Genomic DNA, 68,869 nt, shown 5'->3' with positions numbered 1-68,869 from the left:
TATAACTTTTTCTTAGCTCTTCCACAACAACACAGAAAACACACCAGACCCAATTCGGACTGAGAAAGCCAAGAAAAAGTCACAGTGAACCATTTTTCCAGTTCAGTATATCTTAGGAAGAAGGGCTGAAAGGCCTGCAGACACAGCCATAGGGACACTGTGGAATGTTAGGGATAAAAAGAGATCTCACAGGACCCCTGTACTAGCACCGGGAGCTAGAACAGGTACCAGCTGGCAGCTTTGTCACTCCTGGTCACAGTTCCAAGGCAGAGAGATGTGGTCATGGTTGGAAGGAGCAGGATCCCCATCTGTGTGAGGAGCAAGGAGCAAGTTCTAGAACCATAACTGTGTGGCTTTGAACCCAAGAGCAAAGCAGAGTTTCAGTTTTAATCTTTAGTCCTGAACATAAATCTGCATGAAAAACCAAAGCTTTTGGTTAACCAGCACTTACTCATTCAAGTTGTAGAATTTTCTGGTGGGCTAATGGTGATTGAGTCCAGCAGCAGTCAACCACATACAAGCCACCAGACACAAACCTGGGTTAACAACTTGCAGAAGGAAAACTAAGAGGATAGTGAACAGACGTCTCCCTGGATCATATCACTTTGGAAGCAATGAAAATTTAGAGGCTTCCAGACTGAGGTATAAAAGCAGCAGAAGGAAGTTAAAAAGTCAGAAGCACAGGCCAGACATCTATTCTCTCCATGAAATGAACAAAGCCCAACATTAACATAAAGTCTAAGTCAAGAAGTAGGCTGGAAAAATGAATAAACAAACAACAAAATAAAAGAACTCTATTGTACAAAATTTCTATGATGACAGGAAAGCTGAAGATACAAACACAAAAGACAATGACTTGAAAACATTTATAAAAAAAGCCTTAAAGGAAAAAAAATTCAGATTGGACACAAGCCCCCAAAAAAAGCAGTAGAGGAAAAATTGGAAAAAGAAATTAGAGTTATGCAAGATAATTATCATGAGAATAAACATCTTGGTAAAAAGGGGAACACAACATCACTGAAGAAAATAACACCTTAAAAATTAGAATTAGTCAAATGAAATATAATGACTTAATTAGGAGGAGACATCATGAAACAAAACAATGTCAAAAAATTGGCAAGGTAGAAGGAAATATGAAATAGCTCATAAGAAAATCAACTGATTCTTATCTCCCCTCCTAGCCAACAATCTTGTTTCCTCCTATTCTGAGTGCAGAGACCATCTTGTATTTGTATTCCCAGCGTTAATCATAGTGCTTGGCATATGGTAATTACATAATAAAAACTTTTCATTCATTCACCTACAACAATCCATTTTTTCTATTAAGTTTTGCTTCTACCTCCTTCATGAGGTTTTCCTTGATCCTCCCATACAGAGTAGACTTTTTTCCTTTCCAATATCCTATACCTCTGATCTCAACTGTTATACTGTTATTTTTAAAATTCTTGTTTATAGTGTGCTTGTAACTTGTTTCGTGAGGCACAGCAATCCCAGGATGAACAACAGCAGGTGTTTGGGGGAAAAACACTGTAGGTGTGTACATGATTTTGTTCAAAGATTGTTGTCTAGAAAGTGTGTGTGTGTGTGTGTGTGTGTGTGTGTGTGTGTGTGTGTGAAAGAGAGAGAGAGAGAGAGAGAGAGAGAGAGAGAGAGAGAGAGAAAGAGAGAGAGAGAGAGGAGAGAGAGAGAGAGAGAGAGAGAAACAGAAATAGAGAGAGCAGGGAGAGAAGGAAAAAGGAAGACAGAGAGAAAGGGAAGGAGGGAAAGAGAAACAGAAAGAAAGGGAAGGAGGGAGACAGAAAGACAGAGACAGAAAAAGAGATAGAGACAGAGATAGAGAGACAGAGACAGAAAAACAGAGAGGCAGAAAGACAGATAGAGACAGAGACAGAGACAAAGACAGAGACAGAAAGAGACACACACAGAGAAACACAGATAGACACAAGAGACAAAGACACAGAGAGAGAGACAGAGACAAAGACACAGAAAGAAGATACAGCAAGAGATAGAAACAGAACACTGAATGGAGGGTAAGAGCTGATTAGTCCAGTGAAAAACTGCAACTACTGATTTATTTTCTTTTTTAGTGAATTAATATTTTTATTTACTTTAAATTTAATTACTTTTAAAATTAACATTTATTTTAAAATTTTGGGTTCCAAATTCTCTCCCTCCCTCTTTCCCCCTCTTCCTATTGAGAAAGCATGTGTGATTATGGATAACAGTCCCATATTAGTCTTGTTGTAAAAGAAAACACAGATCAAACTAATACCCAAGAAAAGTTTTTATATATATATGCCTTAATTCACATTCAGACTTCATCCATTCTTTCTCTGGAGGTGGATAGATTTTTCTTCACGAGTCCTTCAGAACTGGTTTAGAGACACTGGTTTATTTTCGACTTCAGGGAGTTTTACTCATTGATGGGTTCCTTGTGGTGGGGGGACAAAGAGACAAGACCACAAGGACCAATCTCGCCCACCTGAACATGACTCTGTTTACTGCCTCTGAACAGTACAGCATCTTTGTGGTCATGGGTTCTCTCAGTCCTGCTGGATGCAGGGGCTGGGAGACATGGGATGGAGGCTACTTCTCTGCAGATGAAAGTCCCTTTGCCTTTGAACTTCTTGTGCTTCTCCTCTGCTCAGAAATCTCTGAACCAATCCAAGTCACGTACACAGGTCACTAAGGCACCCACACCTCTGGATGCTCCCCAAACATCTGTTGCCGTGCATGCTGGGATTCCCATACCTTGCAAGGTATGTTACGTGCTTATTTGTTTTTATGACTCATCTTCCCACTAAATCAAAGGTTCCTTGAGGACATTTCTGTGCTGTATCTCCATATCTAGAACACAGGCACGCACATATTAGGCATATAAACCATGCATCATACCTCAGACAAAATGGGCTTGGTGATTGGGTTCCCAAGTTTGTGGGTCTCCCCCTTCTCCCACCGGTGTTCATCCCAGGAACATCAGAATGTGACTAGTTTTGTTTACTGCACGTAGCTTCCCTATTCAATATTTAATAATTGGCTCTCTTCCCAAAAATATGTATCATGCAATTTAAAGTTTAATCTGTATTATTAACATTTTCTCCATCACTTTCTTAAGGCTAGACAACCAATACAACAATAAATCAATGAATTCTCAAACTGATGAATTCATTAAATTCAGAATATTTCCATTTACTTGTGGAAAAGAAAAATTTTCCAGGTTTGATATGGTTCTTTGTAACCTCACAGCCCTACACACGGTCAAGTTGCTTGTAAGAGGAATTAAAACTGCTATATAGACCCAGCTTCAGTACCTCTATCTTCCTATCCAACTTCTTCTTTCTGGGGACTATTACACAATTTTCCTGCTCCACTCTCCCCATTTCTGCACTAGTGCCAGCAGAAGAACACAGGAAACTTTGTAATAAAAATATTTCTTGTATTAACCTTGCTCTAAGAAAGTAGAGTTTCCTGATATTCTGCTTGCTATCTGCCCTTAGTAACCCAGTCTTTCTGATTCTCATTGCTGTCTCCCTGCCAATTCTTTGTTCCAAGTGGTTCAAAACTCTGGAAGAGTCTTCTCTGGACTTCCTTTCCAAGAGCCCTCAAGGGCCTTTTCTAAACAGATATGAATGTCCCCTCTAGGCTCTTGATGTCTTTTTCTCTAACTAAATGGAATTTTTGGAATTGCCCAACGACTCTAGATGGCAGTTGGAATAGATGACTTCTAAGATTCCTCCTAATTCTAAGATGATGCCATTCTTTTTTCTTTTTTGGAGGTAATCAGGGTTACGTGACTTGCCCTAGGGTTACATACTAGTAAGTTTCTGAGGCTGGCTATGAATTCAGATTCTCCTGAATCCAGAGATGGTATCACCTGGCTGACCCAGATGATGTGATTTTAATATAAATCTGAATTTTTTTTATGTCTTCTTCTTTGGGGTTATCTTCTATACCTTGATTCTCACTCCCCACTCTATTCCCTTCTATTTCAATTTTTGTTTGAATTTCAGTTCAGTTTGAATTTCCCCATTAACCTATTTGACAATGGGTTGAATTAAGAGAACTGGATCCAAATTCTGACTCTAATATTTTACTAGCTATTTTATCATGGACACAATATTTAATCTGTCTGAGTTTTAATGTTTCATCTGTAAAATAAGTATAACAACATCACACTTGTGAATCTCAAAAGTATTATTGTTAAGAGAGACTCAGCAACGTGTTGGAGCCAGCTCCAGAAGGCTTCTGAATTGGTTGTTAAATGTTTAGTGTGAGCATTTACATTTTGGAAATCCACAAATACTAAAAGTCAGGCCTTGATTTATTGTTGTGTTGGTTGTCTAGCCTTAAGAAAGTGGTGGAAAAAATGTTAATAATACAGATTAAACTTGAAATTGTATGATACATAATTTTGGGAGGAGAGCTGATTATTAAAGATTTACCAGCACATCTCTTGGAGAGCATATAGTAAACTTTAAAGTGCTATGTAAATAATTATAATCAAATAGGCAAGATAAAATAAGACTAATAATATATAATAATACATGTAGATATATATTATATATAATATATAGAGATAAAAACTAATAATAATAATAAAACTACCTACAGAGCAGGTTGTACAGAAGGAAGGTGCAAATGGAGCATTAATAATTCATGGAAATTGTAAGAAAAGAAAATACAGGAAAAGTTGGATGGCATATAAGGGATAGTGACAGACCAGGAGTAAGGAAGTCCTATGTTCAAATATGACTTTAGATGTTTACTTAAGTCATTTAACCTCTATTTACCTCAGTTCTCTCATCTGTAAAATGAATATAATAGAGGCACCTATTATTATGAGTATAAAATGAAATAATATTTGTAAAGTGAAAGTGCTATATAAATGCTAGCTAATTAGTTAGTGTTGGTACATTTGAGCTGGACTGTTAAGAGATTTCAATAAACAGAGATAGTGTGAGGGGACTGAGGCAATAGAATGAATAAAAGTGGGAAAAGAAGGGTAAAGTAGGTTGTGGCCAGATTGTGGAAAGCCAGAAATTTCAAGGATCATTGAATAACCTTCTTCAAACTGCCTCAGAGATTTGGGTCATTGAAGTGCTACGGAGAATGGAATGGAGTAGCTGGAGTTTAGATGATATTTTTTGCCTTTGACATCAGCTAGAAGGTACTGTGCTCCCAAAGGAGGTGGGTGGTAAGTACAAGGATTATAGATGTATATATTTGAGTCAAAGGGGAAAATAGCTGTGCAAATATTGCAAGTTGTTTATTATCCATCCATTATTACCCAATTATCTATTGTAGTATCCAATTATCTATTATCCATCAGTTAATAGTTTATTAATGATAATCAATTTAACAAATCAATAATTTATTGAACAAGAATCTATTGTCTACTATGTACCAAGGAATATTAAAACAAAAATAAAACATTTCAACTCTTAAGAATTTTATATACTTTTGAGGGAAATATGTGGATATATAAGATCATATAAACACATATAGAATATTTACATAATAAATGAATTAAAAATGGGAACAGCTGGAAAATCAGAAAAGAAAAAAAAAAAACTTCACCAAAAATGTCTTGACAAAAACTAGGTTTCTAAGACCTGGAGATGAGAAAGGAGCAGTTTTCAGGAATGAAGGACACAAAGCACAAAATTTATACAAATGAGATATTAAACTGTGTTTATTAAATCAGGACTTCTTAAACATTTCTCTTTTTTGCCCAAGAAATTTTTATATGACCTTGAGCATAAAAGTATATAAAATAGTATACAAATCAAACATTTAGTGATTTCAGTAGTAAACTGAAATTTTGTAACCCTCACATTGAGTTACAAGATTCCAAATGGAATTACAAACCACAGTTTAAGAAGCTGGGGATTAAAGTACCAAGATCTGCAATCCTTAACAAAAAATAATACTTCTCATATGCTCCTTTGAATTCTGAAGGACTTTCCCAGTCTCTGATTCAATCTCTGTGTAAATACCTTAATATCCTTGACTCTTAGCTCAGTTTTCGGTTCACCTAAGTATATAAAAGAGGCAAGCCTTTGAAGAATCAGGAACATTCACAAAGACTCTGATCAAGTCTCTATATCCCAAACTATTGAGTAAGGATATTTCTGTACAAAGATGAGAGAAGACTGCGACTGCATCTACTAAAGCTAAGAACTATATCTTTGTTGAGTTATCATTTCTAAGCAATGACTAAGTAGAACTTTTCTGTATCAAAGCTTTTTTTCTCTTTAAAATATTCAGCTTTTTAATAAAAAATTCAATTGTATTTTATTTTCCAACTACATATATAGTAGTTTTCAATATTTATTTTTGTAAGATTTTGAGTCCCAAATTTTTTTCTCCCTTCCTTTCCCCCTTAACTCCCTCCTCCCCAAGACAGCAAGCAAACTGAGATACATTTATCTTAAACACATTTCTATTTTAGTCATGCTGTGAAAGAAAAATCAGAACAAAAGGGAAAACCACAAAAAAGAAAAAGCAAAGCAAAAAAGGGTGAAAGGAGTATGCTTCAATACGCATTCAGTTTCTATAGTTCTCTCTCTGGATATAAATGGCATTTTTCATCCCAAATATATTGGAATTGTCTTTGATAACTGTATTGCTGAGAAGAGCTAAGTCTATTATAGTTGATCATCACATACTTTTGCTATTACTGTGTACTAGATTCTCCTGATTCTGACCACTTCACTCATCATCAGTTCATGTAAGTCTTTCCAGACTTTTCTGAAATCAGCTTGCTGATCATTTCTTACAGAACAATAATATTCTATTACATTCATATACCGTAACTTATTCAGTCATTCTCCAATTGATAGACTAGATCAAAACTTAAAAACTTTAGGTTGTGGCCTCATATGATATCAGATTAGTGAATGTGGAGGTTACAAAATTATGATTTATTATCAGTAAATGTTTGATATTTGTACTTATTTTATATACCTATATATCCAAAATCATATAAAAATCAATAAAAAGGCATTGTGAGTAGAAAATTTAAGAAGCCCTGCTCTAGATAATTGCTAGATAGAGTTTGACCTCTTTCCTCAGATACTTATTAGCTCTGTGACTCTGGCAAGTCATTTTGTTTGTCTCAGTGTCTTCTGCTGTAAAATGGGGATAATAATATCTATTTCCCAAGGTTGTTGTGAGGATCACATTTAATAATATTTCTTTAGTAAGCTTTTTAATTGAATTCTGTTTCTTACATAATCATAGTTATCTCAAGCATTTCCTACTCTCAGAAAGTCACCCCAAAATGCAAACAGTATTTTTAGAGAGCAAATAAAACTGATTTATACATTGAAAATATCTGAAAACATGTGCAATCCATAATACTTGTGGCCCTCCTACCTACATGAAGAAATGAGTTGGCAGTATCCTCGCATATCTCTTCACTGGATTCTTGCTTGATCTTTGTAATTTCGTTATATTTGATTTTTTTGGTGTGTAGTTCCTTCTATGTCCATTGTTATAGTTATTGTATATATTATTTTCTTGCTTAATGCTTACTTTATTCTGCCTTAATTCATATAAATATTTCCATGCTTCTTTATATCTGTCACACATATTTCTTGCAGGACAATAATATTCCATTACATTCATATATTGCAATTTGTTTGGCTATTTCCCAGTTGATGAAATCTAATTTGTTTCAAATTCTTAGTAGTCAAAAACTATAAAATTTTGGTATACATGGGAATTTTCTTTTTATCAACGACTTTCTTGGAGTTAATAAGCCCAGTAATGGAATCTTTGGTTCAAAAGTTTTGGACATTTTGTCACTTTATTTGCATAAATCCAAATTGTTTTCCAAAATAGTTGTATCATTTCAGTGTTACCAACAATGTTGGTAACAGTGTTAGTTATGCCTGTTAATCTACAGCTCATCCATCACTGATGGCTATTTTTTGTTCATCTTTATTCTTACTAGAAAAATTATATATAAAGATTTTTTCCCATTCGACCACTTCCTGTATTATAGATGTATTAATTTTGTCTGTGCTGAAGCTTTTTAGTTTCAACTAATCAAATAATAGTTACCTATATTTCTTTTTAATATTTAAATTTAATTTAAATTGCCTCTAGCTCTTGTTTGATCTAGAATATCTCTCCTACCCACAGGTGGGAGAGATATATGATCTATTTTTTTCTAATATTTTTATAATATGATCTTTAATATTAAAATTGTATATTCATTTAGAATATATGATAGAATACGATATATTTGTCTAAGCCTAATTTCTCCCAGACTGCTTTCTAATTTTCCCAGAAGTTTTTATCAAATAAAAAATTCCTCCTCCCTACATAATCCACTTTACATCTTATCAAACACTGGGTTATTGAGTTTTATTGTTTCTTATTTTCTCTTCTAGTCTGTTCCATTGAGCTATATCACTATTCTTTAACCAATACCAGATAGTTTTTCTTGACTACTGCTTTATAATATTGTTTGAAGTCTGGTACTGCCATTCCCATTTGTTCTTATTTCTTTTCAACATTTCCTTTGTTATTTGAGATCTTTTGTGTTTCCACATAAATTTTGTTCTTATTTTATTAAGTACTATAAAATATTCCCTTACACAATTTGATTTGATATGGAATTTAAAATGTAAACCAATTTTTAAAATATTGTCATTTTCACTATAATGGCATAGCCTAGTCACTGAATAATTTTTTTTAGTTTTTTAAGTTGTTCTTTATTTCTTTAAGAAACACTTTGTAATTTAATATATACAAATCTTTTGTGTGCCCTGATAGGTCAGACCCTATCCATTTTATAGTTATTTGGATTGGGCTTTTCCTGTCTATTATTATTTCTCATGCTTTGTAATTATATATGGAAATACTATTGATTTTTAAATTTATTCTATATTCTGCGTTTTTTTCTGAAGTAATTATTTCAATGAATATCTTTGCTAATTCCCTAAGATTTTTGAAATATATCATCATTACATCCTGCCATATCAGCTAATAAGGATAATTTTATCCCTTTTTCCCCTTATGCCTTTAATTTCTTTCTCTTATATTATTGTTGTTCCTTGTCTTTTCAATATTACATCAAATAATAGTGGGGAAGGTGGGAATCCGTGTGTATCTCCATTGCATAAGATGCTTTTAGTTTTAGATTGATGATCTTATGATATTAAAAAATGTTTCCCTATACCCAAAAGGCTATTAAATTTTGCATACCCTTTGATCCAGCAGTGTCTCTACTGGGCTTGTATCCCAAGGAGATAATGAAAAAGAGAAGAGGACCTACATATGCAAAAATATTTGAAGCAGCCCTTTTTGTAGTGGCAAGAAACTGGAAACTGAGTGGATGCCCATCAGTTGGGGAATGGTTGAATAAGTTATGGTATATAAAGGTTAAGGAATATTATTGTTGTAAAAGAAATGATCAGCAGGATGTTTTCAGAGAACCCTGGAAAGGCTTACATGAACTGATGCTAAGTGAACTGAGTAGAAACAGAAAAACATTGTATATCACAACAAGATTATGTGATGACCAACTCTGATGAACATGGCTCTTCTCAACAATGAGATGACTCACAGCAATTCCAATAGACTTGTGATGGAAAGAGCCATCTGCATCTAGAGAGAGAACTATGGAGACTGAATGTGGATCACAGCATAATATTTTCACTTTTTTGTTGTTGTTTGCTTGCTTTTTGTTTTCTTTCTCATTTTTCCCCCTTTTGATCTGATTTTTCTTGTGCAGCATATGTGGAAATATGTATGGAAATACTGCACATGTTTAAGATATATTGGATTATTTGTCACCTAAGGGAGGGAGTGCGGGAAGGGAGAGTGAAGAAATTTGGAATATAAAATTTTGCAAGGGTGAATGTTGAAAACTATCTTTGCATGTATTTTGAAAATAAAAAGCTATTATTAAAAAAGAAAAAGAAAAAAGTTCCCTTATGCCTGTATTTTGTAAGGTTTCATTTATACACACAGACACATACACACACACACACACACACACACACACACAAATACACAAAACATAAGAGTGTAGTATTTCATCAAAGTCTTTTAATACATCTATTCATATGATCACATATTTTTGGAGCTTTTTGTTTTTAATATGACTATGTTGATTGTTTTTCTAATGTTAAACCATTCCTGGTATGTCTTATTTGGTCATAATAAGTGATTTCTTGGACTGTATTCTGACAAGCTTTTGTTTAAATTTTTGGGTTAATATTTATTAATGATTTTGGCCTATAGTTTTCCTTCTGTGTTATATCTTTCCTCATTTAGGCAATAAGTCTATTTTTATCTCATAAAAAGATTCTGATAGAGTGCTTTCTTTCTCTTTTTTTGAGAATAATTGATGAAGCATTTTTACTAATTGATTTTCAAAAGTTTGGTAGAATTTTTTTTATAAAGTCTTAAGTGCCAGGAGTTTTTTTCCTCCTTTCGTAGTTTCTTTACAAAAAAAGGCCAAATCTCCCATTGTTATCCAGGGTTATCTCCAGTTATGCTGATATATGTCTGGCCCCTGGATCCAGATCACTGTGGAGGGGAAAGTAAGGTAGATGACCTCACACAGCTCTACCTCCCTTAGATCCAATTCACTTACCTCCCTGATATCATGGTCTTTGAGAAAAAGGACAAACAATAGTTCCTTTATAGCTAGATCTAATTTTTTCCCCTAAGATTGAATTACTAAACTCTCTATCTAGTCTTTTGATAATTTGAGTATTTAATATTTTTGAAGAGTTTTTCTATGTTTTTATATTTTAAGTTTTATGTGCATAATTATGTTCCGACCATTTATTTCTTCTGATCCTGTTGTAATTTTACCTTATGACTTGATTTTCTGTTCTTTTCTTCTTAAGCAAATTAGCTAGGGTTTATCAGTTTCACTAGTCTTTTCAAAGAACAAATGTTTCATTTTAATTATCATTTCTATGGATTTTTTGCTTCTAATTTCCCTTTCTAATTTTTAGTATTTCCTCTTATGCTACCTTAGATTGTTTAATTTGTTAGCTTTCTAATTTTTTTAATGCACATTCAGTCATTAATCTTCTCTTTGTCTCTTTTTGTTAATGTATGTTAATGAGTTTCCCCTTAAGTACTGATTTAACTACATCCCAGAGATTCTGTTATGTTGTTTCAACTTTATCTTTATCTCTATTATTTTATTTTATATTACCTATTTTTCTATAATCTGTTCTTTGACCCACTCATCATTTAGGATTTCACTGTTAAATCTTCATTTATATTTGCACATTTTATTTTGTGGTCCTTGAATCAATTGCTATTTTTATTGTGTTATGCTCTATGAACTGTTTTTGCCTTTTTACATTTGTTTGCAACATATTTGTGCCCTCTAACATTATCAGTTTTTGTAAACGTTCCACATGGAGCTAATAAATATAAATATACACCTAAACACATATGAATGTTCTTTTGTAGTTCCATTTAGGAAATGTTATAAATCTTTTAACTGGTTTCTCCAGCAATTTATTCAGTTTCATATTTTTATATTTGTAAAATGCTCAGTACAGTGCCTGGCACATTCTAAGTGATTAATAAGATGTCTATTCCCTTGTTCCATACTATGAGTGTCTAATTTCATTTCAATCTCAACCCTGAACTATCTAATCAGATTGAGTTAGTACTGCCCTATAGTGTTTTGGTATACAAGGAAAGGGAGGATTGATATAGAATACTGGCTTACACTGTAAGTTAAAGTGGAGAAAAGGTAATTCATATATAGATGTATAGATAAAGATAAAGATAGTCTATTGACTATCCTTTGTTTGTGATAGTTAATTAGCATAGCCCAACTAAAAATAGTTCTTAGATTTCAAGTCAACTACAAATCAACAACTACAAAACAACAAATGGAGTCAACTAGCATTTATTAAGTACATGCTATGTGCTAGGCACTAGGGGTACTAAAAAGGTCAACATCTGAGGTAGAAGAAGAAACAGTAACTCAATGATGACAGGAGACTTCAATATCCCTCTCTCAGTTTTGGAAAAGTCTTAACAGAAAGATAAATAAAAGGGAAAAAAGGTAGGACTTGAACTAAGTTTTGAAAGAAGTCAGAGAAGTTATATGGTAGAGGCAAGTGGGCAAAGCATACTAAAAACGGGGGAAAACCAATGGAGTTAGGAGATGGATGGAGTATTTTGTATGAGCAATAGCAAGAAGGCTAGCTAAGCTGGATTTATGGAGAGGAATTTGTGGAGCATTGTAAAATTTAAGATTAGAAAGTTAGGAAGAAATCACTTTGTGAATGGCTTTAAAGCCAAACATATTATATTTGATGCTGAAAGTAATAGGGAATCAATAATGTTTATGGAGGGGAAAAGCCAAACATATCATAGTTGATCCTGGAGGTGATAGGGAGTCAATAGAGTTTATGGAATAGTGTAAAAGCACCGTGGCAGATGAATTGAAGATAGACTGGAATGGGGAGAGAATTGAGGCAGGGAGACTAGCCAGTAGAATGCTGAAATAGTCCAGGCGTGAAGTGATGAGGTCCTATACCAGATATTCAGCTCCTTTCCTCCCATTCCCAACAAGAGCTCTTCCTTTTTCCCTTCTGAAATAGCATTAATTTCCCTAAAAGGAATCAAAATTGTGGATTGATTCTGGCTTCTCTGATTCAGATTCTTGGCCATCTAAGGGCCTTGTTGAAGTGATGCTTTGTGGATTCCTGAAGACCATGTAAGTTACTATATTCTTTGCCATATCCTGCCCTGATGACTAGATGCAATGTGTTCAATGAATAGTAAAGGGGACAGTGTTAGTGGATTGGGGAGTACGTGGAGGGGAGCAAGGTGTAAGAAGACTAGGAGCCTCTGTGTTTTATTGACTAGTGAAGTGACATGAATCAGACTTTCTCTTTAGAATGATCACTTTATCAACTGAATGGAGGAAATATTGGAACAGGAAGATACATGAGGTAATAAGACCAATTGAATTATTACATTATTTCATGTGAGAAGTATAAAAGGTCTGCAATAAGTGGTTGTATAAGTGAGGAGATGGAGACGTATACAATAAGTATAAAAAGAGAAATGACAACATTTCAGAGTGGATTAAATATGTAGGTTAAATGTGAGTGAAAAGTGAAGGATGATATAGAGGTGCCAGGCTTGTGTGACTAGAAATATGGTAGGATCATTGGTAGTAATAGTAGTATTAAAAAGAGGAAAGGTTTTACAATTTTTTAATATTTTATTTTCCTCAATTGCATGTAAAAATAATTTTAATTTTCATTTATTTTACAATTTTGAATTTGAAATTTCTTCTCACCTTGCTTCCCCTTCCCATAATTCAGAAGGCAAGCAATTTGAGAAAAGTGTGCAATAATGAAAAATGTAATAGTCATGTTGTGAAAGAAAACAGAAACCAAAAAACCCCAAGAAAAATAAAGAAAATTAAAAACCCCCCAGTATGTTTCAATCTGCATTTATATTCCCTCAGTTCTTTCTTGGGAGGTGGATAGAATTTTTCATCATAAATTCTTCAGAATAGTTTTGAATCATTGTATTGCTGGTAATAGCTAAGTCATTCACAGTTAATCATTGTATAATACTGCTATTACCATATACAATGTTCTCCTAGTACTGCTCATTTCACGTTGCATCAGTTCATGGAAATCTTTCCAGGTTTTTCTGAAATCATCCTGATCATCATTTCTTATGGCATAATAATATTCCCTCATAATCATATACCAAAATTTATTGTCATTTCCCAAATGATAGGCCAAGAGGAGAAGTTTTTAATAATGATGATGACATTCCAAGGTTTGTAAAACTTTATAAATATCTTATTTTATCTCTACAACAATCCTGTGAGTTAGGTTATAATCCCCATTTCACAGGTAAGGAAACTGAGGCTGACAGCACCCAAGTTAAGTATTAAATGTATTAAATGACTACATCTGACCCCAGATCTTCTTTACTCCAGCCTTATACTTTTTTCATTTTGCTATTTAGCTAGGAAAAAGATAGTGAGAATTTGAAATGCCTATAGAAGTTTCATTTTGAGATGTCCAAAGGATTATATGAGTTATGTATTTAGTGAGTTTGATTTGGATGACGATATAACAAAGGAGATAGAGAAAGAGTGATCAAACAGATAGGATAAAAACCAGGAGAGAGAAATGTATTGAAAACTTAGATTAGAGAATTCAAGAGGAGAGGGTGATCAACCATATCAAATATTTCTAGGAGGTCAAGAAGGATGAGAATTAAGAAAGAGCCATTAGGCACTATTGTTTGGATTGTGAACTGGTCCAGCCATTCTAAAAATTTGGAACTATGCCCCCAAAGTGAGAAAACTGTGCCTTTTGAATCAACAATATCCTTAATAAGTCACAAAGAAAGGGATTCATCTGTACAAAAATAATTGCAGCAGGTCTTTTTTTTTTTTTTTTTTTGGTAGCAATGAACTAGAAACCAGGAGGACATCCATTAATTGGGTTGAACAAATTATAGCATATTAATGTAATGGAATGCTATTATACTATAAAAAGTGATGTAAGGAATACTTTCAGAGAAATCTGAGATGACTTGTACGAATCAATTCAGAGTGAAGTGAGTAAAACCAAGAGAACAATTTATATAGTAACAACATTTGTGAAGAAAAACTATTTTGAAAGACTTAAGTACTAGGAATTTAAGTATTCCAGGGGACTCAAGTTGAAACATATTATTTCCTGACTGAAAGGTGATGGACTCAGAGAACAAATTTAGAAATATATTTTTTGAAGAGCCAATTTGTTTTCCTTGATTATGCATATTTGTTACAAAATCTTTATTTTTCAATGGAAAAGGAATGGTGGAAAGAGGAAAAGTGGACTTTTGTTCATTGTAAAAAAGTTAATTAAAAAAAAGAAAAACCAAAAATGGTCATTTGTCAATTAAAGAATCACTAGTAACTTTGAAAAGGGCAGTTTCGGTTGAATGATGAAGTCAGAAACAAGACTTCAGAGGGTTTAGAAGTGAGTGAGAGGAAAGGAAGTAGGGGCACCCAATGTAAATGACTTTTTCTAGGAATTAGCCACATAAGGGCAGAAAGATATAGGATGATAGTTATCAGAAATGGTTAGATCAAGTGAAGGTTTTTTTTTGTTGTTGTTGCTTTGTTTTTAATAATGAAAGATATGTGTGTGTGTGTGTAGGGGGGTGTTTTTACATAAGAAAAAAGAAAACCATGAATAGAGTGAGAATAAAGAGAAAAGGGAGAATGGTGATAATAGTGGGGACAAAGTGCTGGAGAAGATTGGAGAGATTGAGGATGCCTATAGAGTGGTTTGCTTTGGCAAGGAGACAGGGTATGTACCTCTTCATATAAAATAGAGGTGAAGGAGGAGATAATGAGCAGAGATATCAGTGATTTGAGGAGGAGAGAAGAAGGAACATTCATTAAATGATCTCAATTTGAGGGGAGGAGTATGACCTAAGAGGGTGGAAGGAGGAGGTGTTGTGGGAGGCTTAATGAGGGATGAAGAGGTTTGGAACAGTTGCTCTGGTAAGTGGGATAATGAATTGACTGGGGGAAGATATTGCCTTGGCAGAATGAAGGAGAGCTGATGAATTTGGGAAAAGCAATGGAAAAAATCTGTGCCATTGGTAATAGGAATTAACCAGTCCCAGCAGAGAAATAAGCTCTCTTATCTAGAGGTTATGCTAGAAAATATAAGTACCACTGAGATAATGGCTCCAAAGGAAGATAATGGGAATGGGAGTAAAGATGAGAATGGGGAATATATTTTAATAGTAAGAGAGATTGGGGCATACCCTATTACCAGCTTCCTAGGTAGGAGAATGAGGGGGCTTTTACCATTAAGGGACTGGCAAGTTTGCAGAAGTTTAAATTTCTCTATTAAGACATGAGAATAATTGTTATTGAAGCATCATTGATTTAATGTAGATAATTTGGAGAGCCTCTCAATAACAAAATCCCATGACTTGACTTACTTTCACAAAGTCAATTAAATCAATTTGATAAGGATCACCCTTAAAAAAATTTTTTTAAAGTCATTTTTAAGATGAGGAGCTGAGCACACTTCTTCTAAAGATGAAGTTGAATTCCTGTCATACAGTGAAAGTAGGGGATAGTCTATAAAAGAAGGATTAAAATTTGTCAAAGAAGTGGATTTGGAAGTCTATAAAAGAAAGATTAAGATTTGTCAAAAAAGTGGATTTGGAAGTTTATGAAAGAAGGGTTAAAATTTGTCAAAGAAGTGAATTTGGAAGTCTATGAAATAAGGGTTAAGATTTGTCAAAGAAGTGGATTTGGAAAAGTGAATCTATGCCATAATCTATGACCAACTTGACCTGGGGACAATTAGCTCTTACTTTCTGGGTACTCAAATGATATGAAGACTTAGCTGTTAGCTTCCCTTGACAGATCATCATATAGGAATCTACATGTCACCTAGCTAAATTTGCACAAGACAGCAATATGGCAGTAGCCATTGGTATAAATTCAGCTGTTGGTACAAACTCTGGGGTTGGGGAAAAGAGACGTCAATCTCTCCCCCCAAATGCAGCATGGTGGATAGTGATGAAAGCTCCTCTCTGTGAGAGTTTTGGGTGTGGTTCCTGAAATCAGTGGTTAAGAGATAATAGATTATGATCCTATGGGAGTACTGATAAAACTGTAGCTAGCACTCAGTACCTGGGCCTCTGTCCAAGCCTAAGTAATTCAATAAAGCTTCCATCCCACTTAAACATAAGAGTACACTGGAAACCTGGAGGCATCCAATGGGTTCATCAGGCACTTCAATTTCCATGAGGGATTTTTGGGAGGCAGACAACTGAGGTATGGGGCATCATGAGCTTTTAAGTCTTTGACCAATATTTGTATTATGGTGGAGAGGGACAAATAGAAACCTTGGAGTTGCTTGAACCATCTTAAACAGTTAATATTAAATAATATCAATTCCTGCAGAAGTAAAAGAGTTTTCTTTCCCTTGTGATAGAGATGAGGGAGGTCAGGATATTTTGCTATACCAACTTCCTTTATAATTATCTTTTGTAGTTGGTGAGAAAGGGAGATGACACCTGATGGTTTATAGTATACTTCAGAGAACTAAACAAAGTTGTCAGCTGTTTTTGATTTCAGAAAAGGTGGTATTCCAGATAGCTCAGACTTCCAGAATGTGAAATGGAATTGTTGACCTCACTAATGTCTTTTCCTCTGTTTCTATGGCTGAGACTTACCTGGAAGTGAGCCTAGTATGCCTATACCATTCTTTCCTAGTACTTTCTCAGACTGGCACTAATGTGCAGAGGATTGAAAAAAGCCTGACTTTCTGAAAGCATTGCCATTCATCACTAAAATAATGATTTTTTTTCTCTTTTTAAATTGTTTTTTTTCCAATTTTTAATCTTTTCCAACTGTATTTTATTTTTCAAAATACATGTAAAGATAGTTTTCAACATTCATTTTTGTAAGACTTTGTGTCACAAAATTTTCTCCCTTCTTCTCTTACCTCCCCTCTCCTCAAGACAGAAGCAATTTGATATAGATTAAGTAAGTATGTGGAATCCTTTTAAACATATTTCCACATTTGTCTTGGACAAAAAAAAAATCAGTTTAAAAGGGAAAAAAAAACATGAGAAAGAAAATATGAAACAAACAACAAAAAAGTGACAATACTATGCTTCAATCCACATTCATTCTCCATAGTTCTCTCTCTAAATGCAGATGGCATAAAATGATGCTATTTATTATACTGACTGGACTAAACAAGGCCATGATGGCAGAGGCCCGAGTCAATTTCTTGCTCATTTGAGGGACAAGAGATAAGAGGGCAACTAAAAGGAAATTCAAAGTCCAGTCTACTCACACTACATTTTGGGAATGTAATAGATCTTGAGAACCTAGATGATTCTGGATTGCATGCTCTACTATTGGTATTGATTTTCCCACAATTTAGAAAGAAAAACCTCTTTGGGTTTTAGAGAAGCCACATTCTCCATCTGATTATTCTAAGGGCTTCATGAACAAAGTCACTGTATGTCTGCCTCTTTTTATAGGTAGAGCCTTGGTAAATCTAAAGTAGAGCTCTTATAACTCTACGAGATTCCTGTTTTGGCAAGTCTCTGTCCATAAAGACCATAAAGAGTGGTGTGTTTGGAGAACACCTGGGTTAGTCAAACCAAATGACCATTAGGCTTCTGGATCTATAATCTCTCTAAGTGCTCGCCACTTTTGAAGAGTAACTGTTTGTTACTGGGCATTAGTAATAATGATAAAGTCATGTATACTTTGTATACAGTTGTTTATTATGATGATGCAAGATAGTTCTCCTAACAAAATGTATAGAGCACAGAAAACCTTTATCATGAAATGGAAATAATGTGTTCCAAATAGCTTTTCCCCAGATCTATTTTGTGTTAGTGCCCTTTGCAAACAGGTTCAGATGCCTAGTCCCAGCTCTGGCACTCTGATTCCTTTGTTACTGGGTGGATGTTACTTGTTTGTAACTTGTTCCCCCTCCTCAACTTCTCTCTCCCACTCCCTCAGCCAGAACCTAGCTCCTGAGGAATGTGATTTTAGTTTGCTAATGGTTCTGACCCCATTCAAAAGAGGAGTGTGCAAATGGACCACAAAACACCTGATCATTTAAACCCAAGATGAACTTGCTATCAGGGGATGGAAAGTGATAGAAGCAAATATAGTACCTCTCCCCATGAAGGTCAGGCTTCTTTTTTCTTTTTATCTTTTTAATTATAGTTTTTTATTTTCAAAAAATATATATGGATAATTTTCAACATTCACCCTTATAAAACCTTGTGATCTAATTTTTTTCCTCTCTTTTCCCCACCCTCTCTATTAGATGGCAAGTAATCCAATATATGTTAAACATGTGCAATTCTTTTATATATATTTCCACAATTATCATGCTGCACACACACACACACACACACACACACACACACACAAAATCAGATCAAAAAGGGGTAAAAATGAGAAAGAAAACAAAAAGCAAGAAAACAACAAAAAAAGAGTGAATCACACTCAGTTCCAACAATCCTCTCTCTGGGTACATATGGCTCTCTTCCATCACAAGACCATTGGTACTGGCCTGAATGTTATTTTACTGTTGAAGAGATCTACATCCATCAGAATTTATCATCCTGTGATCTTGCTATTGCCGTGCATAATGATCTCCTGATTTTTCTCATTTAAAGTGATCATTTCTTAGAGATGAATGTCAGAAATTTCTTGCAGTATTGCTTGCTGAACCCAGAACTCCCCCTGCTGTGCTAAAGAACCAAGTCAGCCTGGCTCATGAGGAACAGCTCAGCCCAATGAACAAACCTGATTCCATCACTACACCCCTTCTGAGAAACAGCCCAGCGCAGGGGACAATGAATGGTCCAAACTGATAAGACTGTTCACTGTACTATTGGCCCCCTCCCCCAGTGATTTATATTTTTTGTCTATAAAACTCTTGCTGCCCATGCCCATCCCGAGCTCAGTTCCATGGCCTCACACAATTCGGCCTTCTTAGGAGGAGTAAACCCACTTATACAATCTATTTTTTAGACTAAAGTCCCCATGCAAGTCCTCCTTCTTAGGAGGAGTAAACCCACTTCTACAATCTGTCTTTTAAAGTCCCCATGCAATTTGGCCTTCTTAGGAGGAATAAATCCACCGATACAATCTGTTTTTTAGACTTAAGTCCCCATACAAGTCCTTCTTCTTAGGAGGAGTAAACGCACTGGTACAATCTAATGGTCTTTTAGACTGAAGTCTCCATGCAAGTCCTTCTTAGGAGGAGTAAACCCACTTATACAATCTAACTATCTTTTAGACTAAAGTCCCCATGCAAGTCCTCCTTCTTAGGAGGAGTAAACCCACTTCTACAATCTGTCTTTTAAAGTCCCCATGCAATTCGGCCTTAGGAGGAATAAACCCACCGATACAATCTGATTTTTAGACTAAAGTCTCCATGCAAGTCCTTCTTAGGAAGAATAAACCCACTGATACAATCTAACTTTCTCTTAGACTTAAGTCCCCATACAAGTCCTCCTTCTTAGGAAGAGTAAACCCACTGATACAATCTAACTGTCTTTTAGACTGAAGTCTGCATGCAAGTTCTCCTCTTAGGAGGAATAAACCCACTCATACAATCCGTCTTTCTTAGACCAAACTCCGGAAAGAGATTGATATTTAACGGCGCCGTTAGTGACTCGATAGGACTGTGGCGATGGGAAAATGGACTCTTCCCCCCGAAGATCTTTGGACTTCGGCGCTACTACACTTATTTTTCCGAAGTCCCGACACTGAAGTATGAGTGAGTGAGTCCCTTCTCCCAATTCCCCGCTCCTAACTGGGACTGCAGCTTGTCGGTATTCCTCTCTAAGCCGGCTCTGGGAGCCCAGACCTCACCCGCTGATTAAGAGTCCTCTGGAGACAGCTTCGGGCCAGCCCACCAGCTTTTCTTCCATAATCGCCGGGCGCCTGTGTTAACTAACTAAAGACAGCCCGGACAGGTCTAGGACTTCAAAATGATTTATCTTTACCAATTAAGTCAAAAGGCCTATAAAACGTCTAAATTAGAGTGAGAGTGTTTCCCCCTCAGGTTTGCTGAAAGGCTTCCTCCTTGGAAGCCGCCGCAGCATCACTACCCCCCCTCAGAGCTCCCGCTCCCTCTGCCTTTCTCCCACTTGCCCTGCTTGCTCATCTGTCCCGCTGCTCCCGCAGTCTACCCTCTACCTTACTCGTGCTCAGCCTGCGTTAGCTCTAGGACGGATAAGAGTGGTTGCACTCTACCCACCGACTAGATCCCCTTTGACCCCACCCCTCTGTTCCTAAGCCCTTTATATTGCTAATTCCTTCCATCCTGCTTTTTGGGACGGGAGGGAAGGAGGGGAAAGGAGGGGTCCACAGTCCTTTCGCATTATGAGATCAAAATAATATAAAGTTTGTAAAGTGCTCAACACAGTGGCTAGTATATGCTAAGCAACAGCACACCTCTGAAAAGACAGGCTCGGGGTCAACAGATCGAAGGATGGTGTTCGTGGTGACTACTCCCATTACAATTCCAAGAAATCTGAAGTAACTTTGGACTTGGAGTCAAAAATCAAGCTGGAGTCCAGCTATGGTTCAGCAGATGGAAGTATGTGATCATTCCCATTAAAATTACAAGAAATTTAAAGCAGCTTTGGACTTGGAGTCAAAGATCAAGTTGGAGTCCAGCTTACTAGTTGGTAACACACTAGTGTGGTAAATTACACAACTAGTAATGTGATCATAAGGAAAACACTTTCCCTCGCTGAGATTCATTTTCTTCCTTTCTGGGATTAGGATTAGGTTTGTCCATTGAGCATAATTATATATATATATATACTTGCCTACTTCAAGGTATAGCTATGAGGGAAATACTTTGTAAACTTTAAAGCCCCATACAATTAATTATTACCACATAATCATTATAACTATTATTTTTATTGATAGATGAGGCAGGTAGGAGGCATAATGGATAGAGTGCTGCTTCTGGAATCAGCAGAACTTGAATTTTAATCTAGCCTCAGACACTAACTATATGGGTAAATCATTTACAACCTCTCTGTGCCTCAGTTTCCTCAACTATAAAATGGGGACGATAGTAGTACCTACCTCCAGGGCTGTTGTGAAGATCAATAGAGAATATTTGTTTAAAAGTGAACAAACAGACTCTTGGCATATAACAGGTGCTTAATAAATGCTTCCTGTTATTCCTATTATCAGATAAGAAAACATACTCAAAGTGATCTGTCCAAAGTCATATATGGGATTAATGGCAGAATCCGGGGAGCGTCCAGAATCTCTGATCTTCCCCCCTACACGTGCTCTTTCTCCCTCTTCCCACAAAGGGGCGGGGCCATGAGCATTAGCGATACTTTGGGATTTTGGAGGAATTGGGCAATTTTGTGGATTAGAAGGGCTGGTGTTTAGAAGGTTTAAATCCTATGGTGAAATGGACGAGGGGAAAGTGTAGTTGGAGACCTGGGAACCCTGCGAAGTTTCAGCTGGGGCCCTTGACTCCTTGGCTGGGTTAGGGTTAAAAGTCTTTTTTTTTTTATTTTCTTACCTCCCCCGCATCTTACCCCGCCTCCTCTTCAGGCTCTTCCTGTCCTAGCAGCAATTGCGACACCCTGCTTTCTCCCTCCCTCTTCCCTCCTAGCTTTCTCGGCTCCGGCTGCCTGCTTAGGTTCCGACCCTGGTTCCCGCCGGGCTTCTGATACCTGCCGCGGCTCCACTTCTGTCTTCAGGGTCGTGGGCACCTGGCTTAGATCTCCATCTCCAAGAGTCTGGCTCGGGTCTGGGACCTCGGAATCCCGGGCTCCGCTCAGGACTGGCTCCCTCGCTCGCTGCTCCCGCAGCTGCCGCGCTGAGCCCTAATGGGGGAGTGAGAAGCTACAGCCAGGCCGGACATGGGCCACCCCACCCTGCCTGGCCTGGTGCCACTGGTGAGAGATGGAAAGAGAACGGGGCAGTGGTCGGGCTTGGCGGTATGGCTTTTGTACAGCACACTAGGGTGCCAGGCAGAGTTCCTAGGGGGTCAGACCCTGGGTGTCTTGTACCATTCCTGCCGGACCTCCTCCTATCAATGAAAAGAACCCAAATGTAGGTCCTGCGGCAGGTCACCATATTTGTCCCCTACAGGCAGGATCAGAGAATGAAAGGTTTGGGGTTTTGGGGAGAGGGAGAACAGGCCATATGGGAAAAGACAATCAGAGTTTTCGGGGAGAGACAGGTCCTAAGACATTGAAAGGATGTATAACTATAGGTTGTCAGGACAGGGCAGGGGACAGGTTTCATAAGGGGTCGTGGGAGCTTGAAGTCAACTGAGGAAGAGTGTATAGTGGGTGGCAGGGCCAATCTGAAGGGTCATTTTCAACTTTGTTCTGCCTGACAAAAACCCTGGTGAGAGTGGATGAAGAGAAATCTCTGGAGAAAGGAAAAGACAAATGCTAGGGGTGATGGTATGGAGGAGGGGCTGAGCAAAGTGGGCAAGGAGAACAGAATCCTAGAGTAAGGCCTAAAGGGTGGTGGACTGTTTTGAGGTTCTAAGTAACAGAGAATGCTTTTTGAGGGAGGCAGGGGATGTATTGTGGGACTGAGTAAAGTATTCCTGTCTCCTGTTCCAGGCTCATCCTGTCCATTCTTTGACTTGGGAGCCACCCCTAATTTTCACAGGATTCTAAACATTTACTCTAGCCTGGGAGGCTTCTTGGGTTATACCAGTCATCTCCCTGAAATGATCTGGTAGAGTGTGCTACTTTGTATACCACTTATTCCAACCCTCAAATGGCTATAGTTCAGTTTCTCATTCTACAGTCCCATTTGAGGAAGTTGGAAAGTTGCCTTCGTCATTAGAAATGTCCCTTTTCTCTCCCCTCAACCCTGCTGGTTTTAGGCCTCCCTTTCTTCTCTCATTATATAGGTCTTTCTGAAGTCTTCATCTGGATCTTGGCCCTCTTGTAGCCTCCCTATCTTCCTGAAAATTTTGTTCTCTATGTTTTTTAGCCTCTGTCCTGACCATTTCCCCTTTTTCTCTTTCCTTAGCTTCTCAACCATTTCTTCTCCTCCATTTTTTTCTTCTGTTTGTTCAATCTCTTTCCCAATTTGTTTTCTCTCCCTCTTGTCTTTTGCCCTTTGTAATTCATCACTTCTCTTTTCCTCTTCCCATTTAACCCTATATCACATCTCTTCTCTTCTTCTCTCTATCATTTGACTTCTCCTTTCCTCTCTGTTCTTTATGAGGGCTGAATGCTTAAATCAGGAGAGACCAGCCCAATGCAGTCACTTGGTAGGTAGGACACACAAAAAGTGGTTTAGGGTCCTGGCTCTACTACTTACCTTACCTCTGTAGACTTCAGACTCTTCCACCTGTAAAATGGGAGTTGGATCAGATAATCTTTTAAGTTCCTTTCAGCTTAAATTCTGTCACCCTGAGTGCATCATAATTTAGTATACTGTGGGGGCAAAAGAGAAATTGGTAAGAAGGGATTAAGCATCCTATACTTTGAAGAGATGTTTTGAGTTAGGAGACACTAATTGGGAGAGAAGAGGAAGAGGGGAAGATAAGGAAAATGATGTAAGCCATATAGAAGGAAGGGAACAAGCTTGTTTAGTAAGGAGGGCAGTGAGTAGATCAGCTTTCCCATGGTGGAGTACAATTGAGAAATGGAAATGTTCGAGAGATCAGGGAGGAAATGAGGACCTTAAATACAAATCTAGGCAAAGGAGATCAGAATTTACATAAGGCAATAGGAAACCATTAAGTTCTTGGGAAGAAGAATGACCAAATGATTATGATTAAAGTTTTTGAGGAAGATTGTTATTTGTTCTTGAAAAGAACTAAAGATATCAGAGAGATGATGCCATGATATGCAAGTGAGTAATGAAGAACTGTGCAAAGTCACCAACCTCACTTTATCCTCCAGAGCCATCTGGGTCTAGGGGCAAGTTATAGATCAGGATGACTGGAGGTAGTCCTGGAGGTAGTGGGTGACCGATCTTTTTAAGATAAAGTCCTTAACAGGTCTCAGTTTGATTCAGTCATTGCCTATTCTGTGATATGTAGGTCCCAGCTTCTTAAACTGTGGGTCTCAGAATTGAATGTAGGGATTGTGAAATTATGATTTATTATCAGTAAATATTTGATTTGTATATCTGTTTTGTATACCTATATACCCAGTGTCATGTAAAAATTTTAAGAAAAAAGTTTAAGAAGCCCTGATTTAGGCTAGGTAAGAATTGTAGAATCCCTCTTTTATCTATTCTAAAAAAAAGAAAAAAATCCTATGGTGGCCTTCAGGGTTTGGGGCCAGAACAAAAACATTTCCTATTTACATTCACTCTGAGTCAATAAGGGTCCAAACAATGACCAGCTGGGGTTTTGGCCTGGAATCTATTGTTCAAGAAAGAAAAGTTCCTTCCAATCACTGAGCTGTAGATATCTGTTCATTTTCCCTCACTTAGTCAACCAGTAGTTGATCCCTGAGTGAGACGTGAGAATGAATTACTACAGTTGTATGGGGATGAAGGGAGTCGGGAGGAAGACTAGAGGTGAGACGGTGAGGACATGGACTACTGGGGAGACCGGGAGGATGAAGAAGGGGGTGAATGGAGAGGAAGCATTGCCAGGATTTACTAATTGATTTAGATAGAAAGAGCACAGAAGAAAAAAATTTAAACCGCAGGAATCATGAAAATGATGGTTCATGATGATTTCTTGGTAAACATAGAAAATGATGGCTCTGGATTTTGGTAAGATTAAGTGGCAAATATTTGGGAAACATCCAACAGTAGGGGTCTCCAAAGCATCTAGAGCTATGGAACGAGGAAGATGACAAGAACTAGGAGCTGAAGAGATATAGTTCCTTTTCTTTATTTTTTTTTGGTGGCATTTGAGGTTAAGTGACTTGCATACAGAAAGTGAGGTAGAATTTGAATTCGTCTTCCAACTTGACTGTACTCTAATCTACTGCGCCACCTGGTGGTTTCTCCCTTTGATTTTTTTTTTTTTTTTCAATAAGCATTTATTGAGTTCTATGTACAAAAAACATTGTGCAATGTGGTCGATATGGTTCTCAATATCCAGGAACCTACCATTTACGTAGATATGTTATGAAAAGTGCCAAATGAGCATTGTGGACATATTACAAATGGCAAAAGGTCATTGTAACCCAGAAAGGCTGTGGGAGCTCAAGGAAGAAGAAATCATACCCAGAGGGGGTTAGTCAGAGAAGGCTTCATGGAAGAAGTGGGAATTAAGGGTTTTTTGAGATATTGAAATCTGAGACAAGATGAGTTCCACTGGGGCGACTAGGTGGCACAGTGGATGAAGCACCAGCCCTGAAGTCAGGAGGACCTGAGTTCAAATCCAGCCTCAGATACTTAACAATTCCTAGCCGTGTGACCCTGGGCGAGTCACCTAACCCCAACTGCCTTAGCAAAAAATAAAAATTTAAATTAAAAAAAGATCCACTGAATCCCCCAAGAGTCCTGATAATTAGTGAGTTACACTTATAGGTGTTGATTGAGTTAAAAGCTTGAGTACTTTTGGTAAGTGACTTGGGGGAGGAGTAGGAGAAAGGGTGGAAAGAAGGAAGTAGTAGTTGAGAAAGAACTTGTTATGGGGATACTTAGGGTCAAGATTGGGACTTAATACTTGTGCTACAACTTTTCTTCCTCTCTCTGACTCTTGATCCCCACTTACCTTAGCACAGGAAATCACACTGAAAAACCCTCCACAACCGGAAGCTGTGGAGGAGGCAGGGGAGGGGGTGGTTACTGGGCCACCCCCTCAGTGGCCTCCCACTCTCACTCAAGTCCCCGCTTCCTACACTTCCTCTGTTCCTTGGACTGGGACCCAAAGATCCATATCGATTTCTGCTCTGAAGGGCAAATTTAGGGCCACCAACAACTGGCCACAAACATTTATTAAGTGCTTCCCATATGATAAGCACCGAGGCTACAAAAATTAGCCAAAAGAAATTTCTTCCATACCAGTTAAGAACTTACATAATAATAGGGGAAGGCAATACATAAAAGGAAGCTGAGAGGGTGGGGTGGGTTTAGAAGGACCTCTTTAGACCCCGTGGTTGGTCAAGTCCAGGGAGTCATTAACACAGCAAGGAGGAGAATTTGAGTTTGAGGTTGTTTAATTGTAGGATAATAGATCTGGAAAGAGAAAACAATGTTGTGTAAGATGGCTGACTTAAATAGTGGCTTTTTTTTTTAAAATATTTGTATGGAGTTTCATAATCTAGATCAATGCCATAATTTTATAAATGAATAAACTAAATCCTATGTTTATATAACATGTTCAAGTTCACATTCTCTCTCTCTCTCTCTCTCTCTCTCTCTCTCTCTTCTCTCTCTTTTTTTTTCTTTTGTTTACCTGTGTGACCATTTTGTTACATGTAAATCAAGGGGATTGGACTAAATAGTTTTCCAGGTCTGTCTGGCAGCTGTATTTCTCTAAGGAGTGGGATTAATCGGAATTTAGCTGAAAGAGGATTACTCAACTGGGAAGAAGATGTAGAGGGGGGTCTCAGTGGGAAGATGTTAAGGGTTATTATGGGAAATAATGAACTGAAGGGCAGGGGGATGGACCGTGACCTGATAGAAAGGAAGTGGAGATCAGGGGATATTTCCCTTTGGGATAGATTGGCAAAGGGGAGTTGAAGTTTCTTGGAATTTGTGGGCTAAACAGCATTGGGGATTATTAACAGACTTTTTTTGGTTGAGGGGGGATGTGAAGAGGGGGACCTTGCATGTGAATGCAAGGAATGGGCAGGCATGTGATAGAGGAAGGGGGTGGTGGTACATCCCTGCTGCTGTCTTATCCCTTTCTCCATGTTTCTGGTGAGTCATGACCCCTTCATGACTAGGGAAGCTGCCTGTTCTCCCTCCCACCTTCTGGCCTGAGTCACTGAGGCGGAGTTGCTGGGAAGAGATTTCCCTTTCCCGGAGTTGGATTAACTCCTTAGGCGCTAGAGTAGGAAGAAATATGAACCACAAGACTATCTGTTTCTCATTCCTGGAGTTTAATACTCAAAAGCCCAAGGCAGAATTCTTCTGGAAAAAACCTTCTTCTTAGGATAGAATGGGAGTTTAGGTTTCTGGATTCTGGTTTTGTTGTACAATCATGATACACCCATTTCCTAGGTTCCACTCTTCAGGAAAAAAAAAAAAATCACTCACAGTCCTTAGGGTTGCGAAAATTCTTCCCCATAACCAACTTATACCTTTATCACGGTGATTTAAAACTCTTGCTGTATTTTCAAAGGAAAAGAATGCTGGAATTGATGTGGCTGCTATATTATTGTGCTTGTGTTTGAGAACTGGCTTCCTCAATAGTCCTGTACTTGAAGCTTCTGGCTATGTATAAGATAATGAACTCAGTTTATCCACTGCAGTGTTATATGGGGCAGCTAGGTGACTCAGTGGATAGAGTCATATTCCTGAGTTCTAATCCAGCTTCAGACAGTTATTAATTGTGTGATCCTAAGCAAGTCACTTAACTGTTAACCTCAGTTTCTCCATCTGCAAATTGAGCTTGAGAAGAAAATGGCAAACGTCTCCAGTATCTCAATCAAGAAAACACTCAAATGAGGTTGCAGAGAGTTGGACATGACTGAAATGACTCCACAACATCGCAGTATTTTAAGCAGTCCAAATGGTTTATGCATTTGCCTTCTTTAGAGCTACAAAAGGGCAATAGATCCGGAGACTTGACTTATCCACCAGGTGGTGCCATATTCAAACTACCAGCCCAGAAGTATTGGAGTCTGTTGAGGGGTGAGGATACCCTAACAGCGATGGGGGTCCCCAGTTCCGTGCTATAGATTTTGCGGAAGCTTTCTGGCAAAATGACTTTATTTCACTGAGAAACTCTCTCTCAGTGGGCCTCTTCCTGAGTAGGAAGATAGCGACGTTTGGGATACAGAGTCTTGTTTTTTATTTCTTCATGAGCTCCACTATGTTTGGGGCTAGGGAGCGATTAAGGGCTAATTTCCAAATCAATAAGGGTGGTGATTGTTTCCCAACCAAAGTGATTCCCAGATCGATTCTAGGTGGGAGTTTCCCGTGGGAACCAGGTAGGAGGGTGGGGAAGGGTTGAGATTCAGGTGGAATCTCAAGGAATTTCCCAGGCCAGGTGGCCCACCCTCCACAAAAATCAGGGGACAGAGTCTTATTACATCAAGTTTATGGTACTCATTCGTGAGTGCCTCTTTATACCAGAGTCACACAGCTGGGTGAATTAAGACTCATATTAGCTGGATTTTGAAGTTAATGAATGGGATTGACATCCAATATTTCTCAGGAAGTCTATTGCTCCCTTCCATTTTGGCTTTCTTCTCCCTGCTAAATAACCCCTTTCGTTCATAGAAACACACTGCCAACATTGAGGTCACCTAATTTACTGGAGATAGTAAAAATGCAAGAAAAACAAGTGTTTCTAACATGAAGCCTTCAGTGCAACTGTCTCCTGCTGCTCCCTGTTCTTGGTGCAGCTTAGGGTTTTTGATCCTCACTCATCTACAATTCATAGAAAAGAAATAAGGATAGACATGAGAGAATCATGTCTAACTCTCCATAATCTCATTTTGGGGTTTTGTTTACAAAGATACTAGAAATGGTTTGCCATTTCCTTCTCAAGCTCATTTTAAAGATGGAGAAACTGTAGTTAATAGGGTTAAGTGACTTGCTCAGGATCACATAAGTAGCAATTGTTTGAAGCTGGATTTGAACTCAGGAATATGACTCTTTCTGAAGCATACGTGTCCATTGACTACAGAATGTAAGCATGGAGGGCAAGGGCAGTCAGGAAGTGACTGGTTGCTACATGGGCCTTCATAGTAGCTGGTAGTTTCCTGTTTTTTGGGGTCGTCCACTAATCTTGGTCTTAACTTCTTATGTCTGGCCTGCTATCAGCACTGGTCTCAGGACTGGTACGGAATTAGCCACAGTCCAGTTTCAGATTTTCTACTGTGAATCCCAATCACCACAGATAGCAATGTGGGTCTCGTGGCAAACGGTAACCCAGATAGCCGACTGTTAAAGTTCACTGGTCTTAGTTGTGTCACATGCAGGGATCCTTAGTCTGATTGTAGGCTTATTATTTATAAAATGCTTAACAGAGTGCCTGGAACATAGTAGGTGCTAACACATTTCTTTCCCATCTTCCTTGATTTGCAAAACTCTTTTGAGTGCAAAGAATAGGAAGGAGAGAAAACCCATTTCTGGACACATGTATTTAATTCTTCCTTTCTTCCTATCACATGATTTCCTTCTGAGGTAGAATCCCCTCTACATCTTCCTCCAGGACTTCTTACCTACTTGGAGTGCTCTCTCTCTTAAAATTTAGTAGGGGGAAATGGCATAGTGATTCAACAATGTCCCACTAGTCCTGAAGTCATTGTGCTACGGAGGTCTCAGTAAATGATAATTTGGAATAGCTAAAGGCCCAGGGTATATTTATCTGAAAGAGATGATTTTTGATTTAGCTGTTACTCAGCTGAGGGAGCCTGGATTCCTCTTTGTATTTTTTCTGATATGATTATAATAGGGGTACATCGAGTTCACATAATGAAGTTCTCCAGGATGGCTTCCCTCATGGGAGGGAGATGCTGTTTATTAGGAGAAGCTCTAGCACACATTTTGAGAGTTTAGAGAGATGAAGGACTGGAGCTCATGAAGAACAAAATGGCAACCCCGTTGGAGGTATATTTGCTCTGATCCTGACCCTGGCATGCCAGTTGCTTTTGCAGATGACAGAGATGATCTCATAGATTGCCAGCCTTCCCCTGTCTCTGTAAGGGTGGATGGCATCTTCTGCTGTATAACCTGTTCCAATGTGGCTTCCTGCTAAAAGCAGTCCAGGAACATACCTTGCTTTTCTTTCCATGTGCGTCTTCTCTTCTTTTTCCAAAATAATCAGTGAGTCCTGGAAAAGTCCTGAGATTCTAACTCCTGGAGCTTTCTGTAATGAGCTCCCTTGCCTTGGAGATTATGGGAATTTAAAGTTCCACTTGGAGAGCTCCTTTATGAGCACGTGATATACTGGTACCATTGATGTATATACCACCAGCTCATAGTCCTGATCTCTCCAGAAGTTAAAATACTTTGAGGACTTGTCTTTCTACATAAAGAGGGATGAGAGATTGTACTCTCTGAATTGCAAATGGAAAAACGGATATTTCTAGAGAATAAGGAGCTTATCTGTGGTCATACAATCTAGTTGGAGATCTAGGAACTCAAGGGACCTGTTTTAGCATTATGATAGTGAACCAGGGATAAATAATCCAAGCACACAGCCCAGAAAGAGGTTATGAAGTGTATCTCCCAATTTGGAGACAAAACATAAAAATCATGGTTTAGGAACTTATCTCTTTGAGGTTATTCAGTCGAATTTCATTCATCCTCGAAATTCATTCACTTGAATTTCATTCAATCTAAGGTCAGATCTGTTTATGACCTTTCTGATCCATATGCCTTTTCCCATTCTTTCATTTATCTAATCTGTGTATTATCACCCAGCTCCTGACCCATGTACTTCTGGCTCCCTATATACTTTTTCACTCTAGTCTTGGGATGACGTGCAAGAGTAGGTATATGAGTATTCTAGTTCTTGGCATTTGCCTTGGAACATTAAAAAAACTAACCACTAACTCTCCCTCTTCTCCCCCCACCAAAAAACAACAACAACAACAACAATCCAACCTCCAAACCCTGATTGGATTTCCTGCCCAATCTCAGTCTTTTTTCTTTGTCTTCTCAGTCTTCTTTTCAGGGCTGTTCATTGGAAAGAAACGTAATTAAGAAGGAAAACAAATTAGGACAGCTGAACTCAGTTTGAGGAGAAAGATGGAATGTAGGCAAAGCATAAAATGTAATAGTTATCTTTAAGCCAATTGCTATTAATAGTGAAGAGACAAGTAAGAATTGGTGAAATAATTAAAGAAGGAAGGCTTCCTGGAGGAAGTAAGTAAAGTTAGATCTAAAAAGATGGATGAGATCTGGATAGAATCAAGGTCTCTCAAGTTGCTGTGCCTTCATTATCTTTTCCCTGATGGGTTATTTTTTCTGTCTGATTTTTCTTCAGGTGGCCCTGGCCCTGATAGTGGAACTGTACCTTCCTGTGGTTCCTGCGATGTCTACTCATAAGAGGCATCAAGAAAAGAGAGATACTGAGTGTCCCCAGGGGAAATATAAGCATCCCACAAATGAATCTATCTGTTGTCTCAAATGTCACAAAGGTATAAAGTGGTGATAGTAGTGGGTTCTTCCCCATTTTTTGGTAAAAATAAATTTTTGTTAGTAAATCTTGCTTATATCATTTACATGTTCTTAAAATATTTTTAATCACCTACATATTCCTTTCTTCTCCAATCTTTTTTTTTTTTTTTACAATTGAATAAAAACAAGTTCAGCAAAGTTAACCAATGTATTTAAAAAAAGTCTCATATTATATGTAGCATTCAATACTCCAAAGCCCAACGCTAATACAAAGAATTGAGAAGTACCTTCTCTTGAGCTCTTTTTTGGGGACCAAATGTGGTCATTACCTAGGTGCTTTTCCTAAAGACATCTTGCCCTTCCATACTCAAGATTTCCCTAATGTAATGATTTCTCCAGGCTTCAATTCTCTGGTTTCTCTTCAAGATGGATCCTCATTTGCCTTGGCTTTGTCTTTAAGCCAATTGCTATTAATAGTGAAGAGACAAGTAAGAATTGGTTAGGATAGGCATTCTCCCCAATCCAGTTTACCCTGTTGCTCTATCTCTCATGCCCCATTGACCCATTTGGTCTAACTCTAAGTCTAACTCTCTGTCTTACTGTAGGGACTTACTTGAAAGCTAATTGTGGTGGTCCAGATCTTGCGCCTCGCTGTGAGACTTGTGAAGCAGGCACATACACAGAGATAGAGAACTACTCAGAAGTGTGCCATCGCTGTTCTGTCTGCAGAAAAGGTGAGTCTTGGGAGGCAGAGGGAGCCCCTTAGCAGGGAAATGTTATAAATGGTGTCCTCAGGTAAGACTGGTTAGAGGGTGGAGAGCAGTGAGTGGATGTTTGTGTGGTGGAAACCTAATCTGTATGTATGTATTAAATATATATAAATATGACATATTATATGTATAAATATATTTACACATTATATATATATGTATATATATATTATGTAATATATAAAAATGTAAATAAATATATATATATATATATATATACACACATACCCTTTTTGGAGGATGTGGAATGATGATATAAAAGAAGATAGAGTTAATTTTTAAAGAGGTTTGTCATCTTTTCCAAACAGAGATGGGTCAGATACTGAAGAAAAACTGCACAGTCTCATCAAACACAGTGTGTGGATGCAAGGAGAACCAATATCAACAACATCAAGGGGAAGATAAGGCATTCTTTAGATGTGTCAACTGCAACCCATGTCTCAATGGCACAATACGACATCCATGTGAGCATGCCATTCTCCAGATCCTCACAATTTCTGCTGCCTATAAGTTTCTCTTCTAACTTTCTATAATAATCATTTTAATTTCCCCACTAACAATTCCCTTTTTTCTTTTTGTTGAATGAATATTATCCCCTCCCATCCCCCCATTCCTAAAGAGGTCTCTATAGATCATTTCCCAAAGGCCTTTTCAACTACCCAGACAGTACATCACTACTTCCTCCTCTCCCTCCCTCCCCTTTCATCCTATCTTGAGAGTTCATCTTAATACATTACCTTTCCCCACAGGTCAGGAGAAACAGGATACTGTGTGTGTCTGTAATACAGATTTCTTTTGGTATAATCACAAATGCATCCATTGTAATGAGTGAGTATTTCTTGTCAGTCCTGGGGGTGAGAACTGGGTATTGAGGCTGGGAAGGAAGAGAATGGTTAGGGAAGCTCCTGGAAGGAATGCTGGAAATATTCATGGGAGGTGGGAGGGTACCACACATCCCACTGGCTCTTTGCTTCTAAAGACCAGAAGGCTCACTTCTCCACTTTTCATCTTCATATTGAGGTCCCATGTCCAAGCTCTAAAGTGACATTTCTTTTTATCATTAAGGCCTTTCAGGCAAACTATCCTTTCCATTTTTAATTTGTCATGCATTCTAGGAGTCCTAAATCCAGTTCTCGTCATCTCAGAATTATATCTTTTGTACAGTCATTTCTTTGTGACCTCATTTGAGGTTTTCTCAACAAAGATATTAGACTAGTTTTCCATTTCCTTCTTCAGTTCATTTTAGAAAACTGAGGCAAGCAGGATGAAGTAACTTGCTCAGGGTCACACAGCTAGGAAGTGTCTGTGACTTGATTTGAACTCAAGAAGATGGGTTTTACTGTCTTGAGGCCTGATACTCTATCCACTGCATCACCTAGCTTCCCAGGACTATGTTTAGGAATGATCAAATATGTGACTGACTGGACTGTACCATACTTCCCAATTTCATTTCTCAATCTCCCAATCTCACTAGCTTTTACTCTGTCCTCAAAACTGAAATACATTTTGGAAATAAGGCATTTAATAATGATAATTTAAGGTAGGGAATTAGGCCTGGCCTACCTGTGATAGTACCCCATTTATTGTGGCTGTGATGGTTCCATCATTTTGAGGATGGGAGGCCTGTGAAATGAACTCGATTTATTCTTTGGACCATGTGCAGAATTCTAGTTGTTGCTATCAGGTGAGCATTCTTCCTCCCCCCCACTCCCAGCCTCTTATAGTTTTAGTACTAGAAGACAAAGAATCCAACCTGTTTTTAGATAAAAATTAAAATGTTACTTTATGACTGAAAAAAAGTCAATTCAATTCCAAAGATAAAGTAGAATTTAAAAAATGCAAAAAAATAATCTTGTGATTTGATTGTGATAAAGGCTCTTTCTTATCCATTGTTTTACGTAAAGTCATTGTTCAGTTGTTTTTAAGTATAGTTATCTCTTCCACATCCTCTTGTTAGGAGTTTGGGGATAGGGACTTCGTGACATCCTCCCCACCCCACACTCCTTGCAATTTGAGTAAAAATTTCTGGCCCTCCCTTCATATCAGAGAAAAAGTCTGATTTCCTCTTTTTTCTTTTATAGGGTGTTTATATTACTTTATTGTAAAACTTGGGTTAAGTATTTGGTCATGGGTTCTGTGTCATTTGCTGGCCTTTGAATGTTGGCTGTAACTTCCACAAAACTTCCCAAAAATTCCCATTTAATTTCTTATGCTACTAGTGAAATATCAAAACTACATTGGGGAAAGTTGAGATATGGAAGGGATAACTGTACAGTGTTAGTGTTTAAAGACTATATGAACAAAACTTTGCAACATACTCGTTACTAAGAGCTGCCCACCATTTGCTCCCCCCATCTCCCCAGCCCTATTTTCCTTCATGCACTCCTAGCCAAATTGGGCTACTTGTCCTTCTCCAGACTCAACATTTTACCTTCTGCCTTTGTCCTTTCACATGTGCTCTCTCCTCTGGCTGAAATGACTCCCTCTTCACTAATGCCTTTCTCAGGTTCATTTGGGGCCTCTGCTCAGGTACCATCTCCTTATGAAGCCTTTTCTGATTCCCCTTGGGATATTAGTGTTCTCCCCGCTTTAAACTAGTCTTAAAACTCTTGTTCTGATCTTGTCTTTGCTCTCTTTCCTCTTTCCTCTGTATTATGCTCATCTGTATACATGTTACTTCTCCAGTAAAGAAGGTTAGCTCCTTGGGAACTGAGACTTTTTGTCTTTATGCCATACATTTGGTGAATGCTTACTAAAATATTTGTTGAATTCAAGCAAAGTTCCTCACAGGAGTATTTGAGCAGTCTTTTATATAGAAAATAATCTTTTCTGACCATTTGCTAATTATATTAATACTACTATTAGTAATTATATAATTACCCACCTTTGATTGGTGTTTGGTGAAAGTCAATATTTATAACATATAAATTTATCCACTCAGAATAATTCAATTAAATTTCCATCTTTACATGATTTATCTCACATTCTACTTTGGGGCATTTTTACTTGGTGATCTGCAAAATCCTTGCTGGGGAACACTCCTACACAACAATTTTAGTACCCTGGACTCCTGCACATTTTTCCCTACCTGTTCAACAGGTCTAGTCTCTTCTGGTTCCCAAGCCTCTGCAAGAGAATTTCAGTCTGTGGTATCCCTAAGGGCAAGAGCATTAGGCTTTGGAGTTAGGAGATCATGTTCTAGTTCTGGCTCCGGTACTCACTAGCAATGTGGCCTGGATTTAGTTACATAAATAATAATACATTATTATGTATATCATACAATAATATATGTGATGAAGAAAACATTTGATAAATCTTAAAATACTACATAAATGTAAAGAATATTCTCATAGACTCATTATCAAACTGTTACAATCTTTCTTTGTAATCCTTGTCAATTCTCACCTCCTCTAGGAAGTTTTTCTAAACTAACTGGACTCAGTTCTAGCTACTTTAAAACATTCCAAAAGCACTCACATATAAAAAAAGCTTTCTACCCAGAGGCTCTATAGTAAATGTTTAACAATAGATTACCAAGACACACTTTTAAGTCTAATCGCTATTGTTAACTGTATAATCCATTACTTTCTTAAATATAAACCAACAATAAAAATATAAACTATCAAAAATAAAACTGATTTGTAGTGTTTTAAGATTTCTGAGGAATACTTAGTGAAATATAACTTTATACCAACTGTTTGCATTTTTAATTATATTTGTTTCTATTGTGTTTTCTATGAATGTATATTTGCTTTATTTTCTGTTAGGCTCTAAATTAAAGAAAGGCTAGGACAAAGATTGTTTGATTCTAGGCAAGTCTCTTAATGTTTCCATATCTGTTTCTTCATCAATAGAGTTGCATCAAAAGGTTATAGGGTTGTAGCTTTAGAGATAAAAGGGAGCTTAGAAATCACCTAGTTTAGAGGTTTCAGACTCAGAAACCAGGGCCATTCAAGTGTACATAAGGATCCCTATGAGCCACATATTAGAAAATAACATATTAATATTATCTGTGTTTGGTGCAAATCATGCAGATATATTATAAATGTACACACAAATATATACATATATGTATATGCATACATATATATGTATATATACCTATATGCATAGGTATATATTTTATGAGCAGCTGGTGATACAGTGAATAAAGTGCCAGGCAAGAAGTCAGAAAGACCTGCCTCAGATATATGCTAGATGTGTGATCCTGGGCAAGTCATTTAACACTGTTTGTTTCAGTTTCCTCATCTAAAAAATGAGCTGGGAAGGAAATGGCAAACCACTCCAGTATCTTTGCCAAGAAAATCCCAAATGGGGTCACGAAGAGTTAGATATGACTGAAAAATTACTAAACAATTGCATTTTTTATTTTAATATTTTCCAATTACATTTTAATCTGATTTGGGCTATGTTTTAGAATGTTGTGGACTGCTGATAATGTGTTTGATACCTCTGATCTAGTCCAATTCCCAGGTCCCAGGGAGATTTAAAGTCTTACTCATCCCTTTCACTTCTAAAATTCTTAGATTCTGAATTTTATTTCTCTATATTTTCCAGTAATGTATAATGCAAGCCAAATGCCATTATGCTGAATAAAATAACAATGAAAATTTCTGTATGCCAAGATTTCTAAGACCCCATCAAAAGCCTGTTTTGTTGAGTTTTTAAAAATACATTTAGTATATTAAAATGTATTTGAATCAAAATAACCAGAATTGTTCAAAGCTGTTTGAAAATTATTTCTTGAAACATTATTCAACCAAATTCCAAATAAAAGTTATATGAACAACATTTTGGAATTTTTTTTAGAAGAGATGACCTTATATTTGACCTTAATAGGAGGTCATGTTTTTATATTGCTCTAATGTTTTTTTATGTTACTTTAAACTTTGCAAAGTAATTTACATTATTATCTCAGTTGATCTTAACAACCCTGGAAGGTATTTATTACACAGGAGGACACTGAAGTCAAAGAACTCCAGTGATCTCTGTTAAGGAAACAGAATTTAAATGCAGGTCTTGTTGCTTCCAAGTCCACTAGTCGTTCTATCATACCATGCTACTTCTTCCTGAGACTTTAGATACATGTGCCTTCCATCAGTCATGGTGACTGACTGATTTATATTTGGCCAGAACTATTTACTCATTTCTTTCTTCTACTTCAGATGTGTGCCGGAGAAAAACTGTAGAGATTCCTGTCCCTTAACGAGTGTTAACCCAAAAGAAACAGGTGAGACTTAATCAACTAGGGTATATAGGATGCTCTCTTACTCATTTTCCTCCAGCCATGTTCCCTCCATCCATAATTTCCCCTCTATTTTTCCCTGATTCCTCCCCTCCCTCCCCAGTTCACTTATTCAGACTTTCTTTGTCCCTAGTTCCAGTGTTGATGTATTTGGTGATCTTTTTGGGGTTTTGTTGCCTCTCTCTCATCTTTGTGGTCCTCATCTGCCATTATCCACGATGGAGGTCCAAACTGTACGTAATTGGTGAGTAGAGCCTTGGGATGATATTTGGTTAGGATAAGAAATAAGAAATCTTATGGGATGGGCTGTTGGGTAATTGGCAATGATTTCCCTTGTATATAGCTTTATGGTTGACATAACTTCTCGCCCAACATCTGCCAAGTAGGTAGAGCAAGCAGTATTATTTCTGTTTTATAGCTGAAAGAACTCAGGCTGCGGGGGGAAGTTGATCAGCTTGCTGAGGGTTACCACATAGCTGGAGTCACGGGGTCATAGATTTAAAGCTGGAGGAAGATTAGAGGTCATCTTGTCCAACCCCCACATTTTAAAGATGAGGAAACTGAGGTCCCAGACAAGGGAAGCGTTAAGAAGTGTACATCTGCAGCAAAATAACTGTATGGAGATGTATACATATATTGTATTTAACTTATACTTTAACATAGTTAACATGTGTTGGTCAACCTGCTATCTGGGGGAAGGGGTGGGAAGAAGGAGGGAAAAAGTTGGAACAAAAGGTTTTGCAATTGTCAATGCTGAAAAATTACCCATGCCTATAACTTGTAAATTAAAAGCTATAAGAAAAAAAGAAAAAAAAAAGTGTACATCTGGGACGCGGAGACTTCTGCTGAGTCAGGAGTTCCCTTCAGTCCGTGAGAAAGCACACAACCTCTGTTGCGTGTCACCGCAGATCCCTAATGTAATGAGGCTGTTCGTTGAAGGGCGGGGCGTGGGGTAGAGAAGGGAAAGGGAAGGCACGAATGGGGAAGTGAAAATTGTGTTTTTGTTTCTGCTTTTTCAGTCTGTGGCAGGCAGTCTCCTCCTGTAAAAGAGGTAATGATGACACTATATATGGGACCCCCTTTAGCTCCGCCTCTCCCTTAGTGGGGGTCTCTGACTAAACTCTATCCCCCCAACATCTCCCTGAATCTCTAACCCCTAAATCTCTTCTACCTTCTCTCCCTTCCTCGGGACTCCCCTAATCGCTCATCTTCCCTTCTTTCTCACTCCCCTCTATCCACAAACAGCCCTCGGGCTCGGGGATAGGGACTTGCCTTTAGATGCCCCAAGGGAGGGATACAGAGATACGCTCCCCCGCCCTTCCGGATTGGGGGCGTGGCTCCGGAGTGACCCCTCCCCTTTATTTTCCAGGAAGAAAAGGAGCGGCCTCTGGTTTCACCCCCTACCTTGGACTCCACTCCTACCCCGACCCCGGCCTTCATCAGTACTCCCGCCCCTGCCCCCACCTCCTCCTCCATCTCCTCCCAGGTCCCTACCTTCTCCTCCTCCCAATCCGCAAGCAATTGGTCGACTTTGTACGGTGGACAACCAATCGTGGCGTTGGCCCCGCCCCACCAGCAGGCCGAGCCCATCATCCCCCGCCCCAACATTCCATCAGACTACGTCACGCCAGACGTCACCACCCTACACCTTGACAGTGAGTTCTCGGCGCGTTCCGCTTGCCCTCGGAGGCACCTCGCTCTCCTCAGGATCGGAAAGAAATGCGCTTGCGCAAAATATTGTTCGGCAAAGGGAAAGGTTGGGTGGTCTGTGGGGCGATCTGGAGGACGGATGGGTGAGAAGGGTGGCTAGCGTGCTGAGTAGGAGTTAGGGAGACTTGCGAGTTTTGTGATCCTAAACGAATGACTTTGCCCCTCTGTGCCCCAGTTACCCCATCTGCAAAATGGGGAAAACGATAATCTCCATTTATTACTGTTCCTATTTGCTGTTATCTAATAAGAGATTTTATGACTTTTCTTAATATTTGCTATTATTAGTAGCACCCGTCTAGTTGCTTTTAGGATAAAACGAAATAATGTTGGTAAAGCCCCTTTTGAACCTTAAAAATGCTTTTTGAATTTTATTTTATAGAATTTTATTTTGGGAACTTGTTATTTTAAGAAGAAATTGAGATTCAGAGGGGATATAGTTTGTTTGCTCAGGATCACAAAAGTCGGGAGTAGGTCAGTCCACTAAATATTAAGTGTCTGCTATGTGCCAGGCACTGTGCTAAGCAATTGGGGTGCAGTTTAATAAAAAGGACCTCAAGAAGGTTGCAGTGTAAAGGGAAAAGAGTGGGAAACTTCAGAGGGAAGAATCAAATACTGGTTAAGCACTTACTATGTGCAAAGCATTGGCTTGAACTCTGAAGATATAAAAATGCAAAGGAAGTCATGTTTGAATGGGGGGGTTTCAGCTGCAAGCCAGGCTTTCCATGCCCTGTCCCTTCATATGTGCTTCCCTCCTTCCCACAGAGCCAGCCATGCTCTATGCAGTGGTAAAGGAAGTGCCCCCCTCCCGCTGGAAGGAGTTCATCCGTCGTTTGGGACTGGGTGAGCACGAAATTGAACTCATCGAGATGCAGAACAGCCGCTGCCTGCGAGAAGCGCACTACAGCATGCTGGCAGCGTGGCAGGAGACCGTCCCTCGGCACCGCGCCACTCTGGATGTAGTGGCCCAGGTGCTCAATGACATGGACTTATGTGGCTGCCTGCAAAACATCCAGGAGGCCTGGAGGCAGGGCAGCCCCTCCGCACATTTGTCCGCTCTCCCTAGGTGAAGCTGTACCAAGTACAGCTTTCCCTTTTTGGGACCTTCACATATGAAGGTCCAAGTCCCTAAGATTTATTTCTCTTCTGGAGAAGGGCTGAGAGGAGCCACGGGGCAGGCTGGATGGACAACTCTGAAAACACCATGCACCTATCCAAGTGGTCAGGCTTGGGGGCTTTTAGCTCAGTATTTATTTGGTGCTATATGCTGTCAGTTGTGTACCAGTTCAGTGTACCCTGACTTTCTCAGCCATTTGCACACTATGTGAATGTAGAAAAGAGAAGAAGCACTTACTTAAGTAGAGTATTTTTTTTACTGAACCGTCTGTATTGTCTCGGTGGGTTTGGGGATTCTTGAGGTTGTGTTTGAGAATGTCACTAAAACATGGTGGTCTTGTGCTTGGACTGAATGAATGTAACATGAGCACAGACTACAGAGAACTATACCAGGTCCTCTGGCTTAGTCACTGCTTCTCTGTACATGGTAAACCAGCAATCTTTGTAACAGTTTTTTTACACTAATGTAAACCCAGCATCATTTTTTCCTCCTTATGGTACCTCACGTGGTTTCCTCTCAGCTTAGGGGAATGGAAGTCAAATACTGGGCCTCATAAGAGCTACAATGTTAGGGCAGATCTTTCTTTTTGTAAATAGTGTACACTAAAACTTTTGGAATTAAAGCTCTACATCATTTAGCAAATGGATTACATTTCTTGGGCGGGAGGGCTTTGGGAGTGAGAGACTGTACAAAGGATATATCAGTGGGGGCAAGAGTTGGTGCTAGAACCAGATGACTATCATTTAGACCAGCAGGTGTGAGGACTTAGGCAAAGCTGGAAGACTGGGCCAGGAGGAGGAAGATTGGGAGCAATGCCAAAAAGGGATCCATTTTCTAATTTCTGTGGTGAAAGAATAAAGATGTTGTCCAGACATGTGCTGCCCTCTTCTGGTCTCACCCCAGCTACCACTTTTCATCTCACACCGGACCACTGCAATCGCTATTATCTATAATACAGAACTTTATTTGCATTTAGGGAGTGTTTATGATACAGAAATTTACAGTCTTGATCCCAAACTTTATGTCAAGGAGCCTGCATCTGGTTCTTGGGCTGAGGTGGGTGCATGACCAATACTTCTTGGATCAGATAAGAAATCTTAGATGTCTTGGATGAGGCTATACCTCCCTGGAAAAAGATAGAGAGGTGGGGTGAGGGGGCGTCTCTAGTAATTTTATATTCTAAATATGTGGGAAAAGGGTGAAAGAGTGAAGAGGGATTGGATAAGAGTGAAGATTCTGGAGAGGATGCCCTTTCCCTCCCTTTGACCAACCCTTTTTTTTTTTTTTCCCCTGAGGCAATTGGGGTTAAGTGACTTGCCCAGGGTCATACAGCCAGGAAGTGTCTAAGGCTAGATTTGAACTCCCTGAATTCAGGGCTGGGGATCTATTCACTGCACCACCTTGCTGCCTCTTGACCAACCCTTTTATTGAGCATTTCACTCTCCATATTTCCCCTTCTGTTCTTCATACACCCCCTCTCAAGCCTTCACTGATACTCTTTTAGGCAGTACTTACGATGTGGTTAGCGGGGTATCTAGTTGTATGATTTGAGACCCACGCATCCTCTGGAGTTCGCCTACGGTCAGCTTCTTGGGCCGCCCAGCTCCGGGCTCTCGGACTGTCTCTGAGATCCCATCGATCCGCTGGCTGGCCAGGTCCTCCCGGATCTCCTGCAGCATTTCTTCTGCCCGTAAGGAGTAGGGCGTGGAATAACGTTTGGGTACCATAAACAGAGGATTTTCTTCCTCATCTTCCCCGGAGGAGTTCCAGGGGCTCTCTCCTGCAGAGTCTACCAGAGATGGTGAGAGAGGTAGCTGTCCCCGAAGCCGAGCTCGGTGCAGAGTTTCCATTACCACGTCCCCTCCTGCCGGGGACCCTTCTTCTTCCTCTTTCTCAGACCAGGGTGGGGGCTCCCTCCTGGGAAGGCTCTGCCCTCTCTGGATAATACCATCCTCAGGGAGCTCAGGGGCACTCTGTCTTTGAGGGGCACGGGGATTGGAAGGCTGGAGTCTTCGAGGGATGTCCCGGAGGTCAAGGTTGGAGAGGGTCAGTCGGGGATCCTGGCAGAGGGTAGGCCGGAGTCTGTGGTTCAGTGGGGATTGGGACCCCTGCAGGGAGCCGGATATCGTGCCATAGCCACTGTCAGAACCATCGTCCAGGCCTAGAGAAGAGTCTTCTCTGTCTTCTGTGACCATCAGGTGAGGGACAAGGCCTGAGAACTCTGAAGTTCTGCTAAGGAGGGGAAAACAAGACAGCTCAAATTTTGCCTCTAAAGTTTTTGCTCTACCTAGAAGCGATCTTCCATTTTTCTGAGAAGAGAATATTTCCTAAGAGAGACTTCTTTCCTCTCCCTGATTTCAGTACCAGTGAGAAAGAAAGAATACTAGTTTGGGACTGAATTGACCTGTGTGACCTGAAACAAATCGCTTTGAGCCTATTTTCTTAGCTATACAATATGAAAATTTAAGGTTTCTTCTAGCAGTAAAATTCTATAGCTGCATATAGATAGCCTGAAGGTGTGAAAACTCATAATTCTTGTCTCTGTCACTACTTCCCATTACTGATTATCCCCTTAGGCCTGTCTAATGCCCTTCAATTAATGTCTGACGCAGATAACTATCCTGGACTCTAGCTAGCCTGGGCTCCAAATACTCTTGACCCATTCCATTCCCTCTGAATGATACATCTCACCCTTGTGTTCCCCCTTTCCGTACTTCTGTTGCTTGGGGATGTGGATAATTGCATATACCTCCTCTCCAGATTGTGGTCCTCTACGCTGCTCTGAGAGCCATCAGGAGACGGGGTTGGGGGCCTCGTGCTGGGAGATTCGATGTCCCTATATAATGCCAGTAGCTCCCTCTTCTGATGCACATATTCCTCTGTCTTTAATTTCTGTAGGGTGGCCTGTTGGATGAAGGAAGAATTAGACTAATTCAGAAGGATCTTAAGACTTGGAGGCAGAAGTATAAAAAACACCTCCCTCCCTAACATCAATAATAGCTTTCCTTTGCCAGCTCTATCTTTGAACAATAGGCTCCCTTCTGCTGGATTAACCAGTTTGGGAGAAGATACCTACCTTCCAGAAATCCCTCCCACAACTGAAAAGGGGAATAGGATGAATACTCAGATTGTTTTTTGAAACAGAGTACCCTACCACTAACAAGGCTTTTGGAAGATGATTTGGGCTGGGATGATCCGCCTCTCACCAGGGAATTCCAGAGGGAGAAATAGTTTCCTATTTTTCATCTTCTCTCTATTTTAATTTTTTTTCCTCCTTGCCCCTCCCCCATCCACTCTAGGTAAACTTAACTTCCTTATTTGCCTTTAAGTTTCCACTCCCTATTTTAAAAACAACAAAAAACTTATCTATTCTGAAAAAACATAGAAATTATTGTCCTATATTTTTCTTACCCTTCATTGCTAAACTATTAGAAAGAGTAATTTGGCTCTACTTCCTTTCCACCTATTCTTCAACCCCTTACAATCTGTCTTTTAATCTTAGCAATGCACTCAAATTACTCTCTCCATGGGGGCTAGGTGGTCCAATAGGAAGAACACTGACCCTGGAGTTAAGGACATTGGAGTCCAAATTCAGCCTCAGACACTTCTTACTAGTTGTGTGTCTGTGAGCAATTCACTTAACTGCTGTCCCCTTCAATTTCTTCATCTGTAAAAAATACTAAAAACAACTCTTCCCTCTCAGGGTTATTGTAAGAACAAAACAAAATAATATAAGATGCTATGAAAATCTTTTATTTTTATTTTTGCTGAGGCAATTGGGGTTAAGTGACTTGCCCAGGGTCACACAGCTGGGAAGTAATAAGTGTCTGAGGCCAGATTTGAACTCAGGTTCTCCTGACTTCAGGTCTGGTGCTCTAACCATTGCACCACCTAGCTGCCTCTATGCTATGAAAGTCTTAAAGCATAATGATTACAGATTTTAATAACAGATGAGATGTTCCCAAGATTTCTTACCTAGAGTAGGTACTGACAGATAGTGAATTATTGGGCAGTGATATGGGAGAAATGATTGTTTCTCTCTTGTATTTAATAAATAATCATTTAATTAGACTCAAAGGTTTTCCCCTTTTCTACTTCTTGATGAGGTTGGGAAGGGGACTGATGTTGTAAAATGTCTCAAAAGAATTTGCAGGCTTGAACCCATTTCCTAGTCAAGGGGCAAAGTTTTATTGTAATTGTAATGCCATTACAAGTGGGCTAAGTTCCAAAAGAAATTAGCAAGGAAACAGAAGCAAAGAGACACATTTATCCAGCTTTCTATCAGTGACATGCTAATTCTATGGCCCAGAGAAATGATCTCTGGAATTTGGTTATCACTGACCCAAAGATTATCTATCTGACAGCAATGAACTGAGGAGTGAGCGATCTATTGTCTCAGAAGTTTGGTCTATGGGACTATCCTGAGCCCAGAAGCTATCTGAGAGAGGAATGGTCTATTCAGAGTCAGTCAGATTGGGCCTGGGAGTTTCCTGAGGCAGACTCCAAAGCCAGATTTAAGATTACTGACTTTTCATTAGAACAGAAGCCTCTCCCCCCCCCCCCCCCCCCGCCCCAAATCAGGGGACCTCAAAATCATTGCCATATTACTTCACTCTCATCAATGGCTTCTTATTTGCCTAATCCAATGGTCTTTCTCGGTTATTATTTTCCTTGGCCTTTTTTCCCCAGCATTTTATATTCTTGACTTTCCTAGCATTATTCTCTTTTGCTTTTACTTTTATTAAATGACCATTCCTCAGTCTTATTTACTGGGTCACTTTCTTTCTCCCACCCTCTAAGTGTGAGTATCTTCCAAGTATCAGAGGAAAATGAGAAAGAAAGTCCTCCGTCTTCTGTCTGTGGTACCCAATCTTGTCTCCTTTCTCTATTATATCCCTTGCCAAACATTCATCCCTAATATTTCAATTGTTTTTTTTTTTAATGCAGATAATTCCAAAATCTTTATGTCTAGCCCTAATTGCTTCCTTAAGTTCTTCTAAAACAGTTAGACTAAATGGCCCTTGAAGTCCCTTCCAATTGGACATTCTGTACTGATATGATCTACAACAGACCCTTGGAATATCTCTTCATGTCAACATATTACATGAATATCTCAAACTCAATATTTCAAAAACAATTTACTTTCAACAAATTACAAACTTCCTTTTTTCTGGTCATTTGGACACAAAATCTTTAATTCTTCACTCTTCTTTACATTCAACTGATTTCCAAGTCTTGTACATTCCATCTCTGCAATATATTTTCCTGCTACCCCCTCTTCTTCATGTACATGGCTATCATCCCTTGGTAAAGGTGGTTGAGGGTAGGTGAAACAGAAACTAATAATATTATTACAGAATGATGTGTGATGGAACTGAAAATATAGGTCATGGAATCTTGTCCCTATGCCTCCTTGAACATCTGAAATGGTCACCATTCTAGTTAAGGTGCACAAATAATAATATTATATCATGATTCTTTGTTACACTGTCTATGACACAGCATTTGAAATAATCCTTAAAAATAACAACAGACTTATTTATACACATGTTGCATCCCCCTTCTTGATTAACTTATAAGATCTCTGAGAGAAGAAACTCATTTTTCATCATTTAATCTCCAGCACCTAAGCAGAATGTCTTGTACTTTTGATAACTTCATTTAGCTGATTAATTAGTGCTGAGTAAACTGAAATGTTGAACACCTTCATCTATGTCTTCATTCCTTACTGGCATATCTTAACATCTCTTTTTCTACTTGCCATTATAGTATGTACTTCTGGAGCCAAAATTCTATCCTCTCTGAAAAAGGTATTTGTGACATATAAAGAGTTTGAGAAACATAGTTTCTGGGTAATCAATCATTTAATTTATTATGCTATCGTATTATTAATAAAAGGATCATCATTTGACCATCTCTTTTAGACTAAAGACTCTTCATTGAATCTAATCATATTTATATGCCATTGGAAGAGTGGATATTCCTGAGGGTAGAAATCAAATTGGTGAGCAATTAATGAGAGAATGAATATTATAATGAGAGGAGACTTATTTTAATGACAGTTTGATGGATGATCAGTCAGTTTTGGTCATAGAGATTATGCGTATTCATATCATCTATCTGACAAAAGGGAGAATTCATATTTTCCATCAAATGATGGAAATGAAACTCATCAATTGACCGAACTTTACCTTTTGAACAGATTTGAGTTCCCTTTCTCAGTATCAGCCCTTGCACTTCAAAGACTGCCTGAGTAACAACTTACAGAAGCTAATTTCTGAATGAGGAAGTAGAAAAGGGGAAAAACCTTGATTCTAATTCAATGATTATTTATGAAATACAAGAGAGAAACAATCATTCCTCTCATATCCCTGCCCAATAATTCACTATCTGTCTGTACCTAGTCTAGGTAAGAAATCCTGGGACCATCTCATCTGCTCTTGAAGTCTGTAGGTTTGCGATTTCCTCTGTTCCCAGTAAGTTCCAGGTCATCATTCTTCATGGCTGGATTATTCCTTTAATAACTGACCCGTCTGCCACAGGTCTTTTTCCTTACTCCCATTCCAGGCCATCTAAGGCGTGCAGTTGCCTGGCAAATTTCTCAAATATTGCTTTAATTGCGGTACTACCCTTCTCAAGAATCCACAATATCTCCTTATTTTCTGCTGCTGCTTACAAATCTAACTTCTTCCCAACCCTTCCATTACCTGTCCCCAAGCTACCTATCCAAACATTTCTTCCCACTGTTTCCTAAGATGTGACCTAGGTTGACTCTCAAACATTGTTCATTCTGCCTTTGCTCACACTATTTCTGCTGTCAGGAAGGCCGTCCCCTAATGTAAATCCTACTCAGCCTGCAAGCCTCAATTCAAACGTCATCCTCTTCCATTTCACCAGAATAAAATGAGATGATTTCTAAGGATCTTTCTAGCTCTAATATGGGCAGCTAGAGGGTGCAGTAGATAATGGGCTGGGCTTGGAGTCAGGAAGACATCTTCCTGATTTCAAATCCAGCCTCAGAAACTTTCTAGCTGTGTGACCTTGGGTAAATCACTTAACCTCTATCTTCCTCAGTGCCCTAATCCATAAAATGGGAATAATATTAGCATGTCACTTGGACAAGTCATTTAACCCTGTTTGCCTCAGTTTCCTCATGTGTAAAACAAGAAAGAAAAGGAAGTGGCAAAGTACTCCAAAACCTTTGCCAGAATTGGACATGACTGAAAAACGACTGAATCTTAACTCCAATTCCAGCTCTAAAGCCTCTGATGCTTTGGCCAGTGTGGAATGATGGAAAGAACCTTGGACTTGGGGGTAGACAATATAGCTATAATAGAAGGCTTCCAACTAAGTGTTGGATCTGAAGTCAGGAAGATCTAAATTCAAATCTGCTTTCAGATTCTTTCTAGCTATGTAAACCTGGGCAGAGCGCTTAACCCCTATCTCAGGGCTCTAATCCATAAAATTGGAATAATATTAGCATCTACCTTCTAGGCTGATTGTGAGGACAAGATGAAACAATGACTTTAAAGTGCTTTACAAACATTAAAGTGCTATATAAATTATAGCTATCGTTATTATATCACCTCTCTGAACCTCAGTTTCCTCATTTACGGAGTTGGACTGGATTACGAAGATCTCTTCTATTGCCTAAATTGATATTTCTGTAAGTCTCTTTGACTACCTTAGCTCACACACTTCTCTGAAATGTCTAGTGTATAGTATGAATACAATTTAGCACTTAATTACTGTTTGAAGTATGTTAGTTCTGTCTTAGATTTGCTGGATTATGAATGCTTTGAGGATATGGATTACAGCCTATATTTTGTTTAACTGGTGAGTCTCCCTCATTCTACTTTATGCATCAGTAACTAAACCGCATCCCCTCGTCCAGAAGATCCAATACCCCAGGAGTCTAGAAGCTACTTATAGCTACTAACCTACCCAGCTATTTTCTGTGAGGTAGTGATTCTCTCTTTCTCTCTCTCTCTTTCTTTCTCTCTCTCTCTCTTTCTCTCTCTCTTTCTCTTTTTTTTTCTCTCTCTCTCTCTCTTCCTTTCTCTCTCTTTCTCTCTCTCTGTCTCTGTTTCTGTCTCTCTCCTTCTACCTCTCTCTCTCTGTCTCTCCCCCCTCTCCTCTTTTTCTTCTCTCTCTCTTTTTCTTTCTCTCTCTCTTTCTCTGTCTCTCTTTCTCTTTCTCTCTCTCTCTTTTTTTTTCTCTCTCTCTCTTTTTTTTTCTCTCTCTTTTTTTTTCTCTCTCTTTCTCTTTCTCTCTCTCTCTCTCTCTCTCTCTCTGTCTCTCTCTCTCTCTCTCTCTCTCTCTCTCTCTCTGTCTCTCCCCCCTCTCCTCTTTTTTCCTTCTCTCTTTCTCTTTTTTTTTTTTCTTTCTCTTTCTCTCTCTCTTCCTTTCTCTCTCTTTCTCTCTCTCTGTCTCTGTTTCTGTCTCTCTCCTTCTACCTCTCTCTCTCTGTCTCTCCCCCCTCTCCTCTTTTTCTTCTCTCTCTCTTTTTCTTTCTCTCTCTCTTTCTCTTTCTCTCTCTCTCTTTCTCTTCTCTCTCTCTCTTTCTTTCTTTCTCTCTCTCTCTTTCTTTCCCTTTCTCTTCCTTTCTCTCTGTCTGTTTCTGTCTCTCTCTCTCTGTCTCTGTCTCTCTCCCTCTACCCCTCTCTCTGTGTCTCTCTCTCCCCCCTCTCCTCTTTTTTCCTTCTCTCTTTCTCTCTCTCCTCTTTCTTTTTTCTCTGTCTCTTTCCCCCCCCATTTTCTCCCTTTCCTGTTCTATTTCTCAATCGCTCGCTATGTTTTGCACCCACTCCTCTCCAGCCTGCAGAGTACCTGGGCCTTCTGTATCTTCTCTAGCCAACGGCTACATTCATTTGGATTGGGACAATGGAAAACAAGGGCGCTGGAGACACACTGGAATTCAGTAAGATGGATCATCAGGAAGCTGTCTGGGGTGGAGAAAAAGTAGGAAATGTAGGGAAGCAGAGGAGAGACTGCTTCCTTCTTCTGCTTCTCCCTCCCCCTTCCCCCTTCCCTGAGCCAACTGGATATTGGGAAGAGGAAGGAGGAAGGACTGAAGTAAAAAGAGGAGGAACCCAAAGAATGGACTAGGGTGGGAACAACATACTGGGGTCCCGAAGGGCCTGACACACAAGCTTCTCCAGCATGAGAGGTGGGCGGATGACCTTAGCCTTGTCTGCCTTGCGCTGGGGTTTGGTCACCAGAATCACATCAGAGAATAGGAACAGGTACACGTCCACCTAGGAGCCGACAGAGAGAGAAACACTGATAAGCTTGATGTAGGATGGGGGAAGGATGATGGGATGAGGGGACGCTGGGTGGAAATGTACAAGGACACAGAGGATGTAGGAGCAGACAGCAAGCACATATCAGAGGGCCAAAGGGGACTTTGAGGGACCTTCACCCCAATCTCATCCGCACATTTTATAGATTAAGAAGCAGGGCAGGTGAGATCCTGGAATCATAAGCCCAAAGTTCACAACTCGTTAGGAGCAGAGTCAGGGAGGGATACAACCCAAGTCTCATGACTGAGGTCCAAAGCACATGAGCACATAGTCCAGTGTCATTATGCCATTTAGTGATAGACTCAGGAACACAGATATGGGCGCCCACAGAGCCTCCCTGAGCCCTCTCTGTCCCACCTTGCAGCTCTCCTGCCTCCATTCTCCATCCCTCTCCCCATTCTTACCATCTTCTTCCAGCTTTATTGCCTCTCCCTGTCCCCCAGCCTCTGCCCTCTCCCTCACCTTCCCCTCTCGTCCCTCTTTCATTCGAACAGAGCCCTCAAGTAGCAGCTGCCGAGTGTGTTGGTGGTCGACTCCCAGCATGGGGGAGGTCAGATCTAGGTTGGAGAAGGGACGCAGGTTCTGGGGGGACAAGGAGACCATATTAGTGGATAAGGTACGTGACCCCAAACATGACGGAACAGATATCCATCCTCTTTCTCTGTTCTCTCTGCCTCATCTGGGGCAGTTTCATGCTTCTCACTTCCTAAGGCTCTTTCCCCTTCCCTTTTCCCTCCTCCTCCTCTTTTTGCCCTGATGTGGGGCTCATCCCCCCCTCCCCCCTCCTCCTTTCCCTCCCACGTCTCTGCCCTTCTCACCTTCTCTACCTCCTCAGTGGATGGTTCCAGCACTTCGTAGGGCCCGATGCGCTGGGCAGCAGCTGCCAAGCTGTCGTGCTCCTCCCCCTGACGCACTTGGCTGTTGATGTGGTGTAGGAAAGCCTCCACGGAAGAAACCTAGGCCCGGTAAACAAGGGGACTGTCACGGTCCAGCCCGTGCTGGTTCCGCCAATCCTCGCCCAAAGAGGGGCCAGAAGAAGGACGTAGAGAGAATCAAGAAACGAAATACATTATAGTCTAGGAGAGATAGACCCACCACTTCATTCTGTAGGTGGAGAAGGAGCTTTTCCTCAGGAGTTCCCTTAAACTCCCTGGAAAGGCCAAAGCCTTTGTTTATCCGTACCATGGAACTGAGAGCATCCTGGACCTGGGGCTCAGGGGTCTTTCTGAGCACAGCCTGGAGCAGCAGCGGGTATTTGGTGATTCTTTGGTGAGGTTTGATGAGCAGGTCACTGAGTTGCTGGCGACCAGACCTTTTGTGTTTCTCACACCACTGTGGGAGGGGAGAGAGACAGACAGACAGACAGAGAGACAGAGAGAGACAGAGAGATACAGAGACAGAGAGAGAGAGAAAGAGGGAGAGACAGAGAGAGAGAGAGAGAAAGAAAAAGAGAGAGACAGAGACAGAGAGAGAAAGAAAGAGACAGAGAGATACAGAGACAGAGAGAGAGAGAAAGGGGGGAGAGAGAGAGAGAGAGGAGAGAGAGAGAGAGAGAGAGAGAGAGAGAGAGAGAAAGAGAGAAAGATAGAAAGAGAGAGAGAGACAGAGAGAGAGAGACAGGGAGAGACAGAGACAGAGAGACAGAGAGAGAGAGAAGAGAGAGAGAGAAAGAGAGAGAGACAGAGAGAGAGAGAGACAGAGAGAGAGAGACAGGGAGAGACAGAGACAGAGAGACAGAGAGAGACAGAGAGAGAGAGAGAAAGAGGGAGAGACAGAGAGAGAGAGAGAGAGAGAGAGAGAGAGAGAGAGAGAGAGAGAGAGAGAGGAGAGAGAGAGAGAGAGAGAGAGAGAGAGAGAGAGAGACAGAGACAGAGACAGAGAGAGAGAGAAAGAGAGACAGAGATAGAGAAAGAGGAAGGCAGGGGAGAGAGAACAGGAGTCAGGAAGTGCCATGGATGGAGGCTGTTATTTGTCCTTTGTCCTTGAAGAAGGCTGTGTTTTCAGGGAGATGACGCCATGACATTCGAGTGAGTTGGATTTCAATGAGGGAGGACAAAGTCAGCTGCCTCGCTTTCCCCTCCAGAGCCATCTGAGTCCAGAGGCCAGGTATAGGTCAGAAGATGGCCCTGGCTATAAGGGGAGACCTCAGCTTTTTAAACTACTCTTTAGCAGGTCTCAGTTGGACTGAGGCTACACCCAGTCAATGATTAAGGCTGAGACAGAGTCAATAATAATTATATAACAATAACTTTCACCAAGTGCCTGAGGCTTCACAGTGTTTTCATCTTTTCCTCCTTGAGATTAACAGAGCCTGGGGCTTGGAGGGGGGATGGCTGTTCACTACCCCTGGAGCAGCCGGTATAAGCCCTTGCCTGCCTGGCCCGGACCCTGCCCCCACCCCCACCCCGGCTTTCTTCATGGACTAACCCACCTGCACGTAAGTCTGGAAGAGAGGGTTGTTCTCCTGTTGTTCGCGAGCATAGGCCATGGTTTGTTTCACGCAAAGACAGTACTGCACGTATGGCTGGAACCGCTGGCTGAACTTGGGGGATTGAAGGGTGGGAGCCCAGAGGAATGCGGTCGGAGAAAATAAAAATGATTCAATAGAAACATCAGACCCGCTGTGGAGACTGCTGGTGGGGGTGGGAGAGCGTTACAGCTCCTCAGGCAGACCCTTCCTCATGGCTTCTGCTGAGCCCGACTTTATGCTGGAGCTTTTGAGCACAGAGCTGTGGGAGCACTTTTTGATTCCCGCCCTCACGGTTACACTAGATAAAGCTAGCATTCCGCTTTTCTCTGAATCTCCATCTAGGGTCTCTGACGACCTTCTGGTCCTGCTGTCCATCAATAATGAAATAGCAATTTTCATAATGTGGGCAGGTTCCCATTTCCCTGTTGGAGGCAAGGGGGACTTCACAGGAAGCCTAGGGGGCATCTCCTCTTGTAGGTAGAAGGCTTGGGGGTTCAGGAAAGGACGGTTATTTCTGCCATACCATCCCTTAGGTAGGACGTACAGAGCCTGTTCTGGAAAAAACTGTCCCATCACATTTGTCTATGGGATTTTTGCTTCCTCCCAGTGGCTGCTTCTCTGCTTTCATTAAAGCAAACCCATGAAGTGCTTGCCTCCTTCAGCCATCTATTCTTGTTCTTAGAAGGCTGTCAATGGACATTTTATCAATAATTTATCAATTACTTATTTACCAATTTATCAATGATTATCAGTAATTAAGAGGTTTTCTTGATAAGGGCTTAAGTGCTAATAATCTTTCTTAGAATTATTGTCATTGTACTTTTGGATGCCTAAAGACCCCCAAACCTTTAAGACCTGAAGAAATGAAGTTAGAACAATAGAACTACTGTGGATTTTTTGAGATGGAAAACTGCCCCTTGTCCCTCCTCAAATCAGAGTATAGTATAAATCATATAGTCTCTACCCATCTGAAGATCTGACTTGTGGCTCAATAATCTGGAATAACAGGTCAACATGACAGGTATTATCTGAAGTCCCCAAGCACGACTGATCTGAAAGTACCCCCTCCCCTTATTTCTACCCATTACTCACTGTCAAGAAGCCATCTTGCAGGCTGAGAGGGTCCAGAGGCTGGCCTGAGACCCGGGTCTTCTTCAGGGTAGGTCCTAGCACCTCCTCCCAGAAACTCTGATGGGCACGAATCAGGTTTGGTACATTTCCAAACAAGGACTCGACTGGAACCTTGGGAAAAAACATGGAGATGTCTCAGGGCTCCTGTTTTCAGCTTCTCTCCTCCCACTGATAGCATTGATGATCTGTGGGCCTGAGGCTCTAATTAAAACAGGCAGCAAGTAGAAAGAGACCCAGACATGGAATGTGAATAGTTCTGCTTTTATTGTTCTTATCACCTCGAGTTTTAGAAAGGAGCTTTGGCTACAGATAGTCGGAGTTCTTTGCACCTGGGGAGGGGGAGGACAGATGGGACTAAGAAAAACAAAGTGGGGAGAACTCTGGGAAAAGGAGGTTAGGTGAGCATGACTGATAACTGGGGTGAACCATTTGCAGCGCTGAAATTCAGTGTTTAGGGTCTTTCCAGGCCATGACCAAACCTTGTACCCACCCCAGCCCCATACTCACTTCTGTCAGAAGCCCCACTCTTTGTAGATTCAGCAGACCGGCTGCCAGGAGCTAGGTAGAGAAAGATGGAAACTCCGAAACATGAATCTCTACCACATTTCCCATTATCTTGCATCAAATAATTGATCCCCTCCCTCCCTTGGCTTAATAGTCTGAGGTCAGGAGATATCAATCCAATCCAGAAATTCTCCACAACTCAGATTTGTCTGTCTTTTCCCTTCTGGGGCCTTACAATTGAGGTAGGATGGGGGTGGGCACTGAGGAATGCCAGTCAAAGCTGGCGAGTTGGAGGGCACCATAGGTGGGGACGGCCCTGGGAATGCTTACATCAGTCATGATCTTCAGCTTTCGGATGTAGGACAGTTCAGTGGTCACTAGCTCCCATAATGCTTCTTGCTGGTGACAGAGCTCCCGGCTCATCTCCTACGGATGGATGGAGGGCTGGCTCAGTGGGAGGGTGGAGAGGGAAATGGGGACGGGGGCAGGGAGGGAGGGAAGGACAGACAGGATCTCCCACCTTTGGGTCACCTTTTCTTAGAAGTGTGGGGGCCAGTATGCTTTAGCCTGTAACTGTATGTGCATGTACATGTGGGCATATAATTTTATTTTTATTTTTAAAGCTCTTTATTTTCACAGATAATTTTTCAACGTTGACCCTTGCATAGCCTTGTGTTTCAGATTTTCCCCTCCTTCCCTCCCCTGTGCAGATGATGGTAATGTCTTCCCAGCCTGATCTGTACCTTATGTCCAGGTACCAGTTCTTTCCAGGACTTCTCGATTGTCAAGCCTCTGTACCAGCTCTCCCCGATCTCCCAGTATCTCCGATCCTCAGGGGGCAGGCGGGGCATCCCGAACATGCTGAAGGTATGTAGCCTCATCTCCAGCTGTCTGGCCTTGGCCACTTCCTGGGTAATACAGAGACGGAGGTCAGGGCCGGAGCCCTAGCAGGGTGCTGACCCTGAGCAGCAGAAGCCCAGAGTCCAGTCGCCGGCAGAGAGGAGGGGCAGAGTCTAAGGTTTAAAGCAGGGTGGTGGGAAAGTGGCCAGAGAGGGCCCTGTCCTTCAGATCCCCTCACAGATGTTCAGACTGTACAGAAAAGCTTTCTAAGTGGACTTTCCCCAGTGATTCAGACAGAGATCCCAAAGCATCTAGGGAACCCTGCCTTTTTCTACCTCAGAATCCAGGTGGCAGAGCTGGAAGGGGCATTAGAGCTCATTTCACCCATTGAACAGAAGAGAAACTTTGAGATAAAATGGTTTGCCCAGGGTCACTAAGATTCAAAATCACAATTATAATAGAACTCACATCTTCTGATTCCCTATCCAGGAATCCAATCTTCCACCATGCCATTCTTTCTTAATTTTCTTCTACTACTTTCTAGTTTTTTTTTCCTTTGAGATATACTTTACCCCTCTCTTACATAGCTATTGTGAGGATGAAATGAGATAATATATGTAAAACTTATAGTTGACTCCTCATTTTTTAAAAGAGAAGATTATATTAGATGACCTCTGTGATCTTTTACTAAGCAGATAAATTATGGGGACTTGCTTAAGATACACAGATACACTGTTACCTAACATAGAGCAAGAGAATGTCAAAGATGAGGTGTGCACATGAATGTCTATTCAGACTAGGATATGTATGCATTTTTTTTGTTTTTCTTTTTCAGAGATATAATCATTTTAATGTAACTTTCAAAGTTGTCTTGTTCATCTGTTTCCTTTGGAATGCCTTTCTTTTAAATTGTGGGGTTTTTCCCCCATTTTAAAAAAGCTCTTTATTTTCAAAACACATGCATGGATAATTTTTCAGCTTTTTTTTTTTGGGGGGCTGGGGCAATTAGGGTTAAGTGACTTGCCCAGGGTCACACAGCTAGGAAGTGTTAAGTGTCTGAGATTAGATTTGAACTCAGGTCCTCTTGACTTCCTGGTGCTCCATCCACTGCTCCACCTAGCTCCAACATTGACCCTTACAAAACATTGTGTTCCAAGTAATCCAATGTATGTTAAACATGTTTAAAATATGTTAAATGCAATATATGTATGCATATTTGTAATTATTGTGTTACACCAAAAAAAACCCTGAGAAACAAAACAAAATAACAAAAAGAGTGAAAATGCTATGTTGTGATTCACACTCAGTTCCCACAGTCCTCTCTCTGTGTATAGATGGTTCTATTCATGATAAGATCACTGGAACTGGCCTCAATCATTTCATTCTTGAAAAGAGACACATAGAATATGTTTTCATAATAAAATAACTTAAACTTACTTAATTTCTTTCTTTTTTCTTCCTTCCTATTTTCTTTATTCTTTTCTTTCTATTTCTTTCTTTTTTTCTTTCCTTTCTTTCTCTCCCTCTCTCCCTGCTTCTCTCTCTCTCTCTCTCTTTCTTTTTCTCTCCCTCCCTCTTTCTTCCTTTCCCCTATTTTGCTAGGGCAGTAAGGAGGGGGAATTTTGGAAAAGGTCCTTTACCTTGACTTTGGGGGAGTTTAAAGGGCTCGACCCAAAATATCCACCATGCTTTTTCTCCGGCTCTGGCTCTTTCAGCCTCAGTGGCGACAAGCCCCTGGACTGGACAGAATTCTTGGTGAAGGGGACAAGGTCCTGCAGTCGGTGGTAGGAAGAATCCTAAGACAGAGGTGGGGGATGAGAAAGGGGCATTTCTGGGAATGTTCATGGGGCAGTCCACGCCAAGCTTTGGCTCCTGGCACGCCCTCTCCTGCCCCTCTCCCTGAGCTCTGTTTCCCTAAACTTCTCCCCCAAACGAGTTTGGTGCGGGGGCCCCTCCCAGCCTTGAGTCACAGAAGGCGCTGCCAGAGAGGCTTGGCCGAGCAGGGGCATGTTGGCCTGGCACTGGGAGCAGGCCCTGGGGCAGACACGGCTTCTCCCGGGAGAAGCACAAGCACCTACACGCACTCTCCCTCGGGCCTTCGCCCGGGTGGGCGCTTGCTGCCCGGTGGTACATCTCACACGCACGGCTCCATCCCGTGTCCCCCGCAGCCGTGGGCCTGCCGGACCCATTTGACAGCTTGGTTCCCTTCCTGTTCCTGTGCGTTCCTACCCGCCATGTATCCCCCTCTCTGCTGCGCTCCCACATGCATGTTCATGTACAGAGACTGTTCACGGTCTGTTTCCTCCCCTGACTGGGAGGGGGCTTGCCCTTCCCTGGGCAGGTCCAGCCACATTCCTCGGGCCTACAGGTGGCCTGAATCATATCTCCTCTCCTCCACCCCTTCCCTAGGCCATATGCACACCCCTTCGCCTTCCCCCAGTTTGAGCCCTCAAGAGGTGCCCTGGAGCTCCTCACTCTCTAGGAAGCTGGAATTTGGGAAGACAGTGCAGTTTAGAAGGGAAGAGTGAGGGATGGCATCAGGAGAGACCCGGGTTAAAATCTGATCTCGGACACTGTGCCTGTTGACACACCACTAGAAACCTTCAAACCTGAAATGCCCTCATCTGTAAAATGGGGATTATCACAGCATCTACCTCGGGGGGTGTTGTGAAGCTCAAATATGGTGACAAGGGTAAATATCTTCTTGACTACAAAAGAGGAGCAAGGGATGGAAGTGAAGGGAAGATAGTGAAAGAAGGAAAAGAGGGTGGGGAGAAAGAAGAATGGGGAAATGAGAGTGAAAAAAAGTACAGGGAGGAGAAAAGGGGCAAAGGAAGAGGAAGAGGACAACAGAGAAAGGAATGGAGGAAAAAAAGGAGGCATGAGGGGAAGGAAGGCCGTGGGAAGGATAAGAAGCTGGGACTGAGGAAGAATAAGGAAGCTAAATAATTCCCTGTTCCACAATTCTACCACCACCTTAAGTCTGTGCAGGGAAGTGGAAGAAGGTTTACCTTTCTTGAGGAAAAGAGGGGAAAAATAAAAACCAAGATTTATAATGCTCTTTAAAATTTGCAGACATCTACATTATTTAATTCTCACAATAACCCTGTGAGGTAGGTAATTATTATGAATTTCCATTTTATAGATAAAGAAACTGATATATGTATTAAAGTTTGCAGAAGTCTACATTTTTATCTTATTTGATTCTCACAACCCTGTGAGGTAGGTATTGTGTATTTCCATTTTACAGATAAAGAAAGAGGATATATATAGTGTTTTGTATATGTATATCTATATACATATACATACATATATATTTGTGTATATACACACACATATATTTATATGGGAAGGGCACTCCGGAGCAGTTTATACATGTCCAGAAGAGGAAAGACTTGAATTAAAGTAACTAAGAAATTCCGCCTCCTCACGGGTCAAACCCCCAGGAAGATGGAAAGAAGGCAAGACCAGGGTAGGGGAGAACCAAATTGGGAAGCCAGGGTTCTTACCTGTTGAGCAGTCCCTCGTAGGTACAGGTTCTTGGTGTTTTTATGGTTTGGGGGTTTCCCCCCATAGGTTTCAATTCGAGAGGCCACCAATCCATGGACCGGGTGGCCCTCATCTGGGACATTGAACCCCTTCATTCCCTATGCTCTCGGTCATCTCTGAGGTAACATGGTTAAGAAGGGAGGGATCACCTGAGGCTGCGATAGAAGGGAGAGAAAGAGGTCAGTCTCAACAGATTTTGTTGTGGAGATGTGTGGGGGGTATGTGAAAGTCGTGGGACACACACACCCAGGGACAGACTGAGTCAGAGACTGAAAGAGAGAAAAATAAAGAGAGAGAAAGTTAGAAATAGGGATCCCTAAGGCCTGAGAGGGGGGTAGGCAAGAAGGCCCAAAGGGAAGATTTTTCTTGGGTAAGATTGGTATGTTCTTGACAAGTCATGGAAGGGATGGGCTGGATCATAGTGGTCTGAGGCTGGCCAGCTAGTACGCATGAGGGGGTGTTTGTTGACATTGGTGAGTATGTGTGGGCAGGCTATCTATATAGAAAAGTCCTTCTTTGGGGAGTGGAGGAGGAGGATGAAAGAAACACAAGCATGCATATATAACACACACACACACACATATAAATGCATACATATAAATATAACAAAACAAAACAAATACATAGGGCAAAGTCCTCCAATCCTGTTCTAATTTAGGAGGAAGACCTAGACTCAGTGGGGAGCTGTGGCTGGTCTCTGAGTCACTGAGCTTTCTTACCTGTATATTCCCACCCACTATTAGCACCCTTTTGCCTTGATCCTAAGACCCTTGCCCCTTGGTCTCACCTTATACTTCCTGTTCCTCTATCCTTGGGTAAAAGATATAGGGGGACCAATACCATGAGGTGACTGGAAACTCCGGGATTTAGAAAGCCAGGTAGAAGTACTCAGGGGGAAAAAAGTCCCGGAAAGAAAGACTAGAGTCCACGAGTGGAGACAAAGGAAGCTGGAAGATGAGGGTCTCAGGAGGGAGGGAGAGTAGGAGTTTAAGTTCTTGTTCTATTCCACACCAGACCCCCACCCCTGAAAAAAGACTTCAGACTCCCTGAATCAAAATCCTAGGGGTTCTCTGCCTCCCTTGCCTCTCTTCTACCTCCCTTCACTGACAACAGGCCTTTCTAACCTTTTTTGTGCATAATCTGGTTACCCTCTGACACTAAGAATTCCTCAGAAAAATGTTTCTTAACTGCATAAAATAATTTTCTTAAATGCATAAAATAAAATATATAGAATTGCAAAGGAAACAGACTTTGTATTGAACTAAAGCTGTAATATTTTCCCCCATATAAGTTCCATTCATGGGCCCCTTGGGAGTTCGAGGATTTCAGAATAAGAACCTTTGGGCTAGAGATTCCTCGGGCAGGAGTGGGCCAAGTTGGGCAGGGGGACTATGCGAGCAGAGAGTCGAATGGTGACTGTGGCTACATCCTCCTCCCCTCTGCCTTAAGCTCTTGGCCCTTTGGAAGCTTCCCATCTCCGCCCCCTCCCAGTTTTGCACTCCCCCTCCCCCCTCCCTTCTCGACTACCTTAACTCCCCTCTTTTCTCCCGAGTCAGAACCGCTCTGTTCCTTATTGCCTGGACTCTGCGCTCCCATGTCCTCTCCTCCCAGCCCCTATCCAGCCCTCCCTCCCGGTGCCTTCCTGCCTCCCCGAGAGCTGCCACCCGCTCCCTCCTGAGCACTCCTTCCCGCTGCGTCCTTAAGTCCCCGGGGCCTCCTGCGGGCCCTCGCTTCCCCCTCCGCCCTCCCTCCCGGTGCTCACACCTGCCCCTGCCCCCTCCCTCCCTGCCACTCCTCCTCTTCCATCCCTCTCCCTCTAACCTGTTCCCCCAGGTGTCCCCGCTCCTCTTGCCCCTCCAGGAGTTTCCTCTTATCCGCGGGTCGCTGGATAAGGCGGCAGGGCCAGCCCGGTCCGCGGTCCTGCAGGCGCCTACTGGGACAGAGCGGCCCGGCCGGCCCGGCAGCAGAACTGGTGTCAGGTCGGGGAGGCAGGGAAGGAGAAAAGGGCGGGGCCGGGCTACGGTACCGCCCAGCCTCCGCGGGACTGGGACAGTGTATGTACTCTGTGGGAGGCTTCCCTCAGATTCCACCCTGCAATTTACTCACTCTTCTCCCTACTTTCTTTTCTATCAAGATACTGTCATGAACAGTCGGATACTCCTCTGTCAGTTCCCACTGTACCTTTTAAAAAGGGATCCTCTTCCAGACGTGGCTAAATTAATTACTAAAGTGCGCTAGGTCTGCCTCCTCCCTCCTTGTAATCCACAATGTGCATCCCGTACCGCGCCAGGATGGAAACCGCATGAAAAATTAGTATTGTTATTAACGACTACAGCAGTAATTGCGTCACTATCGCTGTGGCTACCGCTTTTATTACTACTAAATTTTTTCTAAACTCATGGAACCTCTAAAAGTCATGGAACACATTGTAGGAGAAATAAGTAGACGTGACCATGGGAAATGGGGAGGTGTCTAGAGCAGGGCTTCTTAAACTTTTTTCCACTCGTAACCCTTTTTTTGCCTGAGAAATTTTTACGTGATAAATAGGTATATAAAATAGGGATGCAAATCAACCATTTACTGATAATAAATCATAATTTTATGACCTCACATGGGATGATGATCTACAGTTGAGGAAGCTTTTGTCTAGAGGAAAAATATATCCAGAATATACAATAGAATTTTTCTTTGCTTTAAAAAAAAATAATAGCTTTTTATTTTCAAAATACATGCATATGTTTAACATATATTAGATTACTTGCCATCTAGGGAAGGTGGAAGGAAGGGAAGGAGAAAAATTTGGAGCACAAGGTTTTACAAGGGGAAATGTTGAAAACTATCTTTGCATGTATTTTTTATAAAGCTTTTTATTTTCAAAGCATATGCATGGATAATTTTTCAACACTGACTCTTCCAAAACTTTGTGTTCTAAATCTTTCTCCCTCCCTTTCTCCTATTCACTCCCCTAGACAGCAAGTAATTCAATGTATGTTAAACATGTGCAATTGTATACATATTTCCCACATTTATCATGCTACACAAGAAAAATCAAATGAAAAAGGAAAAAAAAATGAGAAAGAAAAAAAAAAAGCAAGCAAACAACAACAAAAAGATGAAAATACTCTGTTGTGATCCACATTCAGTTCCCACAATCTTCTCTCTGGATACAGATGACTCTCTCCATCATAAATCTATTAGAATTGACCCAAATCACCCCATTCTTGAAAAGAGCCAATAGACTTTTTCTTTAATCAAACATATATAAAACTTGAGAGTGGTTTTTAATCTGTGTTATGGTTTTTCTTCTTAAAAGATTTCACTTTAGGAATCTATATTCAAGGGTAGCCTATATTTGGATCAATAAAATAATTTCCATTTGGACTTTGGGTGTTCCTAAATAGACAATGCTCCTCAGATTCTCCACTGTGGTCATTGGTGGTAGCCCAGTGGTAACCACAGACTTTGTGAAAAGTACCATAATAGATAGCATGATAAATACATAATAGGGTTCTCTAGGGAAGGAGACTTAGTACTGTGGGCAAGGAGGGAGGATAAAGTCATGAGCACAGAGTACCACTCTGGTTGAGCTCAGTGTCCTAAGAAAGGATAAGATATTTCCCTTATCTGACTCTGCCAGTTTCTCCCACTTGACTTGACAGAGATACATTTCCTAAATAGGAAAGGAATATTAAAAACAATGGGGTAGGAAGATGGGATCCAGGTATCTCTTGTCCTCAGCCTCTGAAGAGTTAACAGTTGAGCTTGCTTGGTTAGAAAGTTCAAAGTGTGACCCTTATCTTTAAGAGAATACCCAGCTTGTTTCCTCCACCCTGGTGCTGGGAAAAGGGCAGTTTGATCAGACATTGTTCCTGGACTTTGCTCCTAGGATGGAACCTTTTAGGGCCTTGTGCCAGGCTGAGATTTCCCTTCCCATCTCCAAGAGGCCAGGCCCAGGCTTAGGACCTTAGATCTCAGATATATGGGAGGGAGATCATTCCCAACTTTCATAAAGGATCATTTGTTGTCTGGGATGTTCCCTTTTCTTTTCTATCTGCCTTCTCCCAAATTCTGCTCAAATTAACTTCACTGGATTTGGATTGATCTTTCTACTCGGTATTTACAGATTTAATAATCCTTGTCTCACTAACCCTTCTAGGGTGCATTCCCTGACAGCACCCTGACAGCAGCCATGGTGAAGAAGGAAAGAGGAGAACATCTTGTTAGGCTGGACAGTAGATCCCAAGTGATGGCTATATTTCAGGCACTTTATGAAAGGCAGCAAAGAATAGTGGATAGAATCAAGGCTTGAGGTCAGGAAGAACTGGATCTGATACCTATCTACTTGCACTAGACCACTTCTTTTAAAAAAAGATATTTACTAAAGCTTTTTATTTTCTTTTCTTTTTTTTTTAATAATTTTTTATTGATAGAACGCATGCCAGGGTAATTTTTACAGCATTTTATCCCTTGCATTCATTTCTGTTCCTATTTTTCCCCTCCCTCCCTCCACTCCTTCCCCGAGATGGCAAGAGTCCTTTACATGTTGAATGGGTTGCAGTATATCCTAGATACAATATATGTGTGCAGAACCAAACAGTTTTCTTGTTGCACAGGGAGAATTGAATTCAGAAGGTATAAATAACCCGGGAGGAAAAACATAAATGCGAGCAGTTTATATTCATTTCCAGTGTTCTTTCTCTGGGTGTAGCTGCTTCTGTCCATCTTTGATCAATTAAGGTAAAGCTTTTTATTTTCAAGACATGTACATGAATAACTTTTCAACATTGACCCTTGCAAAATCTTGTTTTCCAAATTTTGCCCCCTTTTCCACCCAGATGGCAAATAATCCAATATTTGTTAAATCCAATATATGTATACATATTTATACAATTATCTTGCTGCACAAGAAACATCAGATCAAAAAGAAAAAAAAAAACGAGAAAGAAAACAAAAAAACAAGCAAACAATAACAAAAAAGTGAAAATGCTATGTTATGATCCACACTCAATCCCTACAGCCCTCTCTCTGGGTGTAGATGGCTCTCTTCATGACAAGATCAGTGAAACTTATCTTAAGTATCTCATTGAGATTAATTATCTCATGAAAGAGACACTGGACTACTTCTAAAGCCATATTTAAATGATAGCTTTTATCATGGACAATTGCTGCAGATTTGTCATAAAGGCTGAACCTTTATAAAATGAGTAAAGAAGGCTATTTATGTGAAACAAATGGGCACTATGGCCTTGAAAAAAATCAGACCTTCAAATAACTAGATTTTTGGCATTGATTGGGACCAACTTCAGTTTGTTCAAAATCCTGGTAGAATGCTGCAGAATGGAGGCTGGTACTTGAAGATCCATACTTTCGAGGAAAATAGAAGATATATTAGTGGGGAATGTCTAGGAAGCATTGATTTCTCCAACTTAAGAGTGAATTGAAGGAAGTTTTCTTTTTTTAGTTCTTTCAGGCTCTGGAAATCAGAAAGATTACTTGAGTAAAAAACAAGGTGATACAGTATTTCTCCACTGAGTCTGGACCTGAAGTCTTCCAGAACTGTGTTCAAAGACAACTTCAGACACCTGTTAGCTATGTGAGCCTGACAAGTCACTTAATTTCTGTGTTTGCCTCACTTCTTTAAATGTAAAGTGGGGATGATAACAAACCCACCTTAAAGAGTTGTTATGAGGACTAAAGAAAATGCTTAGCATATGCCTTACATAGATGCATAGTAGTAAGTGCTTGATTCCTTCCTATGGTTGGCTTATTTTCATTATGTGAATGGGGTATGGGACATATATAAGGAAGTCTGCATACAACCCACTTCAATAGCTGTTGACCTTTTTTTCAAAGTGCTATCAGAAACTTTTTCTTTGAGAAGAACTTTAGGGACCATTTGAATGGGGCATCTTTGTTATTTTTTGATTTATTTATTTTTCAATTACTAAAAATCTTCCTTCTCTCTCTTTTACCTCCCCTATCCCTTGCTCAATCACTAAGAAAGAAAAACAGAATTCCTATTGCAAATATATATAGTCAAGCAAAACAAATTTTCAAATTGGACACACATATATGCATCTATATATGTTTGTATAAATGTATATGTAAGTGTGTATATAAACATATATGTCTCAGTCTTCACTCTGTGTTCATGAAGTGAATATATATTTTTTTTATTCTGAGTTCTTTGGAATTACTCATGTTTGGTCATTTCATTGATCAGAGTTCCTAAATCTTTTAAAATTATGTTTACAATATTCTTTTTATTTATGCATTTTTTAAGAGTTCTACTCCATTCACTTGGTACCAGTTCATTCAAGTCTTCCCCATATTCTCTGAAACCATCTCTGAAAGGTCATCTTTGGCACTGTCATAGAACCCTATAATCTGTATGTCTCACACATAGGGATGGTATGCAAGAACACTTTGAAGATTAGGGCGTATCTGGACTATTGGACTTTGAAAAAGCAGGTGAAGATGGATCATTGTACCATGTCATCAGAAAAGATGCCCTGAATTATAATTGGCTGCTTCCTGGCCTGGTTCCTTCTTTCCTTCCTTCCTTCCTTTCTTCCTTCCTTCTTTCCTTCCTCTCTTCCTTTTTCTCTCCGTTCTTCCCTCCCTTCTTTTCCCTTCCCTCCTTCCCTTCCTTTTCTCCTCTTCCCTTCCTCCCTCCCTCTCTTTCTCCTTTCCTTCTGCCTATAATTTGTATACATTTCAGGGACTAAAATTTTCTGACGGAGGGGGATGATGTCATAGAGCAAAACTCCTACATTTCCCAGTGTACTGTGCTGCAAACACAAAGTTATTTGACTATTACTTCACCTTCTAGGAAATTGATACCTGGGTACAGGGAAGAGGAGAAGAAAGAAGAAAGAATCCAAGGGGGAGGATGAGATGTGGTGTCTGGAAAGTCCTGAGTTTCCAAGGGTGGAGTGTTGAACTAGAATGACATATCGACTTCTGAGCAATGTGTCAACTCTAAGCAGGTGAGGCACTAATGCCGTGGAGACTGCCAGAACTGCAGGCCAGGTGGAGTAGTGGACAAGAGTTAGTTGTGTCAGAGCTCAGGGTTCCCAAAATACTCACTGTTTTCCCCAGGATTCAAGCTAGAACTTGGATATAGGAGAGTTTTATCTCCAGAGTCCAGGGGTCCTCAAACTATGGCCTGTGGGCCACATACAGCAGCTGAGGACAATTATCCCCCTCACCCAGGGCTATGAAGTTTCTTTATTTAAAGGCCCACAAAACAAAGTTTTTGTTTTTACTATAGCCCGGCCCTCCAACAGTCTGAGGGACGGTGAACTGGCCCCCTATTTAAAAAGTTTGAGGACCCCTGCTCCAGACTGAAAGGCCTGGGAGTCTCTGAGGTTGGCTCAGGAAGAAGGAAACAGGAAGGTACTCATTTAGGGAATGGATGTTTTACTTCTCTTTTTAGGTCAAAGAAGTGGTTCTACTGAGTCTAGGTTACTGTTCCAATTTTTTTTCTTCTTCTTCGCATTATAATAATTGAGTACCTAGACCCAAGTTGATTTTAAAAGTTTGAAATTGTATGTTGCAGTGGGGGCTCAAGCCATGACTGAGATATGCTTATTTTCAAAATTCCCCACTTAATATTCCATTGGAACTAGAGAGATGAGTAGAAAATGGGCTACATATTTATAATCTTCAGTTTCTTTAGGTCGCTACGAATTTCCTTACTTTTAAAATGAAAAGTTTGGATTAGATGATCTCTAAGTTCCTTTCTAAACTTAAATTTTATGTTCCTATAATTGGAGAAAAGCAACAAGTATTGACAGGAGCAGCTAGGTGACACAGTGAATAGATCTCTGAGCCTGGAGTTAGAAAGACCTGTGTTTCAAATGCTTACTAGCTGTGTGACTTTGGGTACCACTGTTTACCTCAGTTTCCTTATCTGTAAAATGGTAGATAATAATAACATTTACTTTCTAGGGTTGTTGAGAAGATCAAATAAGCTAATAATTATATACACTTAACCTGTGCCTGACATGGTGTTATAAAAGTGATTAGTTATTGCTATTATATCTCCTTTAGCTCATAGCACTCAGAGTTGATATTGAAATAATAACGTTCCTCTTTTTTGTCCCTCATGGTTCTTACGGCAAGAAGTGGAAGTGGAGCTGATAGAAGGAAGAAATCCACATGCTTCCCTATTCTTCTGCCCAATTCCTGCTAATGAGTTCTGAAAGGGGAAAGGATTTCTTTTAATATAGATACCCTTCATTTTTTCCCCCAATATCTTCCTTTTTAGCTTTTACTGTTATGTAATCCTGGTCTCTATTAATTGTCTCTTAACCCTTATCCTCTTGTTTCCTAGCCAACTGCTGCTCAATTGAATTAATTATTGGGAGAGAAGAAAGGCAAGAGTGGGCCTGTAGAACTTAGACATTTTTTCATTAATGAGTAGAACCTTAAAACAATATTGTACATAGCAGCAAGAAGATTATGTGATGATCAACTATGATGGACTTGGCTTTTTTCAACAATGAGATGATTCAGGCCAATTCCAATAGACTTCTGATAGGGAGAACCATCTGCAATCAAAGAGAGACTGTAGGGACTAAATGAGCAAAATATTTTCACCTTTGTTGTTGTTGTTTGCTTGCTTATTTCTTTTTTCTCCCTTTTTTTCCCTTTTTGTCTGATTTTTCTTGTGCAACATGATAAATGTGGAAATATGGTTAGAAGAATTGCATGTGTTTAACTTATATTGGATTACTTGCTATCTAGGGGAGGGGAGAAGGCAAGGAGGGAGAAAAATATGAAACACAAGATTTTGCAAGGGTAAATATTTAAAACTATCTTTGCATGAATTTTGAAAAATAAAAGATATTATAAAAATAAATAAAAGTTAGCATTTAGGCTTTAAAATTAAAATAAAAATTAAAATAAAATAAAATCTGTGAAGTAAAAAAAAATTTTTTTTCATTTTCCCCTCTTGGACCCCTCACTTGACATAAATCTATACTTTTTCAATTTAAAACAACAACAACAACAAATCTTTAGACATAGAACCAGAAAACCTAGTTTCAAATCCTGAATATGCTGTTTACTACCGGATATACAATAAGTTACTTAACCTCTTTGTGTATTAAAGTTTCCTTATCTATAAGATGGAGCATATTAATAACAGTAAGGAATAAATAAGATAAAGTGTGAAAATTCTTTGTAAAGCTATACATAAATGTCAATTGTTATCATTTCATGTAGCTCTTTCTTAAGAAAGAATCAGAATTGGTAAGTTCTAGGGGTTAACATGGGTGCTAAAGATAATACAGGGTTAGAGATGCTGTTGATTACTGCTGGTAAGCAACACTTAGAGCTCTCCAGGACTAAGAAGCTCAAAGTGCTTTGTAGAGTCCATTTTTATTTTCCTTTTAATATTCCCCAAGAAGAAGGAAAGAGGACATTGAAGTTTATGCACATGCAGAAAAAAAACTAAGACCCAAAGGGTATCAAGGATATGTTCATAGATAGATACGTGATTTATTGGACTAAATCTAGTCCATTAATTTCATTTTAATTGTGAGGATACTGACTATGACTATGGCTGTGTGACTTGTATAAAGGTAATAACTGTCAGTTTTAGAATTTGAATCCAGATCCTCTGAATGTAAAGTCCTTTCTGCAATGTTTCCCAAGTTTGTGCTTTCTCGAGTTTATTTGGTTAGACAGAGTTCAGTGATAGGAGAGAGAGTTAGCCTCTTAACCTTGCTCTTAGAGAAGGCTCCAGAATATGGGAATTATGGCTTAGCAAAAGAGCCTGGGATGATGGCCAGGATCCCTCAATTTTATTTATGAAATTATTACATGAACCCCCTCTCCCACCTTCTTGATTTCTCTGCTTTCCCTGCCCTTCTCCTGTGCTCCATCCATCTAAAAAATATTTTATTTATATATTTATACATAATATAAACATATATATAAATAAATATTTATATGTAAATATTTATTAAGTATCAACTAGGTATAAGGTATAGTTATGGCTGCAAAAATAAAAAAGATAAAAATTACAGAACTCCTGTGACATGAAGACAAATGGCAACTAGGGTGTGATAGAGATCGATTATCGATCCAGAGAAAGTACTCCAAGAAAATTTGAGAAGGGAGAAAAAACCAAAACAACTTTTTGGCAGAAGTAAGGAAAGCTTCCTGGAGAAGGTGGGCTCAAAATCTTGAAGGAAGAGGATTCAACAGAGAGGAGGAATGAGTTCGTTCCAGGAATGGGGGTACTTCTCTCAAGCCAAGAAGAGAATCCAAAGTTTCTTTTCTAAGCGCAGAGAACTGGAGAGTCAGAGGTCAAGTCTGAGGAGCTAAATTTTGTTGACCAAAGCACAGAGGCTCAAATATATTTTTTCCATCATTCTTTATTACGTGTAATTTTTATTGCATCATGATCTGAAAAGGATGCATTTACTATTTCTGCCTTTCAGCATCAAATATATATTGAATCCTTC

At 40.1% G+C, this 68,869-nt stretch overlaps 2 protein-coding genes across 3 annotated transcripts; one reads left to right on the top strand and one right to left on the bottom strand.

Annotated features, from left to right (window-relative positions):
• Window positions 1-22,123: 22,123 nt before the first annotated feature.
• Window positions 22,124-41,237, top strand: TNFRSF1A (TNF receptor superfamily member 1A). Its single transcript, XM_051962847.1, has 10 exons — window positions 22,124-22,470; window positions 31,623-31,776; window positions 32,362-32,490; window positions 32,835-32,990; window positions 33,276-33,354; window positions 37,692-37,756; window positions 37,905-38,015; window positions 38,791-38,822; window positions 39,141-39,426; window positions 40,244-41,237. The coding sequence occupies exons 1-10, from the start codon at window positions 22,435-22,437 to the stop codon at window positions 40,546-40,548; spliced, it is 1,353 nt and encodes a 450-aa protein (XP_051818807.1). The 5' UTR covers window positions 22,124-22,434; the 3' UTR covers window positions 40,549-41,237.
• A 301-nt stretch (window positions 41,238-41,538) lies between these two features.
• Window positions 41,539-60,355, bottom strand: PLEKHG6 (pleckstrin homology and RhoGEF domain containing G6). 2 transcript variants are annotated; one of them, XM_051962844.1, is made up of 16 exons: window positions 60,213-60,355; window positions 58,352-58,546; window positions 56,483-56,638; window positions 54,746-54,910; window positions 54,333-54,428; window positions 54,006-54,056; window positions 53,460-53,609; window positions 52,329-52,439; window positions 51,080-51,229; window positions 50,716-50,853; window positions 50,360-50,479; window positions 49,720-49,852; window positions 49,425-49,540; window positions 43,345-43,499; window positions 42,111-42,827; window positions 41,539-41,721 (listed from the first exon to the last, which is right to left on the bottom strand). In XM_051962844.1, exons 2-16 carry the CDS (start codon window positions 58,484-58,486, stop codon window positions 41,712-41,714), a joined length of 2,403 nt encoding a protein of 800 aa, XP_051818804.1. In that variant the 5' UTR covers window positions 58,487-58,546; window positions 60,213-60,355; the 3' UTR covers window positions 41,539-41,711. The 2 variants fall into 2 exon arrangements, with proteins under 2 accessions (XP_051818804.1, XP_051818806.1); XM_051962846.1 differs by having other exon boundaries at window positions 42,111-42,824.
• Window positions 60,356-68,869: the final 8,514 nt, after the last annotated feature.

Source organism: Antechinus flavipes, chromosome 5 (assembly GCF_016432865.1).
Source record: "Antechinus flavipes isolate AdamAnt ecotype Samford, QLD, Australia chromosome 5, AdamAnt_v2, whole genome shotgun sequence".
NCBI lineage: Eukaryota > Metazoa > Chordata > Mammalia > Dasyuromorphia > Dasyuridae > Antechinus > Antechinus flavipes.
This window is presented reverse-complemented; position numbering and strand designations above follow the sequence as displayed.

Excerpts from the sequence above, each read along its gene's own strand:
- TNFRSF1A (XM_051962847.1), top strand. The coding sequence starts at position 22,435 with ATGGGCCACCCCACCCTGCCTGGCCTGGTGCCACTG. Across the intron at positions 31,777-32,361 it reads TTGTCTCAAATGTCACAAAG|GGACTTACTTGAAAGCTAAT; the intron begins GTATAAAGTGGT and ends GTCTTACTGTAG. Across the intron at positions 33,355-37,691 it reads AAATGCATCCATTGTAATGA|ATGTGTGCCGGAGAAAAACT; the intron begins GTGAGTATTTCT and ends CTTCTACTTCAG.
- PLEKHG6 (XM_051962844.1), bottom strand. The coding sequence starts at position 58,486 with ATGAAGGGGTTCAATGTCCCAGATGAGGGCCACCCGGTCCATGGATTG. Across the intron at positions 53,610-54,005 it reads GAGTGGGGCTTCTGACAGAA|GTTCCAGTCGAGTCCTTGTT; the intron begins GTGAGTATGGGG and ends TTTTTTCCCAAG. Across the intron at positions 50,480-50,715 it reads CCACTGAGGAGGTAGAGAAG|AACCTGCGTCCCTTCTCCAA; the intron begins GTGAGAAGGGCA and ends TTGTCCCCCCAG.